We start from the raw sequence: 72089 nt of genomic DNA, 5'->3' as shown, positions 1-72089 counted from the left end.
AGTAAATAAGCAGCATCCTGCCATGCCTAGAAACTCTGCCTAGAGGCTTGGTATCATAGGAATTTTGGAATCATAGAATATTAGTCCTGGAAATGACCTTTACAATGATCTGCTCTACAACCTGTAGCTATCCTTTATGATTTCAAGTCACCAGGCCTAGATTAACTACCCTCTAGGTTTCAAAAAGAATTCACCAAAAAGGAAGAATTTTTTGTTGGGTAAAAATGATAGGAGGTTAGGTGGGAAGTAATCACTCCATTTTAGAATTTATGATAGAGAAGGCAAGAAAAGCTGGGAATGGTTTTTCATGTATCCTAGATAAGGAAAAAGTAGATTCCCAAGGGCTCAGAGAAAAGATATGTAGGATCATAGAGAGTCAAGATTTTCAAAGGAGATCAGGAAAAAATGGGAAGTTTTCAAGAAGGAAATTACTTTCTAAATCTGTTTAATTTTTGTTGTTGTTGTTTTAGCTTACCTCATTTCCAAATATATCCTTTTTTCCTCCCCTCCCTAAAGAAACAATCTCTAATAAAGTTGTTTTTTTTTTTTTTGAGGGGGGGTGAGGCAATTGGGGTTAAGTGACTTGTCCAGGGTCACACAGCTAATAAGTGTCAAGTGTCTGAGGCTGGATTTTAACTCAGGTCCTCCTGAATTCAGGGATGGTACTCTATCCACTGTGCCACCTAGTTGCCCCTCCCTAATAATTTTTTAAGGGAGAGGGAATATTAACCAGGTCAGCAAAACTAACCAAGGTATCAACCAAGTCTGACCGTATATGTGATAGTTCACACCCAGAATCCCCAACCTCTGCAAACAAAGGAGAGGGGTGCATTTCCTCTTATATCTTCCTTGCAGCCAGGTACTATAGGTTTTTTTTTAACCTTTTCTTTACATTCCCAGAGGTTAGAAATACTGGAGCTTACTCGATCCTTGTTGACTTGATTTGATTACGTGGTGGTTAAGTGACTGAATGACTTCTTCAGGGCCAAACTTGATACTTGACCTTCTTCTTCCCCCCTGTCACTACCCTTCTTTAGTTCCTTTCCTCTGGGATTACCTCCCATTTATACTGTGTATAGCACATACATATGAAATTGTTTGTAAAGTGTCTCCTTCGTTAGAATAAGAGCTCCGTGAGGCAATATGAGATCGTGTTTCTTGTCTTTCTTCAAATCCCCAACATTTGGGGCAGCTAGGTAGCATGGTCCTGGAGTGAGCATGACCTGAGTTCAAATCTGCCTTAGACACACTAGCTGTGTGACCCTAGGCAAGTCATTTAACCCCAATAACCTCAAAAAAAAATCCTCAGCATTGACCATGAAACAGAGTATGCTCTTAATAAATGCTTTGCAATTGATCAATCATTATAATTTCAGAGTTCAGTTCCACTTTCATTGTGGTTCTTTCCATTTGTAGTCATTTAATATATTCCCTTCCTTTTACATCATATCAGTGTCTCCCTATGATTCTCTTGCATTCTTCAAAAAAATGAAATCCTGAAGAAATAAAACTTATTTCCATGAGGAAGAAATAAAGGAGTTATATAAAGAGATAGATACATAGGAAACTCAGTAACGAGTAAATGAGATTTTAAAATTACATATACAGAAGTTAGAAGCAGGTGTACGGGTAATGGAGAATGAATACAAACACTTGGCATCATTTGGAGTACTAAAGCACAGAATACTATGAACTGGAAAATAAAAACTAAAGATGACCACAACGGTGATAGTTCCAATGAGATCAAAGAAGGTATGGGACCACCATACAAGGTGCATCAGTTGGTGATAACTGAAGACAGACAAATAACAGAGTTAATAAACTCAGCCCAGGAAAGGTGGCAAACTCTCAAGAAGTAAATTTTGAAGACCCAGAAAGAAGTAACTCTGATGAAGAGAAAAAAGGTGAATTATCTAAAGAAATGAATAATAATGCACAAGGAACTCAGCAACTACCTTAGAGTTTTAAAAACAAGTGTAAAGAAGCTAGGACTGAGTGCAAAGTATAAAGGTGCCAAGGTCCTATAGGAAACATATCAGGAGTGGTGAAGCTCAGAATGAGCTGAATTTGGCACCTGGAGGCTAAAGTCAAGGAGGGATTTTGCATATTTGAGGAAAAACAAGATTACAGAAGAAGGGATATAGCCACTGCTCAAAGTACAAAGGACAAAGTGAAGTGAAGAAAGAGGGAAGAGTTAGCTGTTCAATTCTTTTTGCTTCTTGTTTTCACCCCACTCATCTATCCTCTGTCAAGGAAAACGATCTTTGAACTAGATAGGACAAAAACAAAAGGGCAAGTAAAAAGACAGTAAGAGAACATTATAAATGAGGTCTAGTCACCTGGCCTTGATGAACTACATCTTCAGATATTGAAAGAATTGGCAGATGTGATTAATATGCCATTATCAGTGATCTATAAAAGTCCTGGAGAACTGGTTAGGCAGTGCAGGGTTGGAGAAGAGCAAATAAGGTCCTGATTTTCTGAAATGGTAAAATAATTTAGAAACACCAGCCTAGTAAGTTTGTAATTGACTTTTTAACCATAAAAGCATTTTATTATTTTCCAATTACATGTAAAGATAGTGAATTTTATATATATATATATATATATATATATATATATATATATATATATATATATATATGCATACATGTAATTCTCTCATTTTTGTAGGTCTTTAATAATAAAGAGCTTCACTGACCAAAAAAAAAAGAACATATCATGCCAGACTGACCTCATTTCCTTTGTTGACAGGGTTATTGCATGGGTAGAACAGGAAAGTGCTATGGCTATAGTGTACCTCAATATGGCAAAGAATTTGAGAACACCTCATGATATTCTTTTGGGAAAGATGTAGGAATGTGGGAGTACTAATGGTACAGTTAGATAGATTTAAAACTAGTTAAATGATGATAATCAAAGAACAGTCTTTAATGATTTGGTGTTAATGTAGAAGGAGTTCTCCAATGGAATGCTCCAGAGATCTGTGCTTGGCCCATTTTGTGAATGTCTTGGATAAAGTATTAGATAGAATGTTTCTCCAATTTGTAGCTGACATAAATCTATGAGGGATAGCTTACTCACTGAATTACAGTCTCAACAGGCAAGAATATTGGAACAAATATGGAAAGATTGTTATAGAGATAAATGTCTTATTCTTGGGTTCAAAAATCAACTTCATAAGTAATAGTTGAAGAGGCACAGCTAAATAGCAGTTCCTTTGAAAAAGAGCTGGGGGGTTTCATAGATTGTAAGCTCAACATGAGTCAACAGTTTGATACAGCAGACAAAAAAGCTAATACAAGCCCTAAGTTGCATTAAGGGAAACACAGGTCAGAATTGTGGAGGGGAAAGCCCCACTGCATTCCATAAGTCAATAATACCATATCTAATATATCATGTTCAATTGTCTGTGCTATATTTTGGAGAGGACAACAACAAGTTATAGAGTCTTCATGGGAGAATTATCAAAATATTTAAGGGTCTCAAAGTCAAACCATATAAGAATTGATAGAAAAGACTTCAGATGTTTAGTTTAGAAAAGAGAAGAATTAGGGGTTCGGGATATATCATAACCATCTACAAATATTTAAGGGGCTTTCATGGAAAAAAAAGAGATGAGAATGATTCTGCTTGGCCTCAGAATGTAGCATTAGGGCCAGTGGGTAGAAATTGCAAAAGGATGGAAAGGCTTGGTTTAACTTGAGATACAACTAGGTGGCACAGTGCTTAGGGACTAGACTTGGAGTCAGAAAGATCTGAGTTCAAATTCTGTCTCTGATACTCAATAACTATGTGACTGTAGACAAGTCTTTTGGTCTTTCGAAGTCTCAGTTTCTTCATCTGTATAATGGGAATAATAGCATCTACCTTATAAATTGTTGTAAGGATCAAATGAGTTAAGAGAAGCAAACCTTAAAGTGCTATATATAAATACAGCTATTAGTATTAGTATTAGTATTATTATAGGGGGAAACTTTCTAAATAGTTATCTCTATCAAAAAGTGAAATGGCTACCTTGTTAAGTAGTGAGCTTCTCCTCACTATTTTTGGGTGACTTCTTTTGAGAAGAATGCTGTGATACAGTGTAATTCAATATTAGTGAAAATGCTTGTTCAGGTATGGGTTAGAATAGATCTCTGACACTTCCACAACTGAGATGTTGAGAGTCTATCCTCCTTATTTCACAGATGAGGAAACCAAGATCCAGGGAATTGAAGTGGCTTGCCTAAGAACACCCAGAGAAGGGAGGGCAAGACCAGGTTGAGAAAATAAGTCTCCTGACTCCCAGTCTAGGAATTTTTTCACTAAACTTCCAGTTGTTTTGTAGATCTTGTCTCTGATACATCCCATCTTTTAAAAAAAAAGATTTGGGGGGCAGCTAGGTGGCACAGTGGATAGAGCACCGGCCCTGGAGTCAGGAGTACCTGAGTTCAAATCCGGCCTCAGACACTTAAAAAAAAAAAAAAAGATTTTTTTCTATACCATCCTATATTTTATCTATAGTACTTTAACATTTCTTTTTTTCTTTTTTTTTTTTTTTGCGAGGCAGTGGGGGTTAAGTGACTTGCCCAGGGTCACACAGCTAGTAAGTGTTAAGTGTCTGAGGCCGGATTTGAACTCAGCTACTCCCGAATCCAGGGCCGGTGCTTTATCCACGGTGCCACCTAGCTGCCCCACTTTAATATTTCTTGAAAATTTTTTTGCTGATATTTTTTTCTTTCACCACTTCTGATACAATTTCTATATCATTGGTTGAATTATGTCTCCCATCTTTATTAAAATTAATCATATAATCTCTAGGGAGACAACTCTCTCTTTGAGCAGAATCACTTTAACCCTTTCATTGGAATGGAGGCTCTCCTGAAAAGTGAAAATTATTCCTTTTAAAGGGACTGTAAAAGGTAACAGTATGCCTGCCTTATTTTCTGCCCCCATCATCATCAACTTCATCAACACCACTGTCATAATCAATAAAAAGTAGTTATTAAGTGCTTATTATATGACAGGAACTGTGTGCTAAGCACTAGGATACAAAGGAAAGCCAAAAAAGCACCCCTCCCCCCATATGGTCCCTGGCCTCAAGGGGCTCACAATCTAACCACATGTAAACAACTATGTGCATACAAAATATGTAGACCATAAATTAAGGTAATTTCAGAGCCAAGGTATTGGTAGTAAGGGGTGGGGAAGAACTGGGAGAAGATCTATTGGAGAAGGTGGGATTTGAGCTGAGTCTTGAAGGCAGCCAGGGTTTGGGTGTTGATGTTTTGCTGTGAATATTTTTGGTACCATTTGCTTTCGGAGCTGGAACCTGTTCCTACAGAAAGTACAAAGTTTCCTCTCCTATTAGAATAACTGTCATATTCATTTCAATTAAAGTAAACTACAAGATTCACCCTTGCTAGAGTAAATCTGGAAACTCTACTTCTAGCATGGGAACTGGGCAATCAGGCTTTTCACAGTGATTGAAGCTGCCCATTTAACAATGCCAGTGAGGGCTGGGCCCAGTCTACCCAATGAATTCATTAATTGTGTTTATTGTCAGTATTGTCTAACTGTGTCTTTGAGGTCTATCCTCATAAAGCACAGACGACAGGACCCAGATTACAGAGTCGTCAGGCCTGTTCCAGTTTGCTGGAAACTGTGTCAGTGGATCAGCCAATGGAGTCTTAGGCTAGGGTGAAGTTGCAAAATAACTCAGCTGTAAGGCACTTTCACATAAACCTGCCCATCAAATATATTAAATAGAAAGTGGTTTTGTCCCATTTTAAGTATTTATCCCCATGATTAGATCCCTCTCTATTTGTTTGTTCTGAGCAGGAAAATGTCTTTCTTTAGAAAGTAAAAGGTAAAAGCTTCATTTTTGTCTTTTGTCTGCTCACTAAATAGAACAGTGCTTTGCATGTGATAGGTACTTATTAACCGCTTCTTGAATTAAAATATCATATTTGAAAATATAGAAATGGTGTCGGGGGAGCTAGGTGGCACAGTGGATAAAGCACCGGCCCTGGATTCAGGAGGACCTGAGTTCAAAATCTGGCCTCAGACACTTGACCCTTACTAGCTGTGTGACCCTGGGCAAGTCACTTAACCCCAATTGCCCTGCAAAAAAAAAACAAAAAGAAAGAAATGGTGTCACCCAGGAAAGGGCTGTAGGTACTGAGAAATCCCACAAGTTGTGATAGGTCAATGCCTTGACTTTGACAGATACACCTGTGAGATCACTGATCAAGGCTGGTGGTGCAGTATATATCCACAAGATAATTTTTCTTTGTTTCCTTAGAGGAATCACCCCTTGTGATGTCATCACTTCAGTGCACTTTTGATGCATAATGAGGTTAATTCCACTAAGAGACTCAGAAAAGTGTTTTTTAGTCAGCACATCTACCTAGAGATAAAAATTCACTATCAAGTCTAATCATTTTTTAAATGGATAACAAAAAGAAGTAGAAAATTGAAGAAATAGTTCATGATATTTTGCTGGAATACATGAAGAGTTGAACTCATTAAAATTGTGGGTTCAGGATGTTAAATGCTGCATACATTACAAGAGAGAAACATGACTTGTTCAAGGTCCCACAGATAATCTTGAAAGAAGGAAAGAAGGAAAAGGAAAAGAAAAAAAAGCTGAAGAAAAAGTAACCAATAACCTCACATTCAATCCATATCTATCATCCAATCAAAATTCTTAGAACTATCATCTCCAAATTTCTAAGGCACCTCCCTTCTTTTCTCAAGAGTTCAGTATCTGGCTTACAATCATTGTCTCCTCCTCAACTCATATCCTTATACTAGGGAACTTCAATACATACAAACACTCTAACTTCATAGTTCTTCAATTTACTCATTTCATGTGATTTACTCTTCCATTACGTGCCAGCCTCCTGCAAAGATGGTTATACCCTTGTGTGACCCAAGCTTCTCTAGGCATGCTCAGTTCATAAAACAAAGACTAAAATGGTGTACATGGGGTAGAGAGATTTTACTACTCACATGTTGAGGGAGTAAGCTATTTGTATATTTCTGATTATGCCTTTTGAAGTAAACATTTCTATGCAAAAGCTAATCTGATTTAGTGACTAAATGGAACTGGGGTACAGGGGACCACTCCCTACAATGAAGGAACAACATTGCCAGGGGCCAGAGTAATTCGCATAGAGCCTAAATACCTCTCAACCCAGTTAAGGGGACCAGAGAACCCTGGGGGAGTGGTAAGCTTGAATGCCCCTGGCCTTCAGGTGGTGGGGGCCAGGGTGCTATGTGTTACACTTGATTTTGCCATCATCCACAAATATGTTATTTCCATGTTCATGAACTCTGAAATTCCCTTAGAGGTAACTGGATAGAACACTGGGGTCTGGATTCAGAAAAACCTGAGTTCAATATAGTTCCAGATGCTTACTAGCTTTTTGACCATGGGCAAGTCACTTAACCGCAATCTGCCTCAGTTTCCTCAATTATAAAATAGGGCTAATAATAGCACCTACTACACAGGGTTTTGTGAGGATTAAATGAAGTGATTTTTGTAAAGTGCTCAACATAATTCCTGGTGGATATTAGGCCCTTAATAAATGCTAATTCCCTTCCTTCCTTTCCCCACAGCTGATCATAATATTGTTATTCCACTTCTCCCTCTGTCTGTTCTTCATCTATGATCTCCAATTCTTCAAGCCCTCATTTTTTTCCCAATCAAGCACCCCTGTACTAATTACACTCTCTTCCCTTTCCCATCTTGACCCCTTGGTGAAACATTTCATCTTTACACTCTCCTCTTCTGTTACATGGCTTACCCTTTTATGATATACTGGATCTTTCCCAAGGTTCAGTCTTCGATCACTCTCACCATCTGCTCCCTTCTTTCTTATACGTGAGCTGATGAACAAAACTGGGGGCAAGGGGGGAGGGAATCACAAAATCATTCTGACTGATCCACTTAAATTATATGTTAAATAACTTCAACTAGTCCCTTGATGCTGCATTTTATACCTCTCTAAGTCATCTCACTGACCATAGTGGCTCTTCTGAACTTTCCCATCCCTGTTCAAGCCTCCCATGGCTATCCCAACCCTTCCAGCTGAGAATCTTGCCTCATATTTTAATTTTTTAAAAGCCATTAACTAAGAGCTCTCTCTTCTACCCTCTTTCTCATCTCATATCACTCAACTGTCTTCTGGCACTATCTCCTCCTTCACTCTTGTCTCATATTATGAGGTGGCCCTTTCCCTTGGCAAAGCAAAATCCCCTACATGCACAAGTGGTCTCATTCCATCCTGTCTTCTCCAGGAAATTGCCTTTTCTATTATCTTCAATCTTTCACTTCCATCTTTCTCTGTCTACTGGCTGCTTCCCATACTGCCTATAAACATGAGCAAGTCTTCTCAGTCTTCAAAAAACCCTTGCTTCATCCATCCCCACTAGCTACCACACCATATCTTTCCTCCTTTTTGTGGCTAAACTCCTTGAGAAGGCTGTCTACAATAGGGGCTTCCACTTCCTTTCCTGTCACTCTCTTCTTAACTCTTTGCAGCATGACTTCTGCCTTCACCATTCAACCAAAACTCCTCTCTAAAAAATTATTAAGATCTCTTAACTGCTCAATTTAATGGTATTTTCTGAACCCTCAACTTCTTGAATTCTGGCAACCTTTGACACTACTGATTACTCTTTTCTCCTTGTTACTCTCTTCTCTTTCTAAGTTTTCATTATACTATCCTCTCCTCTACTTATGTGGCCAATCCTTCTCAGTAGTCTTTGGGAATCTTCATCCAGTTCATGCCCACTAGCCATTGGTGTCCCACAGCACACTATTCTCTACCTTCTACACTGTTTCCTTTAGTAATCAGTTCCCCATGAATTCAATGATCATATTTATACTAATGATTCTCAGATCTACTTCTTTATTCAGTTCTAACCTTTCCACCAACCGCCAGTCTCCTCTCTCTAAAATGGTCCTCATACAATGGACTCCATTTCTCTATTCCAGGCATTTTCACAGTTTTCCCCCATACCTGGAATACTCTCTCTCTCTCTCTCTCTCTCTCTCTCTCTCTCTCTCTCTCTCTCTCTCTCTCTCTCTCTCTCTCTCTCTCTTTCTCTCTCTCCCCCTCCCCCACCCCCATATCTCCACCTCCTGGCTTCTCTGGTTTCCTTCAAGTCCTACCTAAAATCCCACCTTCTACAGGAAGCCTTTCCAGATTCCCATTCCTGGTGCCTTCCCTCTGTTAAGCATTTCCAATTTACCCTATATATAAAACCCTGTTTTGTACATAATTGTTTGCAGTTTGTCTCTCCCATGAAACTCTGTGTCCCTTGAAAGTAGGGACTGGTTTTTGCCTCTTTTTGTATCCCCATTGCTTAGCACAGTTGCGGAGTGGGTTTTTAATTGATTGACACATTGAATTTTATAGTTTTACCAATTCTGGTTTTTGCTTGTTTGTTTTGTTGTTTGTTTGTTTGTGGGGCAATGAGGGTTAAGTGACTTGCCCAGAGTCACACAGCTAGTAAGTGTCAAGTGCCTGAGATCGGATTTGAACTCAAGTCCTCCTGAATCCAGGGCCCGTGCTTTATCCACTGCACTACCTAGCTGCTCCTCTCATATTTTTTTTAAAGGTATTTATTGTCTTTTGCTTTTGTACAAGCCATTTCCCTGTAAACATTTTCCCATTGAAACTTTCTTTATAAGAAGGAAAAATATTTAAGTAAATCCTCTGTTTCTCATCTGTAGTCCCTCACTTTTCTCTTGATAGGAGGGAAATGTTTCACTATCAGGATTGAGGTTGTTTATTTTAATTCATTAATAGCTCCTTTTTAGTATTGTTAATGTTTACATTATTATAGTCATTAATGTATATAATGGTTCTGCTTTCTTTATCTTTTGTCACTTCATAGAAATCTTCTCATGCTTCTCAGCATTCCTCACATTTTTCAATTCTCATGGTAAATACTATTCTGTTATATTCATAAGCAATAATTTGTTCAATTATTTTCCAATCAAACTCACAAATTGTCAGGTTGTTCTTCCACAAAGAATGCTGCTATTAATAATTTGTTAAATATGGAAACTTTTTTTTCTATTTTCCTCCTTGGTTGAAGAAATATAGAATATAAATGAATATTTTTCTTGATTGATAGATGAATATTTTTTCATCAGCTATAATATGATTTAACATGCCAAAGAATTTGTTCTAACCCACATTTTTCTACATCTCTCATGTTTTTATGTTCAATACATCAGTCTGTTTTATTCAAGCCATGGGTGGTTTTAGCTTAGACCATATAGTATCATTATTATCAATTAGTTAAAGCCCCAAATTTAATATGTACCTTACTTTACAAGAAGCTAGGGGAAAAGTTAGTGTCTACTCCAGGTACCTTGCAGTCTGTTTTATTTAATTTCATGTTCACTGTCAGTATCTAAACCACAAAGTATAATATTCACCATGAGGTCACTTTATTACCTTATTATGTTAATATCTTTTAACTATTCTAGTACCTTTCAGTGAGAATCATCAAGATTTTATGAGTTCCTAACTTGCTCTCAGCAAGAACTGCAAACAATTTATTTGCTTAGGACCACCAAAAAGCTGGCTATGCAAATGAAAAATTAAACTGTCCACTTCATGTTAAACTTCACTGAAAACGCATTTATTCCTTGTATGAATAGCAGTGGGATATTTCACCTATGTCACATGAATAATCATCCTTATTGATGGGAAAAGAGTTACTCAGAATCAACTGTCTCCTGATTGCCCAGACAAACCTATGGAATAAAAAGGATCAATTTGCATAAATACTTCATAATAGATTAGGATTCGATATAAGTTCTGGACTTCAAGCTCCACCATTGACTTAGTGTGGGTAGTCCTCATTCTCCACCTTGACCTTCCCCAACACAAATGGCTATCCCTCCTCAATGACTCCATAGTCTTCATGAGTTACTACCCACTATGAGCTTGAAATTCCCCCAAATGTATTGCCTGCTAGCCAAATTTCTGTTAAGAAGGACCAGGCACATCAATTGACACAAAAATTTGTTTGTTCCTTCAGTTGTTGTTACTGTTCAGTTGTTTTGTTCAGTCACATCTGACTCTTCATGATCCCATGTGGGGTTTTCTTGGCAAAGATACTAGAATGGTTTTCCATGTCCCTCTTCAGCTCATTTTACAGATGAGGAAATGGAGGCAATTTGTCCAGGGTCTCACATCTAGTAAGTGTCTGAGGCCAGATTGGAACTCAGAAAGATGAATCTTCCTGAGGTGTTCTTAAATTCTATTCCATTTAATATTATTGTGTCTCCTCAGTCTTACCTAGATTCTTCCTCAGATGAGAGACTAAAAGACTATCATCCATCCATATTCAAAGCATTTCTGTTTTAGGACCTGACAAGATCTTCATATACAGATATGGATAGCAAGGACCACTCCTGCCTACAGAAGGCAGAGGAAACACAGGTGTTTACTTGAGGTTCAGAAACTATGATATGTAGGCTATCAAGGATCAGGAATCTTTATTCAGTTGAGAGCTTTGGACTAGAAGCCTTCAGTTCCGATCCTGGCTCCTCCAGATCCTTGGTAGCTGTGCATCCTTGGGCAGATCACATAAATCCTCTGAGCTTCAGTTTCCTCACCTATAAAATGAAATTAATAATACCTGTCCTTAATGTCTCACAAGGTTGTTGTGAGGATCAAATAGAATAATGCATGTGAAAATACTGGGTGACTATAAAACATAATACCAATGTAAGGCATTATTATTATCCCATTTAATATTATATTTTGCCTAATATCTAATGATCTATAAACCAGTGCTTAAGTTATTGCTTAAATAATGCATAATATCAGTGTTTCAGTTCCGATAGTTGTTAGCAAGCTTCGCAGAGGAGGGAAATATAGTTTCTGCTTTGTCTTGTAAGCATAGATTGTTAGAACAGCAAAGCATCTTAGGGGTCATCTGCTCTCCACCCTCCTCCCCCACACCCTACTCACCAGTGAATTTCTTATGTTAATTTTTTTTTTTTTAGCATGACAATTGGGGTTAAGTGATTTGCCCAGGGTCACACAGCTAGTAAGTGTTAAGTGTCTGAGGCCATATTTGAACTCAGGTCCTCCTGATTCCAGGGCCGGTGCTCTATCCACTGCGCCACCTAGCTGCCCCTTGTTAATAATTTTAAGAGAGTTAAAATAATCTGAGGAAAAATATGCCCGGTGAGGTTAAGCCCAGAAAGGCTTGCCAAAGGTCACACCAGAAGGCTGGATAAAGAACTAGAATCTCGGTTTTCTGAATGCCAGACTGGAGTTCTTGCCTCTATCCACAGTTGCCACAGTGCCACTGCATTATGTAAGTGCTTAAATGATAAAGCAAAAAGCACATTTCCCTGGATATCTCATGGATTATGCATATTAGCTTTCATTTTATTATATAATTCCATGAATTAAAATAGAAACAAATGAAAATTTGAAAGGAATGAGCACCTGCAGCCTGACCTGATCATTATAATATCTGCATTTTAGCTACTCCTTCCTTTTAACATAAATAATGGTGTGCTTTTTTAAAAATGAGGTGCTTTTTAAAAAAATCTAGACCTGTATTTTCACTGATATGAGAGATTCCTAATGAGGAACTTATCTTCACTAGCAGAGTTTCCAGGGGAAGTGAAAGGTTGAGTAGTCTGATTGCAATAGATGTCAGAGGCAGGGGTTGAAGCTTGGTCTTCCTAAGTCCAAAGCTGATCCTCTATCCACTATACTGCCTCACTTCAGTGATACACTTAAGTGTAGTCTACAATGAAACTAGGTTTAACCAAGTAGGTGATGTATATAGTTCTTAATAGCAAAATGAGCCTTGAGGATCATTACATCAGGCAGAATAGAGGGCTGTCATCCCCACCCCTCAGAATTCTATCCACATTTGTAATCGATAGCAGGTAGCTAGGATTTTCAGCACTTTTGCCATTTTCCTGACTTTTTATTGATAGGAATATATTCTGCTTTGTTTATATAATTGGATTAAGTGCAATAATTTCCACATCAACTATTACTTCTGACCTGTTACATATTGGTTTGTTTTAGTTTTGTTTTTTGTTTTTGTAGTGGTCTAATTTTTTAATTAGGGTTACTTTGTGGCTGAAATTCTATTATTAAAAGTCTGAGTCATGAACGTGATATTAGATAATCAATATATGTTTCCCTTGTTATGTAAAAAAAAATAATCTGAAGTTGTCAAGGTCTAATCCCTTCCTTCTAGAGCCTATTCTTTCCTTGAAATACGCTTTAATGTGTAGGTTTAGACTGAGGTTTTCATGTGGTCCTAGAAATGGAGGATTTAATTATTTAGGTGAAATGGATTATAGAGCATGTTAGGGACAAGCAAAGAAGTTTGGAAGAAAGGAAGGAAACAAGCTTTTTTCACTACCTGCTATGAGCCAGGCACTGTGCTAAGTGCTTTTACAAATATTATCTCATTGATCCTCACAACTACCCTGAGAGATAGTTGCTATTATTTTCTCCATTTTGCAGTTGGGGAAACCGAGGCAGAGAGAGGATATGACTTGCCCAGTATCACTCAAATAATAAGGGTCTGAAGATAGATTTGAACTCAGGTCTTCCTGAAACTAGGCCATCTAACTGCCTCACACTTATTATGGAGGGAAATTCAATTCTACAAGCACTTCTTAAAAACCTTTTACATGTAAGGCATGATACTAGGTGCTGGTAGAAACTTCTACATTTGGGATCTACTGTAGGTATTTTAATAGGGTAATAACATAACAAAAATGAATCTGCTAAGAATATACTAGATGACTCGACAAGGGAAACATTGGAAGCCTTGATGACTGGCCGGGAGTCTATTTCAGCAATGTGAACACGAGAGGATGTGGCTTTGGACTAGAATTGATGACAACAGAAATGGACAATAAAGGGTAAAGTGGAAATTTGTACCTCTAGAAGCAGGCTAATCCCCTCCAGACATTCACAGCATGATGGGTTAGATAGCAAAAATAAATCAAGGTGTCATTAGATGACTATTCAACAATCCAGCAGGTGTGAGAAAACTCTGTCAATAAGCCATTGAGACATGGCTAAGGGACATCTTCATTCACTCATAATGATCGTGCTGGGTCCAGAACACTGCTGTCAATTTATCCCCCTTCCTCTTTTCAACCAAATTGTATGATCCTCATAGGTACAGTTTGGTATACACTCCAGTTACTCAGAAGTGATCTAGCAAACTGGGAATCACTGAGAGAGAATACTAGTGACAGCATGGAGAGCCCTGGAAGTGACATATCTATGCAGTTTTCCACTTTCTTTTTTTAATGAAGAAGACTGCGGTGCTGGACAGAGGAATTCATCTGCCAAGTGGCAGCCTCCTTTTATTATAAGTCTTTGAATTTCTTCCTGAGTGTGGCAGTGAAATTCTCAGAGTGAATGAGCAAGTTTCCCTCAGGCATAGGGCATGTTGCAATATGTGCCCCGGTCTATTTAGGGGCAAGGAGAATGTACCTATAATAGCTTTACTTCATTTGATTTAAAAGCAATCTGTATTTGGCTCAAGAGGCAGGGATAATAAGGGGACAGTTAGGTGGCACAGTGGATAAAGCACCAGCCCTGGATTCAGGAGGACCTGAGTTCAAATCCGATGTCAGACACTTGACACATACTAGCTGTGTGATCCTGGGCAAGTCCCTTCATTGCTCCATGCAAAACTAACAAATAAAACAAAACCCTCATTGCTCCATGCAAAACTAACAAATAAAAACAAAAACAAAACAAAACAAAAAAGACTGAATAAATAACTGTTTTTAAAAAAAGAGGCAGGAATAATGGGTGATTCTTCCAGGCTCTAGATAGGCACACAGCCTCTCCCCATGTGCTGGTGATCTCACTATCTAATTTGTTCTCTAAGGTTGGAGCTGGGGTCACGGCAAGTAGAAGTTTTTATCAGTCCCCAAAAGATCTCAGGTGACTTGGGCCTAAAGCATCATAGTATTATTTATCTGAGGATCCAGGTTCAAGCGATTTGCTCAGAATGTTCGGTGACAGCATTAATCAGTCTAAGGAGGAAGTCAGGTGACAAAAGTCATAGAGCTTGGCTCTGTAACATACATGTGACCATATGCAAATTATGTTACCTCCAGAAGTCTTAGTTTCATCTCTAAAATGGGAAGATCTCCTTTCCCTGCCTCATAACATTATGCGATCAAATGAGATAGTGTATGTAAGACTTTTACAAAGTGATATGCAAATATACATTTTTAAAATAAGAATTATTTGCAAAGGCATTGACAAGTAAAGAATAGATACTGATTAGATTGAAACAAATGAGTTGCAATGTGAAGCATAGAAAAGTAGACTCAGCTCATACAGATAACAAATAAGCTTTGAGGGGAGGGCATTATTATTCAGTCACTTAATCCAGCTACCTTGAATTTATTATGGGGGAAAATTTAATTCAACAAGCATTTGTTAAATATCTATTACACTATAGTAGGTGCTGATGGAAACTTCTATATGAGGGATCCATTGTAGGTAGTTTGATATGGTAATGACATAGTGAAGATTAATCTTTAATTAATTAAATTAAAACCTTTGAAGACTTGGCAGGAGCCTATTGCATTAACCTGGACATGACAGGGTGTGGCTCTGGACTAAAATTAGTGACAACAACAGAAATGGACAAGAAAGGGTAAAGTTGAAAATTTACCCTTGATGGCAACATCTCTCAAGCATTTCTTAATAGCCTAGAAAATACAGTATTAGACCGTGGAGAGATACAAAGCTAATTAAGAGATTACTCTCTTCCTTCATGAAGTTTACAACCCAGAAGAGAGACTATGGCACATAACCATGCAGTGCTGTACAATTAATGTAAAAAAAGATTTAGGAACAAAATATAATAATATACCTATTTAAATACAGGTAAAGTATACAGGCAAAATTATAATATAAGTGACCTCCCCCAAGCACCTTTCAAAAGCTCTCTCAATTTCTTTTTGCCCCAGGCCCCCAAATACCTAGAACCTTCTTGGGATTTTTTTTTGGCTTTCATGGGTACTATAGTACCCAACAAGGCCTGCCATTCTGGGAAATTCCCTAAGTTTAAAATCTTCCCTGCTTCCTCTCGTTTTTTTCCCATGAAAATTGACCTATCCTATACTTTTAGGCTCACTGTGTCCTTCCTGGTGGACCACCTACATAATCTGATCAACTATTTTATATGAAATATAAATGACTTATGATTACTTAATGTGCTATGACTCCCTGGTGACCTATTTTCATTTGAACAAATATCTGCCATTAAGGAAATTACTATTGCAGTAATTTCACATAAGGTAACAGGGAAGTGAGGAAGAAACTTTAGAAGTATGGGACTTATTGTCATCCTTTAGATCACCTGTGCAAACCTCCCTATATCCTGACAGAGAGGTTATGGATTTAGGGAAGCAGAATGAGACATATACTTTATGGGCATGAACAATAAGAGCAATGATTTTGCTTCACTATGCATATTTATATCATGGGGGTTGTTTTCACTTTTTTCTTTTTCCAACAGGACAATGTAGGAAGGAGAGAAATTTGATTTTTTTTTCATTAAAAAGGAAAAGCAAGATCTTGCAAAACGTAAATAACATCACATATGCAAGTAATTATCTAATCTACCTATACATAGGTATCTACCAATTCTGTTTATGTGTAAGATGCCACCTTTATCCAAAGAAAAAAGCACAAAGTCTAGGATACATACCTTTGGACTGAGAATAAAGAGAAGTACATTTGGTTCCCAGCTTAACTATTATCTTGTTTTATTACCTCTGTCAAATCACTTTTTTGCTTTCATTTACTTGCCTATAAAATATCTATTAAAGAAGCCAGTAAACTTTAGTTGCTTCAGTTTACTCATCTATAAAATGGGCACAGTAAAAAATACTTGCCACCTACCTACTTCACAGGGGGTAATGGGAGGATTAGCTAGTTAAAGTCTGAAAAGGGCTTGGAGCTCTTCAGATGAAAACAGTCTTTAAATTGCAAAAAATTTACGATAGTCCCCAACACAGGTAAATTCTGTATACACATGCTTTGTGCAGCAAGCCCAACCATTAATTTATATAAAGGGAAAGTGTTTTTGTTTTGCTTTGTTTTGTTGTTTTCAGGGAGACTTCTTTTTATGAATTCAATAACAAACCAGGCTATCCCTTTCTAGCTTGAAAAGACATTAATGGTAGCTAAGGTAAGTATAATAAATACTTTCCCTAGGTATCTTTCAGGGCTATAGTAAGAGATGGAAAAGCTTGTATGTGAAGTTGTCTGTATATGAGATATTTAAGAAACAAGGACAGTTTACATGCTGTCTTATGACACATTCCTTCACAATCAACCCTTCAAGGTTGCTAAGGCTAATATTCTTATTCCCAATTTATGAATGAAGAAACTGAAACTCAAAGAAGTTAGACCCAAGGCTAACCATCTTGGAAGCAGAGCACTCAAACTCAAGTCTCTGGACTTCAGGTGTATTGTGGCTTCCTCTGTACCACCCTAGCAAGTGAAAAAGAAAGGCCTGATTTCTTGAGTGAAGACTAAACAATGGCTGGTTTGGGGATTTTTTTTTAACCTCTCACCACCTAGAGCTCACAGAGGGGAAGTCAATGCACGGGTGTGGGATTTGCACCATATGCCTCAATTAATTAAATTGGACAAAGATCAAAGGTAAGTACGATGCATGTGGAGCTAAGTTGTAACCTTAGTCATTTATTCAGCATTTATTCAGCTCCTTGAAGTCCCTGCCTTCCAATAGCTTACCCCTGATGGGAGGAAGATTGTTGTTGTTAGTCCTTTCTTCTCAAAGAGGACCAATGCCATCAGGAGAGTGATGTCTTAACTTACAAGTGAATTGGATTTAAGTGAGGCAGAGTTGTACAAAGTCATCAGCTTCACTCTCACCTGCAGTCATCTGAGGCCAATAGCAAGACATAAGTCAAGACAACATACAATGGCCTAGGATGTAGTGGGAGACCTGGACCTTTTCAAGCTAAAGACTTTCCCAGCTCTAAATTTGTCTGAGGCCATACTCATTCAGTGATTAAGGGTTAGGTGAGACTTGAGACAAAAGATGGCCTAATTTGTCATTCCAAAAGAATCAATCTGGGAGGGGAGGACCCTCAGAGTTTTTAGCCAGAATAGAAAACAATTGCTATTTATACTCCCTCTGAGCCATCAAAACTCAAATAATGAAGAGAGGCTTGGACTGGTACCTATTATTGGCCAATCTATGAAAGCCAGAGTGATTTGGGTTTAAAAGCATAGGCAAGTAGTTCCATTTAAATCACAATGGACTTTTTCAAAGTTTGTTTTTTCAGAGCTATATCAAGAAGTCCTGAGGCCTACTTGAGTTAATTGTCACAGCTTTTTTTAAAAAAACAAATAATGATAAATAGGAGAAATAAATCTAGCCACTCCCAAACTCCAATATATTTTGAGAAATATCTGATCAAAAATTATATTTCTTTGGACAGATCAAGGGTATGATTCTTCATATGGACAGAGAGACAGAAGGAGAAGAAGCAGGAGGAGGAGGAGGAGAAAGATGAAGAGGAGGAAAGAGAAAGAGGAGGAGGAAGGAGAAGGAAGAGGAGGAAGGAGAAAGAGGAGGAGGAAGGAAAAGAGGAGGAGGAAGGAAAAGAGGAGGAGGAAGGAAAAGAGGAGGAGGAAGGAAAAGAGGAGGAAAAGAATAAGGAGGAAGAAGAGGAGGAAGAAGAGGAGAAAAAGAAGAAGAAATAGCAGCATTGTTCAATTTGAACTGGTCGGTTGGGTCCCAGCAGGCAGCCATTACTACTCACAGAACAACAATCTGTGGGAGAAAGAGGAGAATGTGCACAGAAAAGTAAATAAGAAATATAGAACCCTAGTCACTGGAAGGATCAGGATTGATCTCAAATGATTGGGGAAATTTGAGTAGAGTGTTGAAGGAAGCTAGGGACTTTATGAGATGAAGATGGGGAAAGAGTGCATTCCAAAGACGTCACAGAGATGTTACATTACATGATGAGAAACAATAAGTAGGGCAGTTTGGCTGGAACACAGAGTATCTAAAGGAAAGCTATGAGCAATGACCTGGAAAAGGTAGGTTGGAGTCATATTGTGAAGGACTTAGAATATCAAACAGTTTGGATTTTATCCTAGATACAAGAGGAAGCTAACAGAGCATTTTAAGAAGAAGCTTGTTATGGCTGTACCTGAGCTTTATGAATATCAGTTTGGTAGCTGTTTGTAGGTTATATTATGCAATAAGGAGAAAGGAGAGACTCATGGCAGGCCCTTAAGGGATGCCTATTCAATGACTAAGTTGGTTAAGCAACTTACCCTTCAATTTATTTTGTTCATAAGACTCAGTATTGCTCATTCCTTTAGTTAACAATGTCTCAATTATTAGAGCCTGTTGTTCTTGTTGTTCAGTCATTTCAGTTATGTACTATTCTTCATGACAACATTTGGAATTTTCTTGACAAAGATACTAGAACGGTTTGTCATTTCTTTCTCCAGCTCATTTTACAGATGAGAAGGTGAAGGGACTTACCCAGGGCCACACAGCTCGTAAATGTCTGAGGCCACATTTGAACTCAGGACTCCAAGCCTGGCAGCATACATCCCTCAGGAAAAACAAAACAAAACAAAACAAAAACATAAATTCAATTAAGTGGGAAATTTATTCTCTTGGCACATGGGGATAAAATGTCAAGATGTGGGGCTCTGTGAATATACCTAGGAACAAAAGGAAAAGGGGATGCCCATTGGATTTAGCTCAGAAATTTAATTGAAACAACAATTCATCCCCCCATGTACCCCTTCTAATTGGCTCTTTATGGGGGGGGAGTGGAGACAAGGGAGGGGATACAGCCTTGAAAGCAATGTCTAAACCTTCAATACCCCTATTTTAATATTTTTAAAGATTTCTGGTGAAATAGAAGGAGCATTTGATTTGGATGAGTGTTCAAATTCTGACTATGCCACCTACTTATAACCTGAATGAACTCAGATAAAAAAATGAAGCCTCTGGGCCTCAGCTTTCCCATTCATAAAATGAAGAAGTTGGGCAAGTTAATCACTTGAGGTCCCTTCCAGATCTAAACCTTTGATCTGTAATCACTTTGAGGACTCTCTCAACCACTGTTGATTGTAAGGTCTTTATGCTTTAGGTAATTATCTTCATAAGACGTTGTAGCCAGTCTCTGAGTGATGAGACTCCATGAACTTACCTAGTGTAATCTATGGACAACGGACAGACAGCCTATCTTTGAAACCATTCTACCTTATACAGCTATTACAAAGCTTGTGATCTCCTGGTATAAGACCAGGTCACCTCTATACCAATATGTGATATTGTAGAAAGATTTAGTAGAAGTCAAATGCTATTGGCCATTATGCAGAAACTCATGCTCTGAGAAGTCAAAAGAGTTTCAACTACCCATTGGATACAGCACAAAAATTTAACTAAAACAGCAATTCATGCTCCCTTGTCTGTCTTCCAAATGACTTTCTACATAGGGGGTGGAGGGAAGGGAGGGGCTGTGCCCTCGAGAGCAATGTCTGTAAAGGGACACAGAAAATTAGTCTGATAGAATTCTAATCCAGATCTTCAGTCTTCATCTCCAAATTTCCATGAGATCATATTGCCTCTTCAGGGGACAGTTAAACCTACAGGTAAATAAGCTCACATGAGAATTCTCTGGTTTCAGTGAAAAGAAAATCCAACCAGAACTTTTATTTCTGGACAGAAAAAAAAAAAAAGAAGTTTTATGATCTGGTCTCACAAATTATTTAGATTTCAATATTCCTGCAACTTTGGTGGTAAATACCCCTCAAAGGACATTATGAACATATCAATAATGAGAGCTAGAAAATATATATATATGTGTGTGTGTGTGTGTGTGTGCATACATATACATACACACATATGTGTATATATACATGTACATATTTAAAGTATGTATATGTAAAGTGATTTACAAATACTATCTTACTATCACATTTGATCTTCACAATACCCTGAGAGGTAGGTAATATTATCTTTATTTCATAGATGAAAAAAAAGTCTGAGAGAAGCTGAGTCACTCTGTGTCTGGATTTGAACTCAGGTCTTCCTAACTTTGGTGCTCTATCCATTAATATAACTGAGCGACCAAAGCCTGTCTGAAAAATCATTTTTAAAATTAAATTAAATTTTTTTGTTATATTTTAAGTTCAGAACTGTCTCCCTCCCTTGCCACCCCATCTCCCCCATACCAGAGTAGGGAAGACCAGCATTTGACACAGATATATAAATACATGTGAAACCATACTATGCATACTTCTATTTTTCAGTTCTTTTTCTGGAGGTGGATAGCATCTTCCTTCCTAAGTCCTTTGTAGTTGATTTGAGCATTCATAATTTTCTCTTTTTTTTTCTCAACAAACATTTATTTTGTTATTTCCAGTTACATGTAAAGGTAGTTTTTAACATTCATTTTCATAAGATTTAGAGTCCCAAATTTTTCTCCCTCCTTCCTTTTCCTCCCACCTCCATAAGACAGTAGCCAATCTGATATAGGTTATATATGTACAAATACACAAGTAAGCTTTTTTTTTTCAGTCTGTGTTCAATCAATATCAGTTCTTTCTTTGGAAGTGGATTGTATACTTCATCATTAGCCCTTTGGGATTATCTTGGATCATTGCATTGCTGAGAGTAGCCAAGTCATTCACAATTGCTCATAGAACAATACCGCTGTCACTGTGTACAATGTCCTCCCAGTTCTGCTCACTTCACTATATATCAGTTCATATAAGTCTTTCCAGGTTTTTCTCAATTAATCCTGCTTGTCCTTTCTTATAGCAAAATAATATTCCATTACAATCATATACCACAGCTTCTTCAGTCATTCCTCAATTGATGGACATTCCCTTGATTCCCAATTCTTAGCCACCACAAAGAGTTGCTATAAATATTTTTTGTACAATTTTTCCCTTTTTCTCTCTTTCACAATTACTATTATTAACTGATTCCCTCCATCCTATTCCCTTCCCCATGATATTTACTCTATTATTGATTTTCCTTACCCCTATCCCTCCTGAAAAGGGATATGCTTCTGGGGAAGCGAGATGGCACAGTGGTTAAAGCACCGGCCCTGGATTCAGGAGTACCTGAGTTCAAATCTGGCCTCAGACACTTGACACTTACTAGCTGTGTGACCCTGGGCAAGTCACTTAACCCCCATTGCCTGCAAAAAAAAAAACCCAAAACAAAAAAGGGATATGCTTCTGACTGCCCCATTCCCCAATCTGCCCTCCCTTCTTTTCACCCTCTCTCTTTATCCCCTTCCCCTCCTATTTTCCTGCAGGGTTAGATAGATTACTCTACCCAATTGAGTGTATATGTTATTTCCTCCTTGAGCCAATTCTGATGAGATTAAGGCCTTTAAGCCAATTCAGGCATTCATAATTTTCAAAATAACTTGGTCATTATTACAATACAATATTGCAGTCACTGTGTACAATGTTCTCTTGGTTCTGCTCACTTCACTCTTCATTTCATTCAAGTCTTTCCATGTTTTTCTGAAATCAACCAACTCATCATTTCTTACAGCACAGTAGTCTTCCACTGTCTGAAAATCTTTGACAAATCCTCATGGATAATTTGGGAAGCAGTTGGATGGGGATAGTTATCTGGATGACAAGTGAAGTGCAAAATGTGTCAGATAGTTTTCAGAAGAAAACACCCTAAGTGGTCAGGGAAAGAGAGGAAGTTCCAGTAAGACAATATAGCTGAACAGAGGAAAGGTAGTGAGCTCTCAAACATACTATACAATTGCTCCAAAAAATATCCAAATAATGCTATAAGACAATTCCTGGAGCAGCAAAATCCACAGAAGAATATGCTGAGACAATTTTCCAACCAAGGTCGGCTTGGAAGGTCAGAAGGAGGGAGCTGCTGTGCTGAGACAGGAGTGGAGCCCAACCCCACAGTCACCTTGACACAGATCCAGTCCCAGGAAGGCCTTGCCAGAGGAAGAGATGCCCAGAGCCCCTGAATCAGCTGCAGCACCAATGTCGTCTGGAACTAAGCTCACAATATGGTGAGAGGGCTGAGCCCTTGGAAGGGTGGAGATTACAGGGGTCTATGCTGGTGCTAAGGTAAAACTTGGGTTTTTCCCCCCTACTGGGAACCAGAAGGTAGGCTTGAGTAGTAGTGGCCCAGGTGAGGGAGGGGAACAGGCTCATGAGAGCTGACAACCACAGTACAAAAAGCTGGTTGATTAGCAAGTTTGTCTGTGGTCATTTATGGACCAGGGAACAGGCCAGGTGAGTGAAGAACCTTATCCTTCTTAAATCATACCACCTGGGAGTGAGAAAATAATGGGATTTGGCAGACACCCAGGGGCCCCACCTGAAGATTGATTTATAATTGATTGAACTGGGTGAGACTGAGAAACAGACTGAAAATCTACTTAAGAACAATTAAATCAAGACCATGCATGGCTGGCTCTGATCGGCATGTTGTTCTCAGAGGCTGTGGACGCCATCAACAGGAGACCAGTCTCAACCAATCAGCTTGAAGGACCTTCCCTTTTGGGGTGGGAGACAGGAAGTAGGAAGCAGAGGGTGGTGTGCTGGATCTCCCTCTTTTTGTTGAGAAACTGGCTTGGTGGTGACAGATGGAGAAAAGGAGGGTCCCCCTTTTTCATTCAGGACTTTGGCTTGGTGGGAGACAGAGAAAAGGTGGACAGAGAAACAGAGAGGAAAGTAGACAGAAAGTAGATAGAAAGTTTTCTGGTGTTATGGGATCCCATGTGTTGTCTTTGCTCTTTAATAAATCCTTAAAAGCCTAAACTCTTGCTGAATTTATCAGTAAATCTTAGTCAGTTTACCCCCCAAACTGGGTGGACAGGTTAGGACCCACATTTAGATTTTTGACATCACATGGGACCTCCTGAAGTTTGGGATAGTGCAGCCTGGAAACAGTGCCCCACTTTAAGGAGCTAAAAATCAAGTAAAAGAAAGGCAAGATGAGCAGACAGAGAAAGGCAAGGACCATAGAAAGTTTTTTTAGTGACAAGGAAGATCGAGGTGTACCCTCAGAGGAAGATGTCAATGTCAGGGCCCCTAAATCTAAAGCTTCCAAGAAAAATATTAATTGGTTTCAGGCCATAGAGGCACTCAATAAGAACACTGATGATAAAGTTAGAGAGGTAGAGGAAACAATGGAAAGAGAAATGAAAGTGATACAGGAAAGACATGAGAAAAAAAGTCAACAGCTTGAAAAGCCAAATGGGAAAGCTTTCTGATGAAAATAATTGCCTAAGAATTAGGATTGAACAAATGGAAGCCAATAACTTTATGAGAAACCAAGACACAATAAAGCAAATCCAAATGAATAAAAAAATAGAGGCAATGTGAAACATCTTCTTGGAAAAACTGCTGATCTGGAAAATAGATCCAGGAGAGATAATTTGAAAATTATTGGTCTACCTAAATACTATGATCAAGGAAAGAGCTTAGATATCATCTTCCAAGAAATTTTCAGGGAAAACTGCCCTGATATTCTAGAAGCAGAAGGTAAAATAGAAATTAAAAGAATCCACTGATCACCTCCTGAAAGAGATCCCAAAAGGAAAACTCCCAGGAATATTACAGAAAAATTCTAGAGCTCTCAGGTCAAGGAAAAAATATTGCAAACTGCCAAAAAGAAAGAATTCAAGTACTGCAGAGCCCCAGTCAGGATAGCACAAGATCTAGCAGCTTCTACATTAAAAGATAGGAGGGCATGGAATATGATATTTCCGAGGGCAAAGGAATTGGGATTACAAGCAAAAATCATGTATCCAAAAAAACTGATCACAATCTTTTAGAGGAAAAATGGGACTTCAAGGAAAAAGAGGACTTTCAGGTACTCGTGATGAAAAGACCTGAACTGAATGGAAAGTTTGACTTTCAAATACAGGACTCTAGAGAACTATAAAAAGGTAAACAGGAAAAAGAAATTAAGAGGGATGATAAAAGGTTAAACTGTTTACATTCCTACATGGGAAGATGACACAACTAACTCATAAGAACTTTCTCAGTATTAGGGCAGATCATAGAAGTAAATTTAGACAGAGGGCACTGGTAGGAATTGATTATGAAGGGATAATATCTGCAAAGTATTAATTTTTTGTTTATCTCTTTTTTGTGGGGTGGTTGAAGTTGGGGGACATGCCTGGGGTCTTATAGTGGGTGAGTGTCTTATGTCCGAGGCTGGATTTGGGCTGGGGTCCTCCTGGGTTTAGGCTGGGTGCTTTGTCCACTGTGTCACCTAGCTGTCCCATGATGACATCTATATGTAAAATTGAGGGGTGAGAGGAATGCACTGGGAAAGGGGGAAGGGCAAAGGTAGCATGGGGCGAAATCCCACATGAAAGAAACAGGAAAGGGCTTATGGAGTGGGGGAAGAGAGGGGGTAGGAGCAGGGCAGTAAATGAATTTTAGACTCATCAGAATAGGCTCAAAGACCATAATCTCATGAGAGTTGGCTCAAGGAGGGATTAACACAAACACCCAATTGGGTAGAGTAATCCATTTAATCTGGGCAGTAAATTAATTTAACACTCATCAGAATTGGCTCAAAGACCTTAATCTCATCAGAATTGGCTCAAGGAGGAAATAACATGAACACTCAATTGAGTAATCTATCTAACCCTGCAGGAAAATAGGAGGGGAAGGGGATAAAGAGAGAGGGGCAAAAGAAGGGAGGGTAGATTAGAGGAAGGGACAGACAGAAGCAAATCCCTTTTGAAGAGGGATAGGGTAAAAGAAGATAGATAATAGAATAAATATCATGGGGAAGGAAATAGGATGGAGGGAACCAGTTAACAATAGTAATTGTGAAAAAGAGAAAATGGGGGAAAATTGTACAAAAATATTTATAGTAACTCTTTGTGGTGGCTAAGAATTGGGAATCAAGGGAATGTCCATCAATTGAGGAATGACTGAAGAAGCTGTGGTGGTATATGATTGTAGTGGAATGGTATTGTGTTATAGGAAATGATAAACAGGATGATCCCAGAAAAACCTAGAAAGACTCATATGAACTGATGTATAGTGAAAGGAGCAGAACTGGGAGGACATTGGCATAGTGATAGCAGTATTGTTCTATGAGCAATTGTGAATGACTTAATTACTCTCAGCAATACAATGATCCAAGACAATCACAGGGGACTATTGATGAAGCATACTATCCTTTCCCATAGAAAGAACTGAAAAAAAAAGAGCACTTGTGGATTGAACATATATAACCTATATCAGACTGATTAGTGTCTTGTGGGGCGGGGAGGAAAGGGGGGGAGGGAGAAAATTTTGGAACTCTAAATCTCATGAAAATGAATGTTGAAAACTACCCTTACATATAACTGGAAAAAATAAAATAAATGTTTGTTGGGAAAAAAAAAAGATAACATAGCTACCAGATTTTGGGAGTAGTGGCCATATAAGCTAGCTGTAAATGTTTATCGAATAGAATGAAACTTTATTATCTTAATCCCATAAATATCCTTTAAAAGTCTACTATGTGCAGAGCCCTGTGGTAGACACCCTGGGTAATATAAAAAATAAATGATCTTCTCTGTCCTCATGGAGCTTGTAAGCCAAAAGATAAGACACAAAAGGAAATTATAAAGAAAGAACAATGTGCACTTAAGTACATTGTGACTAACTCTTCAGGACCCCATGGACAAAAACATGCCAATACTGTCCATGGGGTTTTCTTGGCAAAGACAGTGGGTTGGTATGCCATTTTTTTCCTCTAGTGGATGAAGGCAAACAGAGGTTTCATGGCTTGCCAGGGTCACAAAGCTAGAAAATATCTGAAATCAGATTTGAACTTGGGGCTTGACTCTAGGGCCAGCTTGCCATACTCTGAGCCATCTCCCTGCCTCCTTAAGTACATTAGAGTAGAAAGTGCTTAACAAGGTCCAAAAAAGTAAATCCTATTCCTAACTGAGGAATCAGAGAAGGTTTCATGGGAAAGTTGGTATTTGAATTGAATCTTGACAGATAGTATTTCAGTGGGCAAAGATGAAGGAAGGGGGACATTGCAGTATAGATAACAACTTGAGCAAAGTCATTGAGGCTGGAAATCACAGCATCTATACAGAGGATGATAAGTATTCTAATCCATAGTTTAAAATAACACTCATGTTTGGTAGAGAGTAGAAGGCATTGAATACTAGCCTAATGTAGTATAATGCATAACTACCCATGGCAATTCATGGTACACATTTGATAACAGAATTCAATTACTACAGCTTGGTCCAGTGAGTAGCTGCTCATCTATTATCTCCAGTTTTGGCCAAGTTCCTATTTCACCACTCACTTCTACTGCAGCTATGTCTAATTACTCCATATTCTGGTCAGCCTTGTTTTTTCACTCAACTTTGACCCCAGGTTAAACATCTGGTACAAAACCTTGCTCAGTATTCTACATATGAGAACTCCCCTTCTTCTGTTCCTGACCTACCCTGCCTATCACAGCCTGAGATTCTTGATGTCTCCAGCTTGCTCAAAAACATTGTTCAACACATAATTCTAGAAAATACTCCACACCTATTCTTGCTGCAGGTGGCCAGCTCCTGCCCCATCTGTTAATTGTTGACAATCCAAGGAAGGATACTATGGCATCACCTCCTGGCTAAATGCCACCTGGCAAGTGAGAAGAGTTTCCCTGGTGATCTAAGGAGTCAGCTTTGAAAACTCTTGGGATAAGTGGGGATTTCTAGTGCATTGTATCAGACAATCAAATATATTCCCCTGCAGAAGATTTTAGTGGAGATATTAGACTTAAGCCTGGGAGTAGCCCCTCCCTAATCTCATCATTGCATTATTTTTAACTCCATTTGAGTTTAATTTTCTAACTTAAGGCTAATTGGCGATAAGAAGCAGAAGTGGAAATGGTCGTGTTAGAACTATAGTTTAGAGCTTTTGGCTTGTGTAAGTAAATAAAATCTAGTTAACTCAAGATGACCTGCTCCATCATATGCACATTAACAGGATAACAGAGAGGGTGCTTCATAAAGGTTTAATGATGATACTTGATGGAGATGATTTCATAGGTCCCATAAACTCTATTAGTTATTTTTTTCTCCACCTCCAATAAAAAGAAATACGTAAGAGAAGCTCTGGCATTATATTGTCACAGGCAGGCAAAAATAATATGACAAGAGATGTGGTTTTCTTTAACAATAAAAAGGGTAGTATTAACATGAATTCAAATAAACACAACTAGAAACTTAGTAATATAATCACCCTTATTGAGAAAAAAAAGAATCCTGGAATGCTTCACATGGAGGGGGGGGGGGAGCTTGCCTGTGCCAATGACCCAGGAGAAATTGTTCAAAGACAGTTAGTTCATCTACATAAAATATGACCCTTGTAGCACTGCCAAGGTCAGTTAGACCCAGAGCAATCAGTTTCATCTAAAATTTTGTTTGTGCATTTCTCTTATTTAGGCTAGTTCCTCCCTTTCTTGTCCACATGCCACTTTGTTTTACTTCCCCACCCTCCCTCTAACCTCACCTCCTTTGTGTGCAGTTTATAATTTTCCCAAGAGATGCACAGAGATGTCTAAAAGCAGAGAAGAGATAATAGCAAAGTGATCAATGACTCCCTGCTTTCTGGACCAGTTCCTTTCTGAACTCCCTGTTCCTTAATTAGGAGCTGCTATCTCTTGTTTTCTTCATTTTCAAGAGAAATATGATAGGACATATTCATGGCCTTTGAAGCTCTATCTGAGACAGTATGTTGGAAAGAGGAAAAGCATAAGAGAGCTGCTCTTGATGAGTTGAAGTCACCAAGGCTTGATGAGCTACATACAACCTTGAGGACTCCAAGAAAGAGCAGATGTCACTGATGTTATGTCAGTGATCTGAGAGGAGTGGAGAAGTAGAGAGGTCTTAATTTTCAAAAAAAAGGAGAAGAAAATAGAGTCTATGAACTGTAGATCAGGGCACCTAGCAAAAATTCTAGGATGTATTATTAAGGGTTGGTTAGTGAGCATCTAGAAAAGAAAGTGGTGGTCACAAAGGGCCAGCATAGCTCCATCAAAAAGAGGTCATACCAGACTAAATCTCATTTCCTTTTCTTGATAGGGATAACAGACAGGAAAATGCTGTACATATAATTTACCTAGGTTTTAGTAAAGCATCTGGCATAATCTCCAACGCTATTCTTGTGGACATAATGGAGATATGTGGGCTAAATGATAATGCAGCCATGTGGATTTGAAACTGATGGAATGACCATAGTTATTAAAGAGCAGTTATTAATAGTTTGACATTGACTCAGAAGAAAGGCTTTAATGGAGGGTCCCAAGGGTCTGTTCTTGGCCCTATTATATTTAACATCTTTATCAGTGATTTTGGATAAAGGATAATAGATTTAGAGCTGAAAGGGACCTTTTGAGCCACAGAATCCAAACCTTTTCATTTCACAGATGAGGTAACTGAGGCTGAGAGAAGTTAAATGATTTACCTAGATTCATGCTGTTAATTAGTATCCAAGGCATCATGTGTACTATAAACCTAGAACTCTATCCACTGTGCCACCTAGCTGCCCTGTTATTCAGATAACAAATAGCAGGGGGAAATAGCTACATGATAGACTCAGGATACAAAAACTGCTTTACAGGCAAGAGGACTGGGTCAAATCTAATAAAAGGAAATTTATTAGGGATAAAGGTAAAGTTTTTACATTTTGGTTCAAAAAGATAATTTCAAAAGTAAAACACAAAAGGCACATTTGACAACACTTATGAAATAGATTTGGGATTTTTTGTCAACTTCAATTTCAATATGAGTTAAAAGTGTGATATGGGAGTTTAAAAAGGAAATTAAAATATAGAGAAAGGTACGGTGGTTAGAACTACATAGATACAGATGATATTTTTGTTATATTCTCTCCTGTGGTTAGACTACATCTTGACATGAGAAATATCCAAAGGAGGGTGATCAGATCAGCATGGTTAGTTATGAATGGATATTATGTCATCTAGAGATTCATTGATGGAATTGAAAAATTTTGCAAGGGGAGAAGAAAAAACTTAGGGAGTGAGTTCTCATGCCTACTCTATTCAAGTATTTGAAGAGTCATTACTTTCATCCCTTTGGCCCCACTGGAAAAAAAATTAGGAATAATAAAAAGAGAGTACCCAAAAGCAAATTTAAGCTTTATGTAAGGAAAATCCAAACTATATCAAGAAATATAATGAAGATAATAGATTACCCCATTCTTCATCCAGATCAAGCAGGCTTAATAGGGCTATCCCACAAGGTGCTGGCCTGGGCTCTCTTTTCTTCAGGATTCAGGACCAAATGCACTTCATTGCCTGTTTTTGCACTGTCCCCAGGTAAAAATTCTTAGCTTAGGATCAGTAAAAAGGCAGGTGAGCTGGTGGGATTTGGCCCCTGGGGTCTAGTTTTCTGACTGCTGCTCTATGCTATTTCATTTCATGATCTCATCAGCTTCTGTTTATTCAATTATCATCTCTATCCTGACAATTCTCACATCAACTCATCTAGCCCTAACCTCTTTGCTAACCTGCAGTCTCACATCACCACCTTCCTACTGGACACATCAAAGTGAATCTTAAACTCAACATGTCCAAATTCAAACCCATTATGTTTCACTAAAAACCTTCCATTCTTCCTAAATTACCTATTACAGTTGAGGGTATCACCATATTCTGTCACCCTGGCTCACAACTTAGGCATCATCTTTAGCTCTTAACTTTTTCTCACTCATTGTCTCCAATTTCTTGCCAAGGTTTGTCAATTTTAACTTCATAACATCTTTTTGACACTGCTTGGATCAGGTCTTCATCACCTCACACCAGGATTATTACAAAAGCCTTCTGGTTGGTCTCCTTGCTTCACATCTCTCCTCACTTCAATCTTTCTTCCTCTCGACTGCCAAAGTGACCTTCCTAAAGGGCAGGCCTTACAATATCATCAACATTACCACCACCTCCTATTCAATTAAGTCCCTGTTAGCTCCAGGACTAAATATAAAATATTCTATTTGGAAACAAAGCCATTAAAATTCTGGAATTTTCCGATTGTTCCAGTTCTTTTACATTTTACTCCATTCTACATGCTCTTTTGCTGGTGCTGTTGTTGAGCCATTTTCAGTGGTGTCCAACTCTTCATGACCCCATTTGGCAAAGACACTAGAGTGGTTTGCCATTTCTTTTCCACCTCATTTTACAGAGGAGGAAACTGAGGCAAACAGGGTTAAGTGACTTGCTCAGGGTCACACAGCTAGGAAATGTCTGAGGCCACATTTGAACTCAAGAAGATGAGTCTATCTGACTTCAGGGCCAGCACTCTATCCACCACACCACCTCACTGCCCCACTACATAGTCTACAATCGACCAACAATGGCTTTCTTACTATCCCTTGTATATAACACTCCCTCTCCTCATTTCATATGTCCTTTTGCTGGTGGTCCCCAGGCTTACAATGCTCTACTTCCTCTACTCCATCTTCTGGCTTTCCTGGCTTACTTCAAGACCCAGTTTAAATCCTGCCTACAGGACAACTTTGCTGGCTTTCCACTCTCTTCCCCAGTCTCCAACCCCAACATAACCAGCACCATCTCTGTGCTTACCTTCCATTTACACCGAATATATTGTATGTAGAAATATATATGTATACGTATGTATATAATTCTTATGTATTGTCTCCTCTATTTGAATGGGAGCTCCTTGAGAGCAGGGACTATACTTGTGCTTTTCTTTCTATCCACAGTGATGATTAGCACAGTGTCTGACACAATAACTGCTCAATAAATGCCAACTGACTGACATCCTGGAAACTCAGAATGACCACAAGATTGAAGAAGAGCAAATGCAATCATGGTTTTCACAAAAGGGAAGAAAACAAAGTCTGCAAATCACAGTCCAGTGAGCATGACTTCAATTCCTGGGAAAATTCTAGATCAGGTCTTTAAAGAGATGGTGGTGAATGGAGAGAGAGAGAGATAGAGAGAGAGAGACAGAGAGAAACAGAGACAGAGAGATAGATAGAGAGAGAAAGAGAGAGAAAGAAGGAGAGACAGAGATAGAAAGACAGAGAGAGAGAGAGAGAGAGAGAGAGAAGCTGTGATTGTGAGTCAGCATAGCTTCAGCAAGAACAAGGCATACCCTCCTCCCAAAACACCTCATTTGCCTTTTTTGATAACATTGCTAATGAGGGGATGGTATACTTACATTTACCTAGATTTCAGCAAAGTTTTTGGTAAATTAATCTCACAATATTCCTTTGGAATGTGGAATAGATAACATTACAATGAGATGGATGCAGAAGTAGTTGCATCACTGAACTCAAGGAACAATTGTTAACTATTCCATGGCAGCTTGTAAGGAGATATCCAGGCATCTGTGCCTGTCCCTGTGCTCTTTGAAATGTTTACCAGTGATTAAGGACTGGATGATATGCTCATTAATTTCAAAGATGACACAAGGCTGAGAAGGATAACTAACACACTGGATGACAGTCAGGATCCAAAAGCATTGGGCTCAATCTAATGAGATGAAGTTCAATAACAACAAATGTCAAGTCTTGCACTTGGGTATAAAAATCAACTCCACAAGTACAGTCTGTGAAGGTGTGAATAAACAGCAGTTGTTCTGAAGAGCATCTGGGGATTTGTGTGACTATGTTCGATATGAGTCAGGAGTGTCATGTGGCAGCCCCCCCCCAAAAAAAAGCTAATATGAACTTGGGCTGTATTAAGAAAGGCATAACTCCTAAGAAAAGGGAGATGAGAGTCCTACTTGGCAGACCTCATATACAGGCACTATAGGTACAGTTTTACAGTAGCAACAATTTTTTAGAAAAATATGAATGAATGAAAAACAAGGTATGTAGGATGACTGGTTGCCATGGTTACTTAAGGGGTAGAAGGGAGTGGTGTTTTATTCCATATATTCCTATACCATAATATGTTGTTTACCCACTCTCCAAAAAGTGGGTACTCCCTTCATTCTGAGTTTATTGTTACTATTAAAAGTGCCCTCGGGGAAGATAGGTGGCACAGTGGATAGAGCAGCAACCCAGGATTCAGAAGGACCTGAGTTCAAATCCAGCCTCAGACACTTAACACTTATTACTAGCTGTGTGACCCTGGGCAAGTCACTTAACCCCAATTGTCTCACCAAAAGAATAAGTGCCCTCATCTACAGGACCTCATCTACAGGTACTTCATCTTCTGAGCATCATAGTTTAAGGAGGACATTGTTCAGCTGGAGAGTGTACAGAGAGCAGCAACCACAGTGATGAAGGGCCCTGGGTTTATGACATAATGAGGATTGACCAGAGGAAACCAAGCACGTTTAGCCTAGAGAAAAGAAGACTCAAGGGAAACATGATCCCTATATTCAAATATTTGAAGGGCTATTGTCTAGAAGGGGAATTCAACTTCTGTTTGGCACCAGAGGAATGAATCAGGAGCAATAATTGAAATTTGTGAAAAGGCAACTTTAGGTGATGTCAAAAAAGACTTAAGAAACCCTGCTATACATCGGTGGAATGTGTGGCAGTGGAAGTGAAGAGTTCTTCCTCCTTGGAGGTCTTCAAACACAGGCCAGATGTTCATTTATTCATTGTGCTATAGTGGGGATTCCTTTTGAATATGAGTTGGGATCGATAGACACTGAGCTTCCTTCCATCTCTTGCATTCTGTAATTCTGTGACTGGATACAGAAGCTGTGTGGGCAGGAAAGTGCTTAAGTGAAAAATAAATTGGGAATTGCTCAGTTAAAGCAAGCACAATTTTCAGGATAGATCAGTGGAAACTATTTTTCCTTTCCCGAAGAAGAAAATTATGAGCCATTGTAAAAACAAAATCTTAGAGTTAGAATTTAAGGTGCAAGAATATTCTAAGGGTACACTCCAACATACCTTGTTTTCATTCATTCATAATTTTCTGAAGAAAAAAAAAAGAGTTGTTCGTGGAAAACTTTGCATGTTAGTTCTCTCCCAAGGGGTCACTTCTTTACTTTTTGGAAAAGTTGAGTAACATCTGTTCAATGATTTTGACTTTAAGAAAGTATGAAGTAAAGGAACCATGAAATAATATACTTGTGTCTAAAAGAATCTTCATTCTTTTCTTCAAAATTCTAATGAACTCGACATATTTATGGATCTCAACAAGCAAGGTAGTCATTATGTAAAATAATTGAGGCAAAGAGGGAAAAAAATGAATCTAAAATATGAACTTGTTCTCCAAATATATTAAGCTGTTTATAAATGGATTTTCCCAGAAACATGTGTTGGGTGCACTATCCTTTTTCCATTTCCTTATTTTAAGCAAATATACTAATTCTATGAGAAAATATACTGTTAAGCAGCTGTACAATCCCAGTTTAACATTAGGACAAGTAATTATAGTAATGGCTTGGATTTTTTTAGCTTTTCTCTGAGGAACTCAAAAGTTCATTCACATATATTATCTCATGGAATCATAAACATGCCTACAAAGTACAGGGGAACAGGTATTATTATACCTATCTATATTTGAAGGACTGAGTGGAGAGTTTAAAAGACTTAGCTAAGAATTTTAGACAATCAAAACATTAGACTGCCATGACTCTCAACTCTTATTCTAATGTTCTCAAAGGTTCTTCATTTTTTGTGTATCCTGGATCCTATGGCAGCCTGGTAAAGCCTATAAATTCCTTTTCACAATAATATTTTAAATGCATAAAATGCATGCGATAATAAAGGAAACTAATTATATTGAAATACATTTGTCAAAATATTTTTTAAAAACCAAAGTCATGAACCCCAAGCTAAGGATCCATGCTCTAGTTATTGATTTTTATTTCTGTCATATCTTTCAGGAAAGGAAATAATATAATAAGATATTTTGGATGCCTTAATTAATATTGGATAATTTTGGGGTCCTAAGTTTTTTTGACATTTCTGAAGCTGGTGGAAAAGGGGAGCAATAACAGAAAAGACTGTGCCTAATATCTTGAAACTGGAAGAATTTGTTCAACTGAAACTGCTTTACATTTCTGTGGGGAAAAGGTTGGGGAAGAATAAGCAGAGTAGAGACTGGAGTTGAATAAGCAGATGGATATTATGTAAATGATGGAAGGGTGCTTTAGCATGTAAAGGAAATCAAGGTTACATCTGAGGGGAATGAATTTGGATAAATCAAAGAAAATTTGAGGAACAATTTCCAGGTCAGTATTCTGGCCTCTGCAAGAGAAGATTGCAGGAGAAGGAGAAGAATTGAGGATTAAGAAATTAAAGAGGAGGTCTAAAGAAGAATAGAAGGAGGAGATAGATAGTAAGGCAATGCCAGCAAGAAAAGATAGGTAAAAGAAATCGATATAACAAATAAGAAGTTAGTGAAAAAATGTGCAGGGCATGGCTATATAATAGTTGTTGAGACTGAAGAAAAGAAGTTGGATGTAATTGCGAACTTGTTGAAAGATGATAAAAGTCTGTAAATCAGGTGCTGCAGAGGTAAAGTGTAAACACCTAGAAGTAGTATAAAATAAGGATCAGAATATCAAACAATAAGGACAACAGGGTGAATTTCACAGTGGTTTGCACTGAGCAGATAATGTTTGTATATCTGTCATAGCAAAGTGACTGATATCAATGTTCCAACTGTGAGTTAACCTCCCTCCCAGAAGTGAAAATGAAGAAACCTGAAGAACCCTTCCCTGCAGTCAAGATTACCAGGTAAAATGAAATACTCCTTTCAAAAATAAATAAAATGTGGGCAGCTAGGTGGTGCAGTGGATAAGGCACCAGCCCTGGATTCAGGAGGACCTGAATTCAAGTCCAGCCTCAGATATTTGACAGTTACTAGCTGTGTGGCCGTGAGCAAGTCACTTAAGCCTCATTGCCCCGCAAAAAGAATAAATAAACAGATAAATAGATAAATGAATGAATAAGTGAGTAAATAAATAAATATATAAAGTGAATAAATAAACGTAAACAAATAAGCAAATAAATAAATAGACAAATGGATAAATGAATGAATGAATGAATGGACAGATGAACAAATGAATGCATAGATAAATAAATGAATGAATGAAGAAAGAAAGAAAGAAAGAAAGAAAGAAAGAAAGAAAGAAAGAAAGAAAGAAAGGAAGGAAGGAAGGAAGGAAGAAAAAAATGAAAATAGAAATGGTTTCCATGACAGAGAGTAGAGAAATATTTGAAGTTGCCTCGACTTGTTAGGGTTGGAGAGTGGAAAGATATCAAAGAGAAGGAAAAGTAAAACTGTATACTTAGAGCTAAAAAACAAATCTGAGACTTCCTGAAGGGAAAGTAGTTGAATACTCTGAAGAGGAAGTACTTTTTTGTCCTCCAAGGAATGATAAAGTAAAGCCATCAGGCAAGAGATGACCCAGTCAGTATCTGAGGGGAAAGAAAAAGGAGTGGATGGTGACTGTCTACTAAGGAGTACTTAGTCAACTATTTGTTGTCCTGGTAACATGTGGTAAGAACTGTATTTGGTGTCTGGAAAATGGTACTCTGTGGGATGTTACTGAGAAAGGGTTGGTGAGGCTTCTTTATCTGTACACTGCCACACTTGGGATCACTTGCACCCTCCTATTACAGCCTTTCATCCTCTTTTACTTGCTCTTCTACCCTTTTGCTTTTTCTTTATCTTCCTTCCATGACAACTTCACCCAGGACCCTATGTATTGAGTGGTAGGTGGTGGCAGGTTCTTTAAGAAGGCCAACTGGCTTCTTTGCCATCTGAAGTATGAGGTACAGCCTGGAGGGCAAAAAAATGGGAAGTTTTACTTGAGCTTCTACTAGCATCTGGTAAATGTCTTCCTGACCTTGATGATTGGTTACCATGGTGACTTTTGAGGTAGAGGGGAGTGGTGTTTTATTCTATTATGCTCTTATGCATAATTTGTTGTTTAACCATTCTCCAAAAAGTGGGCACTCCCTTTATTTTGAGCTTATTACACATATACATATATTATATATATAAAAACATGTGTGTTTGTGTGTTGTGCATAGGGGTCTTTTCTCTCTTTGATCTCTTTGGCATATATATTCTGTAGTGATATTACAATTGTATTATATAATTGTACTGATATTGCACTATGTTAAAGGATATGCAGTTTAGAGACTTTAGGGGCAAAGTTCCAAATTATTCTCCACCAAAGTCTATTAATCTTGTTTTCTTCACAATGTCTACAAAATTGCCATTTTTCTTTTTTGTCATCTTTGCCTAATTGATGGGTATGAAGTAGAACCTTAGAGTTCTTTTCATTTGTATTTCTCTAATCATTAGTGATTTGAAACATTTTTTCATTTGTTAATAGCTTGTATTTCTTATTTTGAAAACTGACTCATTTCTTTTGACCATTTTTCTATTAGAGAATGTCTCCCATTACAAATTGTAATCAATATGTCTTGGATACAAGACCATACTTCCTTGCAAAGGTCATTTTCCCCAGTTACCTGTATCCCTTCTTGTTTTAACTGCATTACATTTATTTGTGCAAAACCTTTTGAATTTTATATAATCAAATTTGTCCATTTTATCTTCTGTGATCCTCTCTTTTCTTTGTCTAATCATGAACAATTCCTCTATCCATAGGTCCAAAAAATAATTTCTTCCAAAGAATGTGTTTTCCTCACTATTACCCATTCAAAGCAAGGGATGAAGAAAATTATATATATATATATATATATATATATGTGTGTGTGTGTGTGTGTGTGTGTGTGTATATATATATATATATATATACACACATATATATATGGGAAGTGAATAGCTACATAAGAAGTTTGTATCTGAGAATGGAACTTCAATTTCTTAAAATATATCAATAACAATTTCCTGACCAGGTATAGAATATATCCAAGATAAAGTTCAAAAGTTTGTACCTACCTGACCTAATCACATGTATCTATCTATCTATTTATTTTGTGGGGCAATGAAGGTTAAGTGAGTTGCCCAGGGCCACACAGCTAGTAAGTGTCAAGTGTCTGAGGTTGGATTTGAACTCAGGTCCTCCTGAATTCAGGGCCAGTGCTTTATCTACTGTGCCACTTAGTTGCCCTCTGGCCTAATCAAATGTAATCTAAGGGAAGATAAAATAAAAGGGAGGGGTTAGAGAGAAATATGCATAATATATGTTATCAAGCTAAATATTAAAAAGAAAAACTGGAATGAGGAAATAAAAGCAATTGAGATATAATAGAAGTTCGCAGGGAAATAACCCAAGAAATGAAACAATAGTAAAACCTAAGGCCTCAAGTATCTCTATAGGAAAGTCCAAATTTAGGCCACAAACAAAAAGAACTAGAGGTCCTAAAGGAAGAGGCAAACTTGACCATGTAGGTATTGGTGGGTCTTGGTAGGAAGAAGACCATGGGTGAAATGTGGCTCTTTATGTTATGTTTTATTTATAGGAAACAGAATAGACAAAAAAAAGGATGGTGTACCATTTTATATTAAAAAGAGACACTCCCCTCCATCAAAAAAATAAAAAAGACATTCGTGAAGAAATAGAGGAACCAGAGAGGGGGAGCACATCAGAGGGCATTAGAATGAAAATCAGTTGAAGGAGAAGCAGAATTTTATTTTGTCATCAGTCTGTATTTAAAAGAATCTTGACATAAAGGGAAATTAAATTAGGAAATAAGGAAACTACAAACTTGACAGAGTCATGATAATGGTGGGAATGATCAGTTATACAGACATCTGATAAAAGTAAGGCAGCTAATAACTTTTCAATTGTCTTTCCTTCATTTTTCAAAATATGTAGAGCCCAACAAGAGGAAATTCAATTCTGGATCTGAGTCTTACTATTGTGAAGAAATTGGTTATTGATATAGAAATTATGAGAAACTTGAGGGTGGATAGGGTGAAGGGAATAACCATACTCTAAGAAGAGTTAGTGATAGAGAAATAGAAAGTTGGGAATAGTCTGACATGAACCTTAGATTTTAGGAAATCAGATTTCAAAGGGAACAGAGGAAGGCTAAGGAAGATCATATAAACTAGAATTCTATAGGGAAAGTCATACTAAGAGGCAAGAGAAACCCTCAAGAATGAAATTCCAAAAACAAAGGAAAATATCTCACATCACAAGGGAAAATGGGAGTTATAGGAAATATTTGATGTGAATGCACTGGGAACTCACCAATGTACTTACATTAAAAAGGGCATATAGAAGATAGAAGCAAGCTAAAGTCATATAGGATGAATATGAGTATGGAATGGCTCTGGAATCGTGATTTCAGGATTGCTTACAACTCAGAGGAATTGATTCTGTTAATTACAGCTAAAGACAACCAAAAAGGATTCTTTAAAGCCATATTGGGAAAAGAAGGAGATCAAAGAAGAAAGAGGGCCGGTACTTGGTGTTGATGAGACAATGATAACTGGCAAGAAAGCAAAACCTTAGCTGAATAGTTCCTATTTTACTTCTAATTTGTCTGCCAAGGGAATAAAATTTGTAATAGAATTGACAACAAAAATGTTTAACAAAAAGTTGATACATATGATAATAAATAAAATGATATTGAGAGAGTACCTAGATGTTCTTGATGAGCTCATGCCCCACATTATTTCCTTTTTTTTGATAGTTTCTAAATTGTATGGGGAAATAGGTATATAATTGCTTAGATTTATTGATGTGTTTGATAAAATATCTCATATTCTTTTGGAGAAGACAGTAATATGTGAATTATATGATAATAAAATTAGGTAGATTGGAACTGGATAGCCAGACTCATTAATGGCTCAATGTGAATTTAGAAGGAGGTTGCCAGTGGAATGACCTGAAGATCTCTCATTGACCTTGTGCTGTTTAACATAGTCAATAATGATTTGGATGAGGGCATAGATAGCATGCTTATCAAATTCACAAATCAAACAATGTTGGGAGGGAGAGCTAACCTACTGGATGACAGTCGGAATTCAAAAGTATCTTGACTCATTTTCACCATTGGCTGAAACCAATAAGATAAATTTCAGTATGGCTAAATGTAAAGTCTTCCACCTGGGTCCAAAAAAAAAATGAATTTCACAAGTATAAGACAAGGAAGATAGCAGTTCACATTAAAAGAGATTTATGACTTTTAGTAGATTATGGGCTCAATACAAGTCAGCAATAAGATTTGAGCTGGAGTGGGCTCTGGCCAGGCCTTGCTGCAATCCCCACTAAGTTCCAGTTGTGTACATAGAAGGAGAGTAAGAAAATACCCCCAAGGGCAGTAGAACTTTAATCATGTTGAAAACAAAGTATTTAACTCTGTGGAAGCAGGAAGAAACAGGATTGTAAAATAGAGGAGGAAAGTTCAGAGCCTTGTAACTCTAAGCCACAAAGACCTTGTTTTAGAATTGCCCCTGAGCTGATGTGGCATCCAGCATTTGGGAGATAAAATCAGTCTGAGGAGGGAGTCATTACTCTGCTTCCCTGGCAAGACCTTCACTATTTGCACTGGCTGCTGCCCATTGGACCCACCAGTGGGCCTCTTTCAGAGACAAAAGAGGCACAGGGTACCATATCCAACTGCCATCACATCCAACTTTCATCAGGCATTGCTGATCACTGGTTCCTATAATCTTTGATCCTGTTAAGGATGAAGTGAATTCTACTGTAATGTGAGCACTCATTCTCACTGAGGCCTTTTGGGACAAATTTGTAGCTCAAAAAATAGTGACTGCAATATTTGGTTATATGGAGAGGCATAGCTTCCAGGAGTAATAAGGTCCCTCTGTACTCACTGCAGCCCCCAGAGTCCCTTCCCCACTAAGTGTACCCAAGACACCTTCAGCATACAGGACATCCCAAGCACCTGAGGTCACGGGGACCAAGACTGCACAGCAGCTACTTGCAGCACTGCCAACCCTACTGAGACTAACCCTCCCTGCGGCTGCTGTGAGCTTCCTACCTGAACCCCACAGGAGCAGTCTGGGGCTTTCTAAATCCCCAGATTTGTCTACTGATACGGAAAACACGTATATCAGGTTTATGGCACTTGCCATTTTGCCTACATTGTGGGTAAATCACAGGTTGATCTGTGTACATCACAAGCTAATCACGTGCTTATTGAGTGCTGATCATAAGCACATCACTTGAACATCCCAAATAGAGCCACTGATGGATTCTGGAAATGGGAAGTAGCACCTCTGACCTTGAGCCACTCTCATACCACTCACTGAATCAGGCCCTATCAAGGGACTCTGATATATTCACCAGGATCCAAGCCCACCCAGCTAAGGAGAAAATGTTTCCCAGCACCTGCTCCCAGGCCTGCTCACTTGCTGCCAAGGACACTGGCACCTAGTCTTGTGCTGGTAAATGTTTAACAACAAGCTCACCAAAAGAAAAAAAATGTAGCCCTGACAGGCTTCTAAGCTAAACCTGCACTATTTATATTTACTTTCTTAAATATAGAACATGAACATAACAATTAATCAAAGCCTTATTTGTACCTTACTGATTTCCAATCTGTCAATGCTCAGAACAAAAATTTAACAATTTAACCAGCCTTCTCAAGCTCCTTAATCCCAGCACACCTCTGCCAGGACTTCTCAATGGCTCAGAGTCCTGCTACTCATTGATAATAATCCTGGATCTCTTCCTAGCATTGACCTTTCCTGTCCCCCACTAGATCCCAGGACCACTTCCTCAGCAGTTCAGGGCCTCGCCTACCTGATAACAAAGGACCTGAGACTGCTCAGCAGCCCTTTCCAGAAGAGACCACCAAGATAAGATGTTTCCCACCCCTACCCTGACCTTAGAGCCCCTTGCCTGAGTCCCTCAGAGATCCCTGAGGTTCCAGTTGCAGAAGTTAGAAGCTCTGCCCACAGGTTCACCAAAAGCAGAGACCCGCCCCCCCCCACTCCAAGCAGCCTCTCACCTTACTGCAGCAGCTTTAATCCTATCCAAGCCACAGAGGTAGGAAGCAGGAATCCTCCAGGACTATCTGGAAGAGCACAGGCCACCCATTCATAGGGACAGCAGCACCCTGCCATAGTTGACCTAAACACAAATTGAAGACATCCGATTACAGTTATCCCTTCCACATCATGGGGGTCAGGGGCTATCAACAGGCAATCACAACCTCAGGAGACTTATGTGGAAGCCAGGTTTATTGTAAGAGAAATGAACATGCATGTGGAAGCCAGGTTTATTGTAAGAGAAATGAACATGCATGTGGAACCCAAAGGGTTCTCAGTTTTTAAAGCAGTTTACGTTTTTATAATAGCTGGACAAAGGCAGGAGGGGATACCAGGAAGGGGTGTGATATAGGAGGGAAAACAGTGCAGCAAAGGTGGGAAAAAGGATAAGACCACTCCCCACTGGGAAAAACAAGGTGATGGCAAAAGCCACATTCTTTTCCCTTGGGAACTGCTAGACTATGGAGATAGGAGAGTCTGCTTATCTACAAAGGATCCCAACTGCATAAGCATTATTCCAGCCTGGCACAGACTGGCTGGAGCCTGTCTTGCCTCCCAAAGACACACAGGGAGTCCAGCTTGTGGTACAAGAAGTTATGTCAGCTGAGGTGGGGGGTACTTAGTCCTTGAAACATCTGGAGCAGGGAGCAGCTAGATGGTGCAGTAGATAAAGCACTGTCCCTGGATTCAGGAGGACCTGAGTTCAAATCCGGCCTCAGACACTTGACACTTACTAGCTGTGTGACCCTGGGCAAGTCGCTTAACCCTCATTGCCCTGTAAAAAAGAAAAAGAGAAACATCTGGGATCTCCTGCATGCTCTGGGTCCAGTATTTCTGGAAAATATAGAGCCCCCTTGATCTGGAAAATCTGCATAAAATTTTTGGCACTCCTTTCATACCAGAGAAGAAGTATGAATTATTAAGGTATTAAAAGATAAAGTATGTTGATATTATAGAATGCTATGCATATATTTTTCTGCGTTTCTTAGTTTCTAAATGTTTTCTGTGTCATCACCTGGCCTTCAAGTTTCATCTGTGGCATCCACAAGACTCCCCCCAAATCCCATTCAAATTTTTATGCCAACCCAAAATATATCAAAATTATGATAGGAAAAGTCACAATGTGGAAGGGATAACTGTACATCTAGAGTACTGTGTTCAATTCTGATTGCCACATTTGATGGATATTGACACAGCATAGCTTCCAGAGAAGAATAGTCACAGTGGTGAGGAGACTTGATATTTATTGTATTAGGATAGTTTGGGAGGAAATGGGGTGTTTTGATTCTAAAAGCAAAGACTTAGTGGAGACATGATTAAGCCATGTTGAATTATTTGAGGTGGTATACTATAGAAGAGGGATTCACTTTGTTCCATTTGACCTCAGAAGGTAGATCCAGGATCAATGGGTAAATAGCAGAGGCAAATTTATACTTGATATCAGGAAAACATTTCTTTTTTTCTTTTCTTTTCTTTTTTTTTTTTTTGCAGGGCAATGGGGGTTAAGTGACTTGCCCAGGGTCACACAGCTAGTAAGTGTCAAGTGTCTGAGGTCGGATTTGAACTCAGGTACTCCTGAATCCAGGGCCGGTGCTTTATTTACTGCGCCACCTTGCCGCCCCAAGGAAAATATTTCTAACAATTAGAACTGTCCCAGATCTAACATGGGCTGCCTCAGGTTTTGGCTTTCCTCCTCACTGGTAGGCATTCTTTAATTGGAAATGGAATAAGATCTTGTGGGATGTGTTATGTGGGGACTCCTTTTCTATATATTTTGGATTAGATAGCTATTTAGGGACCTTCCCATTCTGAAATCCTGAGAGTCTATGACTGACCTACTGCATGAATGTTACCCAATAGTCCATAATTGCATGTGTTATCCCATTAAAAACCTTCCTCCAACCTTTGCCTAAAATCTGTTTCAGTCCTCAAAAATCGAAAGGCTTATCACCCTCTAGTATTATCATTCATCTATGACCATTGGAAATGTGCAAAGGCTTGACCTTTATCATGGACATAGGACAGCTGAGGATCCCGCTAGGATCTCTAAACTTTATTCTAGCCCTAAAAAGGCTGTACTAATCTTAAAACAAACCAACTGGCTTTGGGAAACAGGATGACTTTGTTTCATCCTGCCATATATAAATTTTGTAAAATCAGAGAGGAACAAGAATTAGGCGATATGGAAAAAGTAAAACTTAAGGATAAGAAGGTGATTTTAGTATATATCTTCCAAGCATTTGGAGGGCTTTTAAACACAGTGCAGTAACTGGCTTTTCTTCATTTCAAATAGGAACAGACCAAAAAAGTGAAAAATAGCACATCTTAGTCTGTGTTCAATCAATATCAGTTCTTTCTTTGGAGGTGAATAGTATGCATCATCATTAGTCTTTTGAAATTGTCTTGGATCATTGTATTGCTGAGAATAGTTAAGTCATTCACAGTTCTCTGTCACCTTCATCAACAACAACGACACTGTTGTCACTGTGCACAATGTTCTCTGGGTTCTGCTCACTTCACTATACATCAATTCATATAAGTCTTTCCAGGTCTTTCTGGAATCATCTTGCTTGTCATTTCTTATAGCACGATAATATTTCATCAAAATTATGCACCATAGCTTGTTCCTCAATTGATGGGCATTCCTTTGATTTACAATTACAAGAATCAGCCCCAGTGCTACAGTTGACGAATAATGTATTCCTTAAAGATGAGAACTTGGTCCTCTCGTACCTGTGCATCCCTCCATATATCCTTGTGTTTGGCCTGTACACATTTTGTTATTTTGTATAACAGGCATTTGTACAAGTGTCATATTCTTCTACTAGATTAGAAGTGCCAGGAAACCTGAGACTGTGTTTCATGCAAACTCTGTACCCTTCTCTTGTATTAGCAGGATGGTCTGCGTAGAGTAGTTGAGAACCATTTTAATTATTAAATTTGTAGCATTATAATTATGCATGAAGTAGTTTTAAATGAATATTTGTGAAGAAATGAGTAAATTAGAAAATTATAAATGTTGGAGATGTGGGAAAATTGGAACACTAATATATTGCTGGTAGAGTTGTGAATTGATCCAGCCATTCTGGAGAGCAAATTGGAACTATGCCCAAAGAGTTATAAAACTGTGCATACCCTTTGACCCTGCAATACCACAGCTGGGTCTATATCACAAAAGAGATCATAAAAAAGGGGAAAGCACCCACATGAACAAATATATTTATAGCAGCAGTGGTGGCAAAGAATTGGACATTGAGGGGATGCCCATCAATTGGGGAATTGCTGAACAAGTTATGGTATATGAATATGATCTAATACTATTGTTCTACAAGAAATGATGAGCAGGTGGATTTCAGAAAAACCTGGAAAGACACATGAACTGATGCTGAATGAAGTAAGCAGAACCAGGAGAACATTGTACACAGTAACAGCAATATTGTGTGATGATCAACTGTGAAGGGCTTGGTTCTTCTCAGCAATGCAATGATCCAGGGCAATTTCAATAGACTTAATAAGGAAAATGTTCTACACATCCAGAAAAAGAACTATGGAGTCTGAATACAAGTCAAAGTATGCTATTTGCACTTTATTTGTTGTTGTTATTTTTTTCTTTCTTGTGGTTTTTCTCTATTGTTCTGATTCTTCTTTTACCACATGGTTAATATGGAAATATGTATAAAATGATTTTAATGTATAACCTATATCTGATTGCTTGCCATCATGGGGAGAAGGGAGGGAAGGGAAAGAGGGAGAAAGATTTGGAACCCAAAATCTTACAAAAATGAATGTTGAAAACAATCTTTACATGTAATTGGAAAATAAAATACTACCAAAAACAAAAGAAATGAATGAATTAGTTAATTAATATAGTGGAAACATTTCTCATCTCTGTGGCATGGTTTCATTTTCATCCTCTACGAAGGCAGAGAGACCCAAGGACCTTTCCAATATATAAATTCTATGAATGGCTTTGGAAATCTTTCATAGGTATGAATAAGTTAAACATGAGATCAGCTATCCTGAACATAATCAATTGATTAACAAATACTTATTAAGATTCTACTATGTAACAGGTAATGTGCTAAGTGCTAGAGACACAAAAAGAGGCAAAAAGATCCTCCACAGAAGGAGCTTATAATCTAATGGGGAGATAATACACAAACATGGGGCAGCTAGGTGGCACAGTGGATAGAGCACTGGCCCTTGAGTCAGGAGGACATGAGTTCAAATCCGGCCTCAGACATGTAACACTTACTAGCTGTGTGACCCTGGGCAAGTCACTTAACCCCAATTGCCTCACTTAAAAAAAAAATTTTAAAAAAAAGATAATACACAAACACATATATACAAACAAGCTATCTACAGAATAAATAGGAAATTATTGACAGAGGGAAAGGAAAAAAAACCTCAGTCTTAGCTTCTACTTTTAACTTTAAATTCTCTGCTATCCCACTAAGAAACCTTACGTCACTTCCTTAACTAAATGTGTTTTCCTATTGCTCCATTAGCCAGAATGGATTACTTCCCACTGTATTGAAGGCACAGTGTTTAGACAGCTAGGATAATTCCTTTTCAGTTGATATTTTTGGCTTTCAGGTTTTATTTCTTACATGTGTAATGTTTAGAATGTGACATTTTAAACCTACCTTAGCCCATTTCTCCCACAGCTCTATTACATACTACATGGCTTAACGAACAATCCAGACACAAATGCCTACTAAAGTTCTGTGAAAGTGTCACAGATATGTAAATTAATCTCTTGTACATAGGAGGATTTAGCATTATTGCAGAGTTTCAGATTTTTATGAACTCTTAAAATTTTGGCTATCACTCAGATCTGTGCTCACACCAAACCATTTAAAATTATGGAAATGTCAATCTTACAAGTTGAAATAAAATGGTTATTAGATCAGGTCATATAAAGAAAATTCAAGCACTTGGTTATTTGACAAAACTGCTATGAAGAATCTTAGTAATCAATCCAAGAGTCCAACTTGCTTGGCTCAAAATGGCCTGGTGGTCCCAGATGATACTTATGAGACTATGGGATGAAGCAGTGGAGGTAAGCATAACTTTTGACCTTGTTTAACTGCTTAGAAGTGTTACATTATTTAAAAAAAAAAAAGAACCGGCTATTTAACAGTATGCAGTCATGACAAACTACCCAGCTCCAGAGATTTTATTTCTTTACAATGATGATAGGAACAAAAATCATGACCAAGTTTCTGATATTTTGTAACCCATTGCCCAGTGTTATCATGAGTCTTTTATTGTTGCTTTCTCTTCTGAATTTTCTTTGAGCAAAGAATGCAAAAGCAAAGGAAACTTCATAAGAAGAGATATCTCCAAACCCCTGGTGTCATCAGTTTCTTCCAACTAAATCCATAACTAGAATTTGTTTTGTTTTGTGCCCAGGAGAAACTTCATAAAATGTTCTCTTAAATCAACTTTTAAGGATGGATGCAGTTAAGAGCAGGAAATGGGGATCTAGGGACACAGCAAGTGTGATGTTTAAAATCTAAATGTGTGGTCACCTTAAAGTAGAAGCTTTAGCACCAGTTTTGGGGCATTAAGCATTTATTAAAGCATACCAGGTATTACTAAAAAGAGAATACGTGGAGTTCAGAAAATTGAGAAAAGTCCTATCTAGCCTAGAGCTCCAGCCTGGTCTGGTTCTTCCTCAAGTCCTCCACCACAAGCCTGCTTCAGCCATTAACTGTCTGGCGAAATGAGTGTGGAAGCTTTTTATAGGTCCAGAGCAGAGGTGGTCCTTACATACTGCTTCAAGCTGATTGGTTAGCGTCATCCAAATCCATTGGTTCACTGGACTTGAAGGTGGTCTCAAGTTGAGTTCAAAGTCCTTAACTTCTGAGAACAATACCTTCTTAAGGGTTGGCCAGCTGTGGTTACAGTCTAATTAACCTGAAGTAGGCTAATCAGCAAAGTCAATCACTCTCACTTAATTCAATCAGTTTAATCTCCAGGTGGGCCTTTGAGTATCTGCCAAATCCCATTGTTTTCTCACACAAAGCAGCTTTTCTACAAGGGCATCTCATCTGGGACTTGGTTGGCCATGGGGAGGAAACTCTCCTCATCTAATAGCTCACTATTTTAACTAATCATGCACACTAACAAGGTGCTAAACGGGTGTTTTTATACTGCTGAAGGGATGAAAGTTCAAATGTGACCTCAGACACTTATTAGCTGTGTGATTCCGGGCAAGTCACTTAACCGTGTTTGCCTCAGTTTCTTCAGCTGTAAAATAAGCTGGAGAAGGAAATGACAAACTATTCTGAGAAAACACCAGTGGGGTCAAAAAGAGTTGGATACAACTGAAAAATAACTAAAAAATGCATTCTTTACAAAATCTCCTAAACCATTAGTGAGAGAATGATTATGATCTCTTCTTAGGAAAGTACTTTGTTTTTAAACTGAGTTCCAGTTTCCCAAAAGATTAAATTCAATTCATCTTTCTTTTTTTTGGTGGGACAATGGGGGTTAAGTGACTTGCCCAGGGTCACACAGCTAGTAAGTGTCAAGTGTCTGAGGATGGATTTGAACTCAGGAACTCCTGACTCCAGGGCTGGTGCTTTATCCACTGCACCACCTAGCCACCCCCTAAATTAAATTCATCTTAATTAAAAGCATTTACTATGATAGGGACTGGGGATATGATGACTATAATGAAACTTAACTTCCCATTCCCAACCCCTAAAAATATATCCTCTCATGGGGGAAATAGCATGTGAACAGATAAATAAATATAAAACATATTACAAGGATACATGTTCATATTCTCTGGGTAAAAATAAAAATACATTGCCAAGTGGTTTATGGCGCTAGGCTAATATCTGAAGTTTTGTTGATTAAATTATAATCAGACTTAAAAACTTCACATTAAATGGTGTTTTTTTTTTGTAAAATACAATCTTGCCTTTGATCTGTATTTTAAAAATGCATTGTGATCATCCTTAGCCACCTAATTCTCCTTCATTCAGTTTTTTCTCTTTGAGATATACATTTTTCTTCTGAAAGAGTCAGTAGGCCACAGCACAGGATTAAAAGCCAGTTAAGCAAACTTATTTCTGCAATGGAATGATCATCATCAATCTATCTAATGCTGTTCTTCCCAGCTTCATAAATTTAATTCCAGGGTCAAATCCTCAATTTTGTCCAGACTAAAGTTTTCAAAACAAACTCAGGTTTAACTTGACTTTAACTCCCAAAGTATTCAAATAGAAGGGAAGAAAAAAAAAAACACTGGCTATCATATGAACAAGTGACAACATGTGGCTCATATCATAAACCTCATGGAGACAGGAATCCAAAAAAATCATTAGGAGGGAGAAAAAAATAAAAGGAATTAACTTACAACAGGTCTACAGCAAGCAACGCACCAGTTCCTATCAGGCTCCATTTATTAATCTGAAGAGGTCATGAGGAAGATTGCTCTTTCATGTGGAAAATTGGGACATTTGAAGTAGTTTGCAAAATTTTTGAAGTCATGTGGGATAAGTGAATCCAGCACTTCTGCAACTTTTTAACAATATTGGTGGATCTTTTCATAGATTTGTGGCAGCTTTCAGAAATACGGGTTAAATTATGTGAGTTGATCAATCAAAAGAACATTATTCACTCTCTGACAAGCAGCTTGAAATCAGGGGCAGTTGGCCAGAACTAATACAAATTCAACTTCCTTTTCATTTCCTCTGTATTTGTTATATACAGTCCTATGGAACACATATGTAGACGGCTCATAAGTAAGGAAATCCATTTGAATATATGAAATTATTAAAATGGAGTTGCCTTAAGCAATTTTGGTCTGAAAGAGCTCAAGCAAGGCTTACCCAAGAGATATATTAATAAGCAAGAACTTAAATGCTTAAATTTGTTCTTCACAGGACAGATGTTTGTTAGTAATGTGCATCATTCCAAGTCTTTTGTAAGACATGGGATTACTACAAAAAATTCCTACATCTGGAAGCCAAAGAAGCAACTGGCCACACATGCATTGTGAGTTTATGACTCTGATATGACTAATCAAAGTAAAGGGTCCATTAACTCCAAAAGGTATAAATTACACCATAAATAAGTTTCCTGTTTAAAAAAATGAATCTCACTCCAAGTTATGATATATCAGATAGCATTTAGAAATATGATACATCAAACAGTGGTCAACACAAATATTCCAAAACTGAGAATCTTTCAGGAGGTTTTAATGTCCATGTTGTCCATATCATAAAAACAACTATCCCAGTGAGGGCTTAGTGGTTAGACAGTAACTTAATAGCAATAAAAAGCAGGACATGATGGCTAGAGTGTCTGCCTTGGAGTCAGGAAGTCCTATAGTCAAGTCCTACCTTTGACACATGCTAGCTATGGTCATATTTGTGGGCTTTGTTAACTTCTCATAATACTATAATTAACAAAATCCGTGATGGTGTATGTCAGTAAATAGAGTTTCCCCACTGAGAGGCCAGCAAACCAAAGAAATCACAGGTCTGGACCTCCTCTCTCTACCTACAAAAAACACTTTTCTATTAATATGCTAAAAATTAATTCGAGATGACTCAGGGACAGATTATCCATGGGGGAAGTTTTCCAGGCCTTTTCTTCACATTCTTCACCCCATGTTGATCATTTTTCTAATTATTAGAACTCCAACTTTAAATATGTTTACTTGATAACTTCTCAGCAACTTGGGTAAACTGGTTAAGTAATTTAAGATAACTTGACTCCTATAAGGAGGAGTTAAGACTATGAGTTGAAATGAGTTTCCAAATTATCATTGGGCTTTACTTCTCTATGTTATTTCTTTCCCAACTGCTACCAATGATTAAGAATTAATACCTTTTCTTGTAAAAGCTCAAACGTCAGACACATAGAGTCTGCTGATAACCGGTAGTGTCTCCACCTTAATCTTGACATGTCTCCATGTACCCTTACAATCTATTGTCAGAGTAGGGCGTGGTATGGTAATATTTAGTATAGGCTCATTTCCTATTTCATTGTCAATCGCCAAAGGCAACCTACTGGCCACTGGCCACTTCATGATGAAAAGTCAACAAACAATGCATCATGCTTGTCCAGGTCTAGATTAGCATTTACAGTCCAGACAGTGAAGGAAGGGTACTAAGGGACTTATTATGATAGTCTATTTCTGTAGAAAACAATACAAATGGAAGGAAGTTAGCCTGTCAGGAGATTGGCTTCCTATTCCAGCCAACAGGTAGTTGGCAAATTGCCACCTGAAACATAAAAGCTAATCACTAAGCACCTTAAAGATGTCCCTTTCCAGATTAGTTGCTTCATCTAGGGCTACCGTAACAATGCCATAGGTCCACCAACTGGCAAACTTATCCAGTTGGCAATAGCTATAGTTGGCAAAAAGCATAGTTATTATTTCAGAGTTAATATTTAAGCAAATAGTACCTGATAATTTTTTAAATGGAAGAAACATCAAGAAATTTCCCTTTCAAGGAGATGATTTACTTAACCATTGAAAATATTCATACATATGCTATTTTACATAGATATAAGTAGTCTGAGTGACAATAAGACATGATGGCTAGAGGGTTGGCCTTGCAGTCAGAAAGAAGGAAGAAAGAAAGAGAGAGAGAGAGAGAGAGAGAGAGAGAGAAAGAGAAGGGAGGGAAGGAAGGAAGAAAGGAAGGAAGGAAGGAGGGAGGGAGGGAAGGAAGGAGGAAGGGAAGAAGTGTGAGAAATAATTATTAATAATAAATATATTCAGGGACCCAGAGATCTCTTTCTTAGTTCTCCTTACCCCTCCACTCAAAAGGCCAGCTCTCTTTGAGAGATTCTATTATCTTATCCAGGTCAAAACCACCTCAATCCCAAGATCACAAAAGAAGCCTTAGGTGGAGACAGATTCTTATTTCTAGATCGCCCAAGGATTTACTGTTGAGATTAAAACAAACCTAGATTAATGGTTTTGACCAGTTTAAGTGGGGGTCTTGAATTTCTTTCTCTAATGTCATTCTTGGATTTCATTTTTTTTTAATTTTTATTTTAATTTTTATTTTTTTTGGCCAGGCAATGGGGGTTAAGTGACTTGCCCAAGGTCACACAGCTAGTATATGTCAAGTGTCTGAGGGTGGATTTGAACTCAGGTCCTCCTAAATTCAGGGCTGGTGCTTTATCCACTGTGCCACCTAGCTTCCCTGGATTTCATTTTAATATAACCCACCTTCAAGTCATATCAACCAACTAGATTTTAATAATGCTAATCAATTAGATTTGTTCGAGGTATAATGACCCAATTAGATTTAATTTATGTATAATGACCCACCTCTTATCAAAAAGGGATAAAAATTCTAGACATGTAGCCATGTTTTCTCTCTTGGGAGCACATATACTGATCTCTCTTGGGATCATATACTTGCTCTGGGGGACCACACGTACTGTCTGGGGACCGTGAGAAAGTTAATAGATGTTTGGTCAATACCTTACTGGTAGAAATTTATAAATTGATAATATGCTTACCCCAAACTTGTGTCTATAGTAATTATTTAATTGTCACAGTAGGAAGGAAAGAAGGGAGGAAGGAAGGAAGGAAGGAAGGAAGGAAGGAAGGAAGGAAGGAAGGAAGGAAGGAAGGAAGGAAGGAAGGAAGGAAGGAAGGAAGGAAGGAAGGAAGGAAGGAAAGGAAAGAAGGAAAGAAAAAAGGTAGGTAGGTAGGGGGAGAGAGAGAGAGAGAGAGAGAGAGAGAGAGAGAGAGAGAGAGAGAGAGAGAGAGGTTCAAGTGTCGCCTCCAAAATGTGACCTTGGGCAAATTAGCCTTTCAGTGCCCCCCAGGAAATTCTTTAAGACAGACTGTAAGATACAGACAAGCTGCTGTTCTACAATCATAGAGGACGTTTCTTCCCTAAGAGTTCTCCACTCTAATGAAGTCACAGGTCCAGATTCCCACCCAAAACACACACCCAGATATACACAGACACACATACTGATTTGAGTGAAGCATAGAATGTAGAAAGCCTGAAATAACATGTTTCAATTAAAATCATTCATTCTTTTAAAATTCAAATCAACAGTTCAAAATAAAAAGTTGAATATATGAAATTAGAAAGATAATTATGTGTGTATGGACATGCATGTAATGTTTCACTCTTTCTTTCTCCAGGGTAGAGATTCCACAAGTTCCACTGACAGCCTCTTTCATTTTTTCATAACTTTTTCAATCAATAAGTTATTTTTTATTGTCTAGCCAAACTCTCTGCTGCTTTAGTTTAAATCTGTCCTCGTCTTCAGTCCTTGATGAAGAAATTATCTGATCATTGCCCTTAATTTGTAAAATCAGCACTTAACCTTCTCATTCCTTGAATAAATCCCTTTAAACCCTTGAACCTTTCCTCATAAGTTCTATTTTCCATATTTAGAATTTTTATTTTGTTTGTTCTTTGAACCCTGGCTGGAGGCTTTACTTATATTTCAATGGATTAATGATCTCATAGTGAGCACTGCCACTGGTATGGATTCTTATTTATTTGTTCCCACAAAGGATCCAATGAGCTAGAGACCTTCTTGTGGTTATTTTAATATTTAATGATTGTTAGTACAGTAGTTGGGTTCCATCTGTTATTCCCTCCACATCACTTAAACTGTGAAGACCAAATCTCAGCATATTCTAAGAAAGGTATAACCAATACCAAGTATAGGACTCATGTAGGTCCTAGAAGGATGTGATAAAAGCAGAGAGTACTTTAATATGGTAACACAAATAAAGGAACTTCAAGGAAATAATAACACTTTGACTTATCCCTGGGAAGAGAGGAACTTGATATGCATAAAAAATGGCTTCTATTCTGTAAATCAGATTCACCAATAAGAGAGATTTGTTATGGGTACAGAAAGCAACTCTTTCATTTTCAGTTTAGAAATACTGCTGGTATTTGTTCTTATCTAAAGACTTTCTCCACTAATAAACTCAGAAGTCATAGAATCTAAGTGTTGCAAAGGACATCCAATGGGGTCTCTTCCAATCTCTACTTGATCAAGAGTTCTCTGTAATATTCCCAAGAGTCCATTCAGTCTCTGCTTGAAGTTTTCTAGAACCATTCAAGGAATCCTATTGTACTTTTGAAAAGTGATTGTAGTTGTGAAGGGAAAAAAAGGAGGTCAGTGTTGTTTCCTTCCACCCACCTATTAATATAATCGCAGAAAATAAGGGATAAATTACAGAGATAACAAGTTACTAATATGGTAACAAAACACTCCCTGCCATTCCTTTCAGAAGCACAAAAGAAGTTCTCTGATTGGGAGCTGCCCATTGGCTGGATGAAAATTGGCCAAGCCACTAATAGTCCTTACAAAGCTGAGCCTACCAGTTCTAGAATCCTTACTAGTGATAATGTGATAATGGAGTTACTCGTACATACCCAGTAAGATACACTACAAAGAAAAGAGAGCAGAGAAACAGGCACAGAAAGTTAGGGGCAAAAAGTTTCAAGGAACATGATGCCTGGTAGCACAGAAGAGAGCCAACTATGTATTTAAGTGAGAAATTAGCCCTGGCACCTAGAAGTTGAGCTATGAAGAGAAGGTGGCCCAGGAAGTCCAGCTGAGCCAACTAACAAGGAGAGAATTTGTGTTCAATAGGAGCAGAGTAGAAATAACACAAGAATAGAAGGGATATCAAGGCCTGTAGGTACTAGAACCATGAGTCGTCTTGACCATATATGTTCCCTAACATGTGTGTTACTATATAAGTATACTCTTAATTTGTGTCCAATCTTCCCAGTACATTAGTCCATGAGTGTGCCCTAATTGTATGAAGGGAATATTTTGTTGTTATTCTTCTTATAATTCTATATTAATAAATACCATTTTAAGCTATTTTTCTATTGGCTAATTATTACAGGTAAGCTTACTGATGGGGACCCATAAGCTTTAGTTTTAGGAATGCAAACCTACAGCCTATCTTAGAATCATAGTTAGTAGCCACATTCTGTGAAACAACATGCAAATTCTAGTGTAAGTGCAAGAACGACATTCTACTTATTAGGAAAATTTCCTCACATTAAATCTGCCTTTCTGAAACTTCTACTCATTGTTCCCAGTTCTGTCCATTGAGATCAGGGAGAACAAGTATAATCCTTCTGCCATATGATAGCCCTTCAAATGCTTAAAGATGACTATCATATCCTGCTTCCTCACTCTCACTCTCATTGCCAACAATTACCAAGTCTCCTATTATCCATGCTAAATATCTTAAGTCTTTTCAATGGTCATTTATTGGCATAATCCCTGTTCCTTTTTGCCTTCCAAATTGCCTTTTTCTAGTTGCCTTCCAAATTATTTATACCCCTTTTAAAAGGTAGCACCAGAAACATAGTGCTCCAATGTAGTCTGGTGAAGAAAGCCTAGGAGAAGAGAACTAGGTCTTCTGTCCTGTAAACCATGCCTCTCTTAACATAGTCTAATATAGTATAAGTTTGGGGTAGGGGGTTGGGGTTTGGGCTGCCATGTGACATTGTTAACTTATATTGAACTCCAATAAAATTCAGGACTCTTTTCAATATCCTCTATTGATATTGTTAGTTACTCATTGTTTGTTAAATATAGTTCCTATGCTATATAATATACTAAATATATATTCCTTGACTTTTGTTCTACATTTTAAAGTATTATAGTATATGATCTATATTTCTAGTTCTCATCTCTCTCCTGAGCTATGGTCTCAATTCACCAAATACCTTTTGGATATATTGAATTCAATGTCCCATAGGGATCATAAAAATTACACATCCAAAAGAGAGCTCCTCTTCCCCTTTCCCCCACCAAACTCCCCCTTTCCAAACTTTTCTATTACTATCAAGGGTCCTACTTTCCTCTCAGACACTAAGGTCTAAAACTTCAGTGTCCCCCTCCACTCATAAAGCACATCACCCCATATATTCAATCAGTTGCCAAATCTTGTTATTTCTTCATTTACACCTCTCAAATATATCCTTTTTCAGCTATAAAGCTATGCATACACTTTGACCTAGCAATACCACTTCTAGGTCTATTTTCCAAAGAGATCATAAAAAAGAAAAGAACCCACATGTACAAAAATATTTAAAGCTGTTCTTTTTTGTGGTGGTAAGGAATTGGAAATTGAGGGGATGCCCATCAATTGGGGATTGGCTGAACAAGTTGTGGTATGTGAATGTAATGGAATACTATTGTGCTATAAGGAAAAATGAGTAGGCAGATTTCAGAGAAACCTGGAAGGACTTACATGAACTGCTGCTGAGTGAGATGAGCAGAACCAGGGGAACATTATACACAGTATCAATATTTTGTGTTGATCAACTGTGATAGACTTAATTCTTTTCAGCAATACAATGGTCTAAGATAGTTCTGAAGGACTCTTCTCACCAATACAATGGTCCAAGATGGTTACAAAGGACTCATGATATAAAATGCTCTCCAAATCCAGAAAAAAAGAACTATGGAATCTAGATGCAGATTGAACCATACTATTTCTACTTTTTTTTGTTGTTTTTCTTTTTTGAGGTCTTTCCTTTTTGCTCTGATTCTTCTTTCATGGCAAGACTAATGCAGAAATATGTTTAATGTGATTGTACATATATAACATATCACATTTCTTGCTGTCTTGGGGAGAGGGAAGGGAGAGGAGGAAGGGAGAAAAATTTGAAACTAGACATCTTATAAAAACAAATGTTGATAACTATCTCTACATGTGACTGAAAAATAATAAAATACTTTTATGAAAAAAACAAATAAACAAACAAAACCCAAATACATCCTTTTTTCTACATTCACATAACTACACCCTAGGTCAGGGCATCATTGCTTTTCATTTGGACTATTTCAATAGTCCTCTAATTTGTCTTTCTGTCCCACATGTTTCTTCACTCCAATCTTACACTCAGGTGACAAAATTATTTTCCTAAAGCACAGGTCTGTTCATGTCACTACCCTACTCAATAAATTCCTTTGGTAACCCATTATCCCTAGTATCATCTGGTATTTGAAGCTTTTCATAACTTGATCCCTTCTTCCCTTCCCATTCATTTTACATGTTAACCCCCTCCACCTACTCTACAATGCATCTACAAAAATTTAGTCACTGTTTCTCACACATGATTTTTCATGTCCCATCTCTGTGTTTTTGGCCTGGTCATATGCCAAGTCTGGTTCCCATACCCCAGTAAACCATCTCAGCAGTCAGGCTAAATAAGGTTGAAGGCAACTGACAGGCTACAAACTTTTTAGTGAATTTGGGAGGTGTCTACCCCAAGCATGTGAAAACATCCCCCAGTGAAATGAGAACAATTTGTTCCAGTGACCATGAAGGTGGCTGAAACAAGTGCGATGGACTGCTTAGAGATTAATCAGACATCAAAGATGCCAAGTTCATCCACTGCATCCAGGGCCGTTGACAGTAATCCTGATTTTTGTCTTGCCACTGGACTTCAATGAATCAGGAAGAGAGAGTAAGACTGAGGACTTTGGGCAACTCTAGCTCACTTAAATCCAATTCATGCCAAGTCAAGATATGACCCTGTGATGTCATTGGTCCTCATTGAAAATGGACAAACAACTCCATGTCTCAAAAATATCTTATGTGTACCTAGTTAATTATATGTTGTCTCCCTATTAGAATATAATCTCTTCGGGGCAGCTAGGTGGCGCAGTGGATAGAGCACCGGCCCTGGAGTCAGGAGTACCTGAGTTCAAATCCGGCCTCAGACACTTAACACTTACTAGCTGTGTGACCCTGGGCAAGTCACTTAACCCCAATTGCCTCACTAAAAAAAAAAAAAAAAAAGAATATAATCTCTTCGACGGAAGGGAGAATTTTCTTCCTTTGCATCCTCATCCCTTAGAATAGTGTGTGTGTGGGGGTGTAACTAGGTGGTGCAGTGAATAAAATATTGGCCCTGGAGTTAGGAGTACTTGAGTTCAAATCTCACTTCAGATACTTACTAGCTGTGTGACTCTGGGCAAATCACTTAATCCCAATTGCCTTTAAACACCTGGGGCCATCTCCAGTCATCCTGATGTATATCTTGTCATTGGACCAAGATGGCTCTGGAGGAGAGAATTAGGTTGGTGACCTTGCACAGCCCTCCCTCACTTAAATCCAATTAGTACAGGTCATGATATCACCTCCAGATATCATGGTCCTCTTCAAGAATGAAGGACAGCAACAATAACTTGCCTCCAAGTGCTGTAAGTATTTAGTATATGCTTCTTGTACTTCTTCTGCTACTAATTCTGTTTGTGTATTTACATATGTTTCAAATATCTGTCATTTCATTCTTTCCATTAGTGATAATTGTAAGCCCTCTATGTCTTTGTCTATAAGCTTTGAGAATCATTACGCACAAATATGTGCCAACCCATAACGAAACTGACAATGAATTTCTCAAAATTTAACCAGTCTGGTACTCAGAAGACAGATACTTAGTCCACTTAGTACATCCCTTGCCCAAATTTAGACCTTGCCAAGTTGGCAACACTTGACCATGTCTGTTTCACTGCCACCATAATGAGGCATCACAGTAAAAGGGACATTAGTAACAGGTAAAATATTTACTATGCAAACTTGTATTCGTCATTTTTACAGGTCAGGTTGGTCTTTGGTTTCCACTTCTTTTCAAAAGCTTCTTTTGCTTATAATTTTAGTGGACTTGCCAAGGCTCCTGCAAGAGATTGATGGTAGGCAAGAGCCCTGATCCTACCTACCTACAATCATTTTAATTATTTTGACTAAAATGAGCAGATTATCAGCTTTCCTTTGCAAGTAACTTTAAAGGAGCATCTTGAGTAGAATGGAAGAGTCTACTGAAATGTTACTTTTCATTTGTAATAACAAGATGAGTGGATTTCATGCATGGTTAGGTCAAGTATTTTGCAAAAAACAAAAAACCTTTGGCCTTCTGCATTTTATAATATCAATCTAGTTATATCACTTTCTCTGTGCCACAAAATCATCAAACTATACAGTTTCTAAGTTACATTAGTATCAAATAGCATGGCACAGTCCATAGAGCATAGGACCTGGAGTCAGAGAGATGTGTTCAAATTGGGCCTCAGGCACTCACTCCTCAGCCAAGTCACTGAAGCTCTGTCTACCTTAATTTAGTCATCTGTGAAATGGGGAAAATAAAAGCTTCTGCCTGAACTAGAGGGAATGAATAGAGCTAGCATGAAACCTTCATTAGAAATGTAAATTGGAGCCAGTTTGTGTAGGTTTGTAGATACCAGGGTAAGGAGTTTTAATTTTTTTTAGAGGCAATAGACAACCACTGAAGGATTGTTAACATAGGAGTGATATAGTTTGATATATGCTTTAGGAAGTATAATATGTCTGCTGAAAGAAGGCTCCATAGCAAAAGGGAAAGAGAATAAAAATTGTAGACTAATTTAGGGAGCTACTAAAATAGTTCAGGTGGTGAAAGCCTTAACTATCATTTGGAAGATTAAAACGTGAGAAAAGAATGATTGAAAGAGATGATCTAGAGTTAAAAACCATCAGGACTTGGCAAATATTTGGATATGGGTAGGCAAGGAAAGGCAAGAATCAAAGAAAAAATTATAGTTTTAAATCTGTATTGCTGGGAGTATAATGTTAGCATAAAAAGAAATAGATGGTTTTGGCAGAGAGGGAAGTTTAATAAGAAACATGATAAGCCCCCTTTTGAACCTGTCGAGGTTGAATTTCCAGTGGATAGCTAGGTAGAAATGAGAGGCAAGCAACTGGAATTTAGGTTATGGAATTTAGGAGAGAGATCAGAGTTATACGGATTAGAGACCTCTCTGTGTAGAGTTAATAACTGAACCCAAAGCAGTAGATGAAATCACTAAGGGAGAGAACATAAGGAGAAAAGAGAAAGCTGGTGACAGAGTCTTGGGCAACATAGAGGCTTAGTGGACAAGAGATGGATAATGAATATACAAAATAAACTAATAAAAATCAATCAGACAGAAGAAGCAGAAATTAATTTCAGAAGCCAAGGAAAACGATGCTTTGTTATTATTATGAATTTTTTAAAAAATACCAATAAACATGAATGTTTAAATATACCAAGAATAGAGACAGAGAATGTGAAACTGTGAACTTCTATTATGTATTGTTTTTGTTATTGTTGAGGCAATTGTGGTTAAGTGAATTGGCCAGGGTCACACAGCTAGTGTTAGGTGTCTGAGGTCGGATTTGAACTCAGGTCCTCCTGAATCCAGGGCCGGTGCTCTATTCACTGCGCCACCTAGCTGCCCCTCTATTATGTATTTTTAATGTAACATTATAACAACAAACCAACCTTCTTGGTGTCCACTCCTGAATTTTTTTTTCTGCTTTCTTGTGTGTGTTTTTATATTGATTGATGCTCTTTTCTCACTTTTATTCTCTTTTCCTTTTCCGTAACTACCATTACTCCCACTCACACACACTTCTCCCTCCACCCCCAAATAAAATTCCCCTACTCTGGTAACAAATACTGTAAGTACACTTAGCCAAAACAAATTCAAACACGGACTATGCCTGACAAGGTATGTCTCATTCACCCTCTCCAATCCATTACGTCTCTGCAAAGAAGGAAGCATACTTCCTCGTCAGTTTTTTTGGAGTTATGATTTGCCATTGCACTAATCAGAGTTCTTGACTCCACTAATATTGTTTTCATTTACATTGCTGTGTTTGTAGCAAGTTTCTCTGAAGCCATCCCTTTTGTCCTTTTTTGATAGCACAATAATATTTTGTTAAATTCATACACCACAATTTGTTCAGCCCTTTCTTTTTTGATGAGCACAACTCTGTTTCCACTTCTTTGTTATACAAAAAAGTACTGCTATAAATATTTTTACACATTTGGGTCCTTTCTCTCTTTTATATTTATGTGTTATATGCCTAGTAGTAATTTTGCTAGGTCAAAGTATATAAACAGTTTAGTCTAGGCTTTGGGTGCATAGTTCCAAATTGCTTTCCAGAATGGTTGACCAATTCATAGCTCCACCAATAGTGAGTGCACTTGTGTGCCTGTATGCCCATGGCCCCTTCACAATAGTCATTTTCTTTTCTGGGTCATATTTGTCAATGTGATGAGTGTGAGATAGAGCCTCAAATATGGTGTCATTTTAATTCTCTTATAGTGACTTAGAGCATTTTTATAAGGTTGTTAAGAGCTTATGTTTCTTCTTTTGAAAACTGCCCATTTATATCCTTTAGCTATTTATGTCTCGTGGGGGAATGGCTTATGTTCTTATATATTTATATCAATTTTCTACATATCTGGTATTTATAACTTTTATCAGAAAATTGCTATAAATGTTTCCCCAATTCACTGCTTCTCTTCTAATTCTAACTACATTGAATTTACACAGAAGTCTTTTAATTTTATATAACCAAAATTTTCTATTTTATCTCTCATGAGTATCTCTAGCTATTGTTTGATCAAGAATTCTGACTCTACCCATAGTTGTGAAAGGTATCTACTTCACTTTAAGGAAGAAAGATTACAAAAGAGAGGAGGAAATGGTCAATAATGCTGAAGGCTGAAGAAAGGTCAAAAAGGATTAGAACCAAGAAATGGCACCTGCAAATCACTGCTGGAGAGAAAAGAAAAAACATTTTGACATTTCCCCTAGGCCAACCAGAGTCATATAAGTTCTCCACTTCTGACACTTTCTGTGAATTACTGGGCAAGTAATCTAAATTCTACATGTCTCATGCAACTCCCTAGAAATTAGTTACTAAGTTATAGCTTCTAATCAACGTTGGCAGAGGGAAATCCTCTAGGATTTCTTCATGAGCTGGCAAAATAAAAAATTCCTTTATGTCTTCTGAAATTGTTTCAAAGAGCCTCTAATAAATTCTCAAATGGGTCTGTGATCTTAGAAATTTGGAAGTTACCTCCAACTGCAACTTATCAATGTCTACCTATCTTGTATAACTCTTGTCATATTTTCCAATAAGTTCAACACGGGAAGTCCACATGAAGTGCTAGAGGAGTTCTTCATTTTCTGTTGACATCTTGATGGTACCAGTGCACCCTCAAGATTGTTTACCTGACATCTCTGACTCTCACCATATTAACTAGTCCATCTCTTTTCCCATTATATAGGTTCTTGATGATATATTTAACTTCCTTTCTTCCCCAGTTTCTAACTGATTGTATACTGCATCCTGCTCACACCCATCATTTCTGTTTCATGGGATGTTAATTTTTAAATCTTCGTAGGTTACTCTGCATCAGGATGAATATCTGTAACAGATGATACAAATGGATAATAAGGTGGGCCCCCATTTGAATAAGAGGGAAACACTCTGAAACACCTTCCAGGAATTGCCTTTATTGCCCTCAAGCTTTCCATGAAAGCCAAGGTCTAAATTAAAACATCTCTGAAATGCTACCTCATGTCTATCAGATGGGATAACATGTCAGAAAAGGAAAATGGCAAATGCTGAGGGGGACTGGAATAATTGGGACACTAATGCACGGTTGGTGGAGTTGTAAAATAGTCCGACCATTCTAGAGAAAAATGTGAAACTATGCCCAAAGGCTATAAAAGTATGCAAATACCTTTGACTCAGCAACACCACTAGCAGGTCTATATCTCAAAGAGATCAAAGAAAAGGGAAAGGACCTATTTATACAAAAGTATTTCTAGAAAGCAAAGATCTATATTTTTAATATAAATGATTTACTGGCATTGCTATACGGTGCTTTTGCTAACACTCTGTAAATATTTCTTGAGAAATGATCTGAACCTTAAATTAACAATTAGTGCTTAGAAGCCTGTATTGTGATTTGGGATTAGTCTTTTAGGACTCATCAGATTCTGAACCCTCATGTCTTAAAGCAGCTTGTTGAAAGGCAGCAGTACTACAAGGTCAATAAGGTCCCCTAATTTAGTTGATCCAACAAATAAGATGTTTTGTTATTTCCAAAATATTTTAAAATACATGACTTTAGTTGCTATTTCCTCCCTTTAATATGAACACACAGGCATTTATTGAAGAAATAATACGTATGGATAGTGGGTAGTGGCATACAATGTGAATTAACGAAAGAGACATTTCTGTTCTCTAATAGCTTATCATTTTTCTTTAGAGAAATTGAACTAAAGCAGATCCTATTTTCAAAAGCTCTCCTTTCTCAACAGGTATTCTGTTGTTACTTCTCTGGGGCTGAATAATCTGAATTTTTTTTAAAAACCCTTTTATTCATTGGCACTGCTTCTTTTCCATTGTGAGTAATGTTTTACACTTTTCTATCATCTTTATATACATAGGGCTACTCACCAGCAAGAAGTGATACAAGGATGCTCTGATGATCTCTTTGAAGAACTTTGGAATCAATTGTGAGACATGGGAGACACGGGCACAGGACCTCACAGCATGGTGTGCCTGCATCAAAGAAGGCACTGTACTCTACAAACAAAACAGAATTTTAGTAATTACTAAGAACTGTGAGATGCACAGACTTAGAGACATATCCTCGCCAAATGTTCATATGGACTATTTGTACCCAACTTGTGGTACAGCCTTCCTGAACTCGTATTGGTCTGAACAGCCACACTTGGACATTGTGTACCTTAAACCCAACATAGTGATGTCATTTTTCTTCAAGAATGAAAGAAAACAACCAAACCAACCACCAGCAAGAATTCACAGAATTTGTTCCTGCTTTTATAATTCACCTTTTCCATTAAGTAGTCTTTTCTATTTTGTTACCTTAAAATATCTCTAAAGACTGTATAATAGTTGCACATGTATAACCCATATCTGATTGCTTACTGCCTCATGGAAGGGGTAGGGGAGGGAGAAAAGGAGAAAGAGAATTTGGAAGTCAAAACTTTAAATAAAATGTTTATTATTCTTTAAAAAATAAAATTTTAAAAAGACTATATTTTGGGGAAGCTAGGTGGCGCAGTGGATAGAGCACCAGCCCTGGAGTTAGGAGGACCTGAGTTCAAATCTGGCCTCAGACACTTAACACTTACTAGCTGTGTGACCCTGGGCAAGTCACTTAACCCCAATTGTCTCACTAAAAAAAAAAGAAAAAAGAAAAAGACTATATTTTATACATTACTATTATTGCCCTAGAGCAGTTGCCCAATAAATACTTTCTGACTGATTGATTGATTGAGGGATATTTATAGGAAATAAAAAATAGAATCAAGATCTGATCCTTATATCTTAACTCTCATCCATATTTCATCTTTAATCCACACAATAAACTCTGAGATATAGCCCTAGACTTGGAGTAAGGAAAATGAGTCCAATTCCCACTTCAGAGCTTTTCCAGCTATGTAACCTTTGGCAAATTGTTTAACTACTCTGGCCTTCAGTTTTCAGATCTTTAAATTAAAATATTTTTACTTAATGCTGACTAAAGTCCCTTCTAACTCTAACCTATAGTCCAATGGGTTAAATTCATCTTTGCTCCAAGGACTCTTTTTAATATCCTTTACTTAACTTAGCCCCAAAATAACAAATTTCCCTGGGATCACTTTTTCTGCCCATTCTATTCAGTTGCTTTATTGTATAAACCTTGGAGGAGGGCAGAGAAAAATAAGATAAGTGCTGCTTTTTGTGTTTGTGTTTGTGTTTTGTCTGAGACCTGTAATTTCATTGTGATAGGGAATTCCTGGCTAGGAAATTACCTCTTCCAATGAAGATCAACAGCTGATTTGCAACTTGGCATCTTCTGAGTACATTTTGAATTAGAATTCATGGATCACTGCTGGGTCTACAAGGTTTTAGGCTATGGTGGTGGTGATGATGATAATAATCAATAGCTAGCATTTATGTAGAAACTATTATGTGCCAGGCACTCTCCTAACAACCCTGGGAGTTAAGTAATCTTGTCCCCATTTTACTGTTGAAGAAACTGATACAAATAGAAGTTAAGTGACTTGCTCAAAATCACACAACTACTATGTATCTGAGACTATATTTGAACTTAAAATCTTCCTGACTCCAAGCCCAGAGCTCTATCCATAGTACCTCCTAGATATCTGAGAACAGAGTACTATTATATTTCTTCATCCCAGGCACATAGTTTAAACTGAGTTTGGTCAGAATCTGTTTCTTCATAAACACTGACTCATTAAGTTCCCCACTCCAACTCCCATTATGATTTACTTATAGCTTAGAGCATAGCTCACATATCTCGGGTTTACCCAAAATAGGAATAGTAACAAGGTGTTCAGTGTGTAATATGAATAAGACACAGCACAGGTAAAGTATTCCTACATACAAAAGAAATTCTAAACATAAAAAGACTCACAAAATCATATTAATAGAACAAGGTTGACTAACATAACTAATGTTACAATGTGCTAAGAGGCTGATACTTAAGTATCATAAGGACATAAAGCAGTTTGTGGGGTTGCTGACTAGGCATTTTATAGTTCCTCTCAGCTTGAAGCCTGAACCTCCTCTGAACTTTACACTCAGTTATTTTCATATTCAATTTCTCCTGTTTCTGCTCCAAACAACTTCTTTTGCAACTATGGCTACCTCATTTGTAGGCTCTAGACCCATTGAACTCATAAGGTCATCTCTAGGTCTGGATACATTCATCTAAAAGTTTTTGCTCAGAAAACTGCTAAGGAATTAAAAAGGCACAAAAGAGGCATCCGAAATCCAGACAAACTCAAACCTGCCTAGGTAAAACATGAGCACTAGCTACCATATGTTTGAAACTGTGTAGAGGACATGGTGTAGAATGGGGCCAACCTTCCCTTTACCCATCTGATTCTTGGGACACAGCTCAAAACCAAACTTATGCATTTTGCAGCCAGAAAGAAAAAGAGGATGAGGGAGCTTCACACCTTTTATACATCTACCGATTCATCAGCCTTTCTGACTGTAGCCAATAAGAGAACTCTTCATTATCTTACAGAGGTGTCAAATATGCAGCCCACAATACATCCAAGTATTGCCAAAACCACATTAAAATGTAATTGGAAAATACTTTAAAAAATCAACAAAAATGTAATAAGACATAGATAATATTACATTTTAAAACAAAGTTAATGGATGGCCCATAGGGATCCTTTCATACAGGTTAGAAGTCCCCATTTCTATTTGAGTAAGATTCAGTTATGAGTCACACATGGACAGAAATCAGCCTCCCAAAACTTCCATATGATTGCCTGGAATGGAAAATGGTGACTCTGCCTGATCATGTCCAACTGTAGGGGGGGGGGGTGGAACATGAATATGCCTCTCACCCCAATACATTGATGGTGCTTGATTTGATACAGACTTCAGTCAGACCTAATATTATTGAGAAGAAAAAGGACAAATGTTAGCCAGGCTAGCTATGAAGAGAGATATACCTACCTACTGCCTACTACACACATGGAGGGACTTATAACTTGTGCCAAATATATTTATGTTCATGTTAGGATCTGACTGCTCTGGCTAGTGCTGAAACTAACTTTACCTCCCTCAGTTAAACATAAGAAATAAGGAAATCATCATCAACAACAAAAAAGGTCACAATTAGTCTGGGACTTCCATCCTCCTGGTGACTGAAAGAGTCATCCCAGGGCCAGTCTCTTTTCTTCCCTTTTCCTCCCTCTGTCTCTAAGGAGAAGCCCTTATAGGGGCAAGCAATGACAGATGTTACCCCTCAAATCTAATAAAATAGAATAGCAAATTAAAAGACACCGATTCAATTCTGTTTGGTGAACAAGATAAAATGTGTATTCATTTTGATTCTGACTTTCTTCAGCTCAAAGTTTTTGCTTAAAGGATGAAAAGAGCTATTGTGAAAATCTGGGAAAGGCCCTGAATCCTTCTAGTAGAGGCAGGAAAGCTGTTTTTATATCCTGGTTTATTTTTCAATTGAAGGTCATTTTTAAAATGCTTATACGAGTCATTCTTACAACCTCACTTTAGGTTGTGAGTTCCTGAGGGCAGAGTCTGGGGTATACAATTCTGTGGAAACACAATATGGGACAATCTGTATATGTGGTGGTGCTTCACAAGAGAATGTGGGGAAAGAGAGGGAGGAAATAGTTGGAGAGGCAGAAGGGTGAGAAAAAGACCATGCCAGTTTCATTTTTTAGACACAACCACACTTCCTCTGTAAATGTGGAAGCCTAGAAAATAGAGGCACATAAAATTAAACTCAGATAACCAGCCCCCCAAAATATTGTCTCTTCGTAAGCACACTTCATGGGTTTTTCAGTTATATCGACAGTGTTCAAATGTGTAGACCACTGCCAGAATTTTGGGTTTATTACTGACTTAAAGAAAAACTACAATGGGGATTTTAATTTTTCTTCTCTCTGTTGATATTTCTGAGACAGGCACATATTCAGCTAGAACAAAATATGATTCCACCTGTTTCTCTAGCTTGAGGTCCAACTGAAGGCTAGCACCATGAAAAATTAGGCTGAAAATCCAGACTGATTCTCATATCTAATTCAAGATACATTGAGTCTGCTCTCTCTCTCTCTCTCTCTCTCTCTCTCTCTCTTTCTTCCTTCCTCTCTCCTCCTTCCCTTCATCCCCCATCCCTTCCTACATCTCAGCCTGTCTCTGTCTCTGTCTGTCTGTCTGTCTGTCTCTGATTTCTTTTTATACAATTTTTAGAGTGGTACAATGGAAAGATCACTGGCTTAGAGAGAACCTGGGTTTGAATCCCTCCTGTGTAAGTTACTATCTGTGTGACCTTAAATGAGTCACCACATCTCTCTGGGCCTCAGTTTCCATATCTGTAAAATAAGGGAATTGGACCAGACACTTTTTGAGGACTCTTCAAATTCTAAATCTATGATCCTATGATCTAATATGATTAAATCAGAAATTTGACTGGACATCATGCCTTCTTGGATGGATTGGGAGCTACATCATTGCAAGAAATAATCAGCTAGATGCAATCACACCTCCATTGGAATAATTCATTTATTGTTTTTTTATCTCCCATGCATGGCCCTGCACATGCCTCTTGCTTGCTTGATGGTCTTCTTGGACATTTAATTCCTAGGATCAGAGACATAAAATTGAAAAAGACTTTGTAAACCTTCTAGTAGAAGCCTCTCATTTTACACATGAGAAAACTTAAGTACAGACAAGTGAAGTGACTTGTCCAAGGCCACATAACTAATAAATGGCACAGTCAAAATTTGAACCCATCTTTAGACTCCAAACCCATTACTCTTTTCACTGTACCAATCTGCCACCTCAATCTGATTTTTATGGATCCTAGATTTTGCCAAAACTGAATAAACAGCAGATAGTGATTGCTAGTAATTTTCTAGATTTTTGATCTATATTCTTTCTCTAAGCTAAAGAGAAATGACAGCGTTAACTCAGTGGATGACATTAATTTAAGGTCAAATTTGATTCTAGATGCAGAAAGGAAGAAAAATAAAAATGGGTTTCTTAAATTTCAGCCCTACTTGACAATTCATGATAAATTAATGGATAGAACAAATACTGCATTCCTATGTTTAAAATAGTATTTTTTTTTTCATTTGCCTTACATCTATCAAGGTAAGAAAATTTTAACAAATAAAAACATCTTAAGATACACAAACTTCCTGGCACACATTTTCAGCTTTGTTGAGCTTCCTGATAAATTGTCTTGGGGATCTTTTCTTTTCGCCTTAACAATTCCGGATGTCTCTGGTGACATGGCTCATGTCAGCCTGATGGTTGAGGAAAATACATTCATTTGCAGTTGCTACAAGACTGTAACAATAGTGAGGATAATTTAGTGGTAAAAGAGACAGAGGCTGTGAGAGCTAGATTAGATGATATTTTCGTGAAATGTTAGCCGGCAGAGCCAAGTCCCTAGGTCTCTGTGCAATTACAGCAATCAGGCTGTTACACATAGAACAATGTGCCTACCACCTCTTACATAACAATTACTGGTGACCAGCACAATCCACAGGAGACATGAAGTTGGTGCACACCATAGACCGTTATTGTTTAAGTTGGTCTTAACTTTAGGTTAATGCTCATCAAAGACAGTACATTTGTTGATTTCAGTAATCCCCATGCTGCTAGCATTTAAAAAGATGTTTTCCTCAAAAGTTATTTTGTTAGCATAAGATTGTTTGCAGCTGAATTCTGGTCTTCTCTACTTATATTTTCATTACTTTCCTGTTACCCAGTGCCAGATTTGCCAATCAATTCTACTTCAGTTGTTGAGCTAGTGGATCAAAGATAAAGCATATTGCTTTCTTTGGGAAGCAAAGTCTCCTGGGACAGCAGCTGCAGTGAGATTTCCCCTATAAACCATTAATGGAACCTAAAGAAGTCATTGAGGCAAAATGTTCAGTCGTCAAATATGAGTTCTTTAGGATTTAAAAGTCTTCCACTAGCCATTGTGTGTATATTCCCTGATAGCAAGCTCACTATGGTTCTGATCACAGAGCTACTATGTTCTATGATCATAGCAGTACTAGTTCCTGCTGCTCCTCGGCAACACCAGGCACTCACAGAGTAGGGTATTTCCAAAGGGAAATGACTCCAGGGCTTCTCCCTATCTCCCTTTCACCTTCCTCCTCCAATGGCCTCAAGGACAACATAGACTCACCCCTTTTCCACTCTGAAACTTTCCTAGGGTAATAGACATCAATGGGACTAGAGAGACAGAGCCTGGCACCCCAGCTGCATAAAAGTCCTGCCTAAGATTGCAGGGGGGACAGGGTAAGAACTTTGTTCCCAAGCAGATCTCTGGATGCCAAGCTGCAGCCTGGAATTTTTACAGCTGAGTTTTAAACTCCTGACAATGAGCATTTATAATGGAAATGCTGCCAGACCTTTAACTATAGCGACGCCACTATAATATTTATAAGTACCTTATACTCTTTCCAAACACATGTGCTCATTACTTATGTCTCCGCTTCTGCCTCTCTTCTGGGGAACCTTTCTGCATAAACAAAACAGATTGGCTTGCTTATACTCCCAAATTCTAACTGCCCTACATCTCAATCGGTTCTGAGAAAGCCATTCCAAGGGGGCTGAGAAACCAAGACTCTTCCATGGGGTTTTTACAAAGCAATAGTTTTCTACAATACACAAACTTCCTTTCTTTCCTATTCCCTTTTTGGAATTAGCAAATCTGTCCATCTTTTGGCATTTTACTTAAGATTGTTTTTCAATTATACCCCTAAGAGGAGGACAGGACTCCCCAGAGATTTGGAGGGAACCTGTTAACCAGGCCTTACAGACCCTGACAATTAGGCTGCCTTTAAGTAAACAGAGGAAAAGAAGTTCCCCATCAATGAAAGGCCACTCAGAGTGCTGACAGCTTATCTGGTCCAACATAAGCAGGTTTCTGGGGAAACTGATTGCTTAATAGTGATGGGGAATGACAAGGATTTCCTAACTCTTCCATGCAAACCTCAAAGCAATTTTGTGTCTGGGCACAAATTCATTTAGCAGCTAAGAGACAGCTTATATGGCCTGCAGGTGAGAAGAAAACAAACGAACTGAGACAATTCCTTTCTTTGGTGCCAGTTTATAAAAGAAGCCAAATTCTCATCATGACTCAAGCCATTGGCCCTGCCACCAAATAAGGATGGAATTCAGAATGTTATAGAATATATCCATCAGTGTCATAAACAAGGGATGCTGATAATGCTAACATTTCCATTAAAACTGATATATTTTAGGTCATCATCTCATTTAGAGTCAAAATTCCTCTTGTCTAATCCCAGTTTGGCCAACAGTTAATCAGGAAGGGAAGTTAATCCAAAAAGTTAATCCCTTCTGGGAAGGGAAGGAGGCTTAAAGAAAACTTTAGTTTTTAGAATCTAAAGTCATGAGAGGAAAAAAAGAAAAAGGATAGGGTTCATGTGGAGGCTCCCTCCCACCACCATAAATGCTCGGGGCTGCTTCACAGAGTCCAATGCTGCTCAAGCCCAAAGGGCCAGGAGCTTGGGGAACATCAGGAGGTCTCCAAAGCAGAACCACCAACAGCCAGGTGACTGCAATCTTACTATTAAAATCCTACAATGTTGCTCAACTGCTATGAGGAAAATAGCCTAGATGTTCAGATACCTACCCGGGAAGCCTGGTTATTTGTAATATCTTTAGAATATAGAGAAATGCATTATAAACCAGTGTGGTGTCAACTGACTAGAAGGGGTTGTGAAAGTAGTAGATGTCAGTGATGGGTGGAAGGAGAGGAAAGGAGGGAGGCATTTGGAAGTTAATCCCCTCCATTGGCAAGAGTCTGTGAAACCATCTTTTCCTAATCTTGAAGGAAACAAACAAAACAAAACAAACTCTCTCTTAAATACTAATCTATGAAGGATGCCAAATTCTTATTATTACTCAAGGCATTGGACTTGTCATTGATTAAAGATAAGATCCCACCAGCCACTTATCAAATTCTTTTTAACTATTTGGATAATTTGAGAGAATTTTGGTAGTTGATATCCAGAGGTAATCGTGAACATTTCAACAGGAAGTATTCCCCAAAAGTTTACTAATCTATTAAAATTTGCATTAAAAAAACAACAGCCTTCTGTTACTTCTTACCATAATGATCTATAAATGATATGTTCAAAGGCAGATTTTTTTTTTATTTTAAAGAAATGTATTATGGACAGCTGGGTGGTGCAGTGGATAAAGTACCAGCCCTGGATTCAGGAGCACCTGAGTTCAAATCCAGTCTCAGACACTTGACACTTACTAGTTGTGTGACCCTGGGCAAGTCACTTAACCCTCATTGCCCCGCCCCTCCAAATGAAATGTATTACAACGATATGGGTCATATTTAATTTGTTATAAAAGTTTATATTTTACTATTTTGATTTCACCAAGAATCAGTCCTATTTCTTTCAGGATATCTTGAATTTTTATTGAATTATATTTGCATATAGAAAGAAAATGTGTTTTGATTTCCCCAGCATGATAATTAGGAGATGATACTTAAGATTCCATCCAGCTCTAATGAGCCACTATGACTCATGAAAAATCATTTTGTTTACATTTCAAACTTGGTATAATATGTTACTAAATATGAAAAAAGTTTCACAGAATTAAGAGTATTTGTGAAAACTGAAGTACATGTCCATTTACTATTGGTCTAAAACAACAAAGGGACCCTGATCTTAATCATGTCAACAGTCTAAGAAATAAAAAGTCTAAAATATATACCTAATTCCTTGAA

This window comes from Dromiciops gliroides, chromosome 1, assembly GCF_019393635.1.
Source record: "Dromiciops gliroides isolate mDroGli1 chromosome 1, mDroGli1.pri, whole genome shotgun sequence".
Taxonomy (NCBI): domain Eukaryota; kingdom Metazoa; phylum Chordata; class Mammalia; order Microbiotheria; family Microbiotheriidae; genus Dromiciops; species Dromiciops gliroides.
Note: the sequence above shows the minus strand (reverse complement) of the source record.